Source organism: Lolium perenne, chromosome 4 (genome assembly GCF_019359855.2).
Source record: "Lolium perenne isolate Kyuss_39 chromosome 4, Kyuss_2.0, whole genome shotgun sequence".
Lineage (NCBI taxonomy): Eukaryota > Viridiplantae > Streptophyta > Magnoliopsida > Poales > Poaceae > Lolium > Lolium perenne.
This window is the reverse complement of record NC_067247.2, coordinates 25,683,741-25,754,965: the sequence shown is the minus strand read 5'-3', so window position 1 is coordinate 25,754,965 and position 71,225 is coordinate 25,683,741. Positions and strand designations below refer to the sequence as shown.

The 71,225-nt window shown below is 44.0% G+C and overlaps 4 protein-coding genes and 1 long non-coding RNA gene across 13 annotated transcripts; 3 read left to right on the top strand and 2 right to left on the bottom strand.

Moving 5' to 3' along the window:
- Window positions 1-18,369: 18,369 nt before the first annotated feature.
- Window positions 18,370-20,138, top strand: LOC127291970 (uncharacterized). The gene is made up of 3 exons (XR_007844864.1): window positions 18,370-18,759; window positions 19,531-19,602; window positions 19,871-20,138. It is a non-coding gene; the product is annotated as an uncharacterized lncRNA (long non-coding RNA).
- Window positions 20,139-28,232: 8,094 nt separating this feature from the next.
- LOC127291968 (uncharacterized) lies at window positions 28,233-34,886 on the bottom strand. 4 transcript variants are annotated; one of them, XM_051321309.2, is made up of 3 exons: window positions 33,492-34,886; window positions 32,691-32,911; window positions 28,233-28,701 (listed from the first exon to the last, which is right to left on the bottom strand). In XM_051321309.2, the coding sequence occupies exons 1-3, from the start codon at window positions 34,805-34,807 to the stop codon at window positions 28,583-28,585; spliced, it is 1,656 nt and encodes a 551-aa protein (XP_051177269.1). In that variant the 5' UTR covers window positions 34,808-34,886; the 3' UTR covers window positions 28,233-28,582. The 4 variants fall into 4 exon arrangements, with proteins under 4 accessions (XP_051177269.1, XP_051177271.1, XP_051177270.1 ...); XM_051321311.2 differs by having other exon boundaries at window positions 28,233-29,676; window positions 33,492-34,884; XM_051321310.2 differs by lacking the exon at window positions 28,233-28,701 and adding an exon at window positions 30,762-31,628.
- A 6,936-nt stretch (window positions 34,887-41,822) lies between these two features.
- LOC127291966 (epoxide hydrolase 1) lies at window positions 41,823-44,489 on the top strand. Its single transcript, XM_051321306.2, has 4 exons — window positions 41,823-42,184; window positions 42,289-42,471; window positions 43,202-43,434; window positions 44,065-44,489. Exons 1-4 carry the CDS (start codon window positions 41,891-41,893, stop codon window positions 44,345-44,347), a joined length of 993 nt encoding a protein of 330 aa, XP_051177266.1. The 5' UTR covers window positions 41,823-41,890; the 3' UTR covers window positions 44,348-44,489.
- Window positions 44,490-46,306: 1,817 nt separating this feature from the next.
- Window positions 46,307-49,491, bottom strand: LOC127291967 (oxaloacetate tautomerase FAHD2, mitochondrial). Its single transcript, XM_051321307.2, has 8 exons — window positions 49,293-49,491; window positions 49,018-49,192; window positions 48,180-48,232; window positions 47,597-47,659; window positions 47,188-47,238; window positions 46,980-47,097; window positions 46,766-46,902; window positions 46,307-46,648 (listed from the first exon to the last, which is right to left on the bottom strand). The coding sequence occupies exons 1-7, from the start codon at window positions 49,395-49,397 to the stop codon at window positions 46,787-46,789; spliced, it is 681 nt and encodes a 226-aa protein (XP_051177267.1). The 5' UTR covers window positions 49,398-49,491; the 3' UTR covers window positions 46,307-46,648; window positions 46,766-46,786.
- A 1,209-nt stretch (window positions 49,492-50,700) lies between these two features.
- Window positions 50,701-59,750, top strand: LOC127291964 (uncharacterized). Of its 6 annotated transcripts, none has more exons than XM_051321300.2 (5): window positions 50,701-52,049; window positions 52,649-52,897; window positions 55,275-55,519; window positions 58,870-58,996; window positions 59,145-59,750. In XM_051321300.2, exons 1-5 carry the CDS (start codon window positions 50,770-50,772, stop codon window positions 59,401-59,403), a joined length of 2,160 nt encoding a protein of 719 aa, XP_051177260.1. In that variant the 5' UTR covers window positions 50,701-50,769; the 3' UTR covers window positions 59,404-59,750. The 6 variants fall into 6 exon arrangements, 5 of the variants coding, with proteins under 5 accessions (XP_051177260.1, XP_051177265.1, XP_051177263.1 ...); XR_007844862.2 differs by lacking the exon at window positions 59,145-59,750 and adding an exon at window positions 58,189-58,337 and having other exon boundaries at window positions 50,702-52,049; window positions 58,875-59,010; XM_051321303.2 differs by lacking the exon at window positions 59,145-59,750 and having other exon boundaries at window positions 50,702-52,049; window positions 58,875-59,028.
- Window positions 59,751-71,225: the final 11,475 nt, after the last annotated feature.

Genomic DNA, 71,225 nt, shown 5'->3' with positions numbered 1-71,225 from the left:
TATCATCCATCGGATCCCAACAAACACAACACCGATTACGTCAGATGAATCTCAATCATGTAAGGCAGCTCATGAGATCATTGTATTGAAGTACATGGGGGAGAGAATACCAACTAGCTACAGCTAGAACCCGTAGTCCATGGGGGAACTACTCACGGAGCATGATGGAGGCGATGGCGTTGATGGAGATGGCTTCCGGGGGCACTTCCCCGTCCCGGCAGGGTGCCGGAACAGAGACTTCTGTCCCCCGAATTGGAGTTTCGCGATGGTGGCGGCGCCCCTGGAGTCTTTTTGGAGTTTCGTCAATTGGTACTGCGTTTTTAGGTCGAAAGGGGTTTTATAGGCGAAGAGGCGGCGCAGGAGGGGCACCAGGGCGCCCTCCCCATAGGCCGGCGCGGCCAGGGGCCTCCCCGCGCGGCCAGGTGGCGTGGGGCCCCTGGGCCTCCTCTCCGGGTCTCCTTCGGTGTTCTGGAGCCTTCCGGGAAAAATAGGAGGTTTGGCGTTGATTTCGTCCAATTCCGAGAATATTGCCCGAACAGCCTTTTTGGAACCAAAAACAGCAGAAAAACGAGGAGCGCCTTTGTGGCATCTTGTTAATAGGTTAGTTCCGGAAAACGCATAAAAACATTATAAAGTGCAAGCAAAACATGTAAGTATTGTCATAAAACAAGCATGGAACATCAGAAATTATGGATACGTTGGAGACGTATCACCTACTCGGGACGAGTAGGAACTAAGCTTGGGGATGCTTGATACGTCTCAAACGTATCTATAATTCCTTATGTTCCATGCTACTTTTATGATGATACTCACATGTTTTATACACATTATATGTCATTATTATGCATTTTCCGGCACTAACCTATTAACGAGATGCCGAAGAGCCAGTTGTTGTTTTCTGCTGTTTTTGGTTTCAGAAATCCTAGTAAGGAAATATTCTCGGAATTGGACGAAATCAACGCCCAGGGGCCTATTTTTCCACGAAGCTTCCAGAAGAACGAAGAGGAGACGAAGTGGGGCCACGAGGCGCCCAAACACTAGGGCGGCGCGGCCTGCCCCTTGGCCGCGCCGACCTGTTGTGTGGGGCCCTCGTGTGGCCCCCTGACCTGCCCTTCCGCCTACTTAAAGCCTTCGTCGCGAAACCCCCAGTACCGAGAGCCACGATACGGAAAACCTTCCAGAGACGTCGCCGCCGCCAATCCCATCTCGGGGGATTCAGGAGATCACCTCCGGCACCCTGCCGGAGAGGGGAATCATCTCCCGGAGGACTCTACACCGCCATGGTCGCCTCCGGATTGATGTGTGAGTAGTTCACCCCTGGACTATGGGTCCATAGCAGTAGCTAGATGGTTGTCTTCTCCTCATTGTGCTATCATTGTCTGATCTTGTGAGCTGCCTATCATGATCAAGATCATCTATCTGTAAAGCTACATGTGCGTTTGTTGGGATCCGATGGATAGAGAATACTATGTTATGTTGATTATCAATCTATTACCTATGTGTTGTTTATGATCTTGCATGCTCTCCGTTATTAGTAGAGGCTCTGGCCAAGTTTTTACTCTTAACTCCAAGAGGGAGTACTTATGCTCGATAGTGGGTTCATGCCTCCATTAAATGCAGGACGTGTGACAGAAAGTTCTAAGGTTGTGGATGTGCTGTTGCCACTAGGGATAAAACATTGATGCTATGTCCGAGGATGTAGTTATTGATTACATTACGCACCATACTTAATGCAATTGTCTGTTGTTTGCAACTTAATACTGGAAGGGGTTCGGATGATAACCTGAAAGTGGACTTTTTAGGCATAGATGCATGCTGGATAGCGGTCTATGTACTTTGTCGTAATGCCCAATTGAATCTCACAATACTCATCATGTCATGTATGTGCATTGTCATGCCCTCTCTATTTGTCAATTGCCCAACTGTAATTTGTTTACCCAATATGCTATTTATCTTATGGGAGAGACACCTCTAGTGAACTGTGGACCCCGGTCCATTCGTTTACATCGAATACAATCTACTGCAATACTTGTTTTACTGTTCTCTGCAAACAATCATCATCCACACTATACATCTAATCCTTTGTTACAGCAAGCCGGTGAGATTGACAACCTCACTGTTTCGTTGGGGCAAAGTACTTTGGTTGTGTTGTGCAGGTTCCACGTTGGCGCCGGAATCCCTGGTGTTGCGCCGCACTACATCTCGCCGCCATCAACCTTCAACGTGCTTCTTGGCTCCTACTGGTTCGATAAACCTTGGTTTCTTACTGAGGGAAAACTTGCTGCTGTACACATCATACCTTCCTCTTGGGGTTCCCAACATCACAAGGAAGCTACTACGCCCACATCATCTATGCGCAAGCAGCTCTTTTTCTGGCGCCGTTGCCGGGGAGATCAAGACACGCTGCAAGGGGAGTCTTCACATCGCAATCTCTTTACTTTGTTTTTTGTCTTGCTTTATTTTATTTACTACTTTGTTTGCTGCACTAAATCAAAACACAAAAAAATTAGTTGCTAGTTTTACTTTATTTACTATCTTGTTTGCTATATCAAAAACATAAAAAAAATTAGTTACTTGCATTTACTTTATCTAGTTTGCCTTATTTACTGTTGCTAAAATGAATACTACTGAGAACACTAAGTTGTGTGACTTCACAACCACAAATAATAATGATTTCTTATGCACACCTATTGCTCCACCCGCTACTACAGCGGAATTCTTTGAAATTAAACCTGCTTTACTGAATCTTGTTATGCGAGAGCAATTTTCTGGTGTTAGTTACGATGATCTGCTGCCCATCTCAATAATTTTGTTGAACTTTGTGAAATGCAAAAGTATAAAGATGTAGATGGTGACATAATAAAATTAAAATTGTTCCCTTTCTCACTAAGAGGAAGAGCTAAAGATTGGTTGCTATCTCTGCCTAAGAATAGTATTGATTCATGGACTAAATGCAAGGATGCTTTTATTGGTAGATATTATCCCCCTGCTAAAATTATATCTTTGAGGAGTAGCATAATGAATTTTAAACAATTAGATACTGAGCATGTCGCACAAGCATGGGAAAGAATGAAATCTTTGGTTAAAAATTGCCCAACCCATGGACTGACTACTTGGATGATCATCCAAACCTTTTATGCAGGACTGAATTTTTCTTCGCGGAACCTATTGGATTCAGCTGCTGGAGGTACCTTTATGTCCATCACTCTTGGTGAGGCAACAAAGCTTCTTGATAATATGATGATTAATTACTCTGAATGGCACACGGAAAGAGCTCCACAAGGTAAGAAGGTAAATTCTGTCGAAGAAACCTCTTCCTTGAGTGATAACATTGATGCTATTATGTCTATGCTTGTGAATGATAGGATAAATATTGATCCTAATAATGTTCCGTTAGCTTCATTGGTTGCTCAAGAAGAACATGTTGATGTAAACTACATTAAAAATAATAATTTCAACAACAATGCTTACCGGAACAATTCTAGTAACAACTATAGGCCATATCCTTATAATAATGGTAACGGTTATGGTAATTCTTATGGGAATTCTTACAACAATAATAGGAATACACCCTCTGGACTTGAAGCCATGCTTAAAGAATTTATTAGTACACAAACTGCTTTTAACAAATATGTTGAAGAAAAGCTTGGGAAAATTGATATACTTGCTTCTAAAGTTGATAGTCTTGCTGCTAATGTTGATCTTTTGAAATTGAAAGTTATGCCTAATAGGGATATTGATAATAAAATTGTTACTACAGCAAATTCCATCCAAGTTAGAATTAATGAGAATATAAGATTAATGGCTGAATTGCATGCTAGGTGGGAAAGAGAAAAAAATGAAAAACTAGCTAAAGAGAATAATGTAGCTAAAGTTTGGACTATTACCACCACTAGCAATGCTAATGCTCCACATGTTGCTGCACCTCCTACTGTCAATGGTAAAATAATTGGTGTTAGCAATGTTTCTACTCCTAATGCAAAGCGAGCAAAAGCACTGAAAGCTGCTAAAGCTGCTGAAAGCTGTGATAAAACTGCTGAAATTTTTTCCAACATTGGGGACAATGATCCCATTGCTTTAGATCATAATGGTTTGGATTTTGATGATTGTCATATCTCTGAAGTTATAAAGTTCTTACAAAAACTTGCTAAGAGTCCTAGTGCTATAAATTTGGCTTTCACGAAACATATTACAAATGCTCTCATAAAAGCTAGAGAAGAGAAACCAGAACGCGAAACTTCTATTCCTAGGAAGCTAGAGGATGGTTGGGAGCCCATCATTAAGATGAAGGTCAATGATTTTAGTTGTAATGCTTTATGTGATCTTGGTGCAAGTATTTCCGTTATGCCTAAGAAAATCTATAATATGCTTGACTTGCCACCATTGAAAAATTGTTATTTGGATGTTAATCTTGCTGATAACTCTACAAAGAAACCTTTGGGGGGAGTAGACAATGTTCGTATTATGGTTAACAATAATCTTGTCCCCGTTGATTTTGTTGTCTTGGATATTGAATGCAATGCATCTTGTCCCATTATATTGGGAAGACCTTTTCTTCGAACTGTTGGTGCTATCATTGATATGAAGGAAGGTAATATTAAATATCAATTTCCTCTCAAGAAAGGTATGGAACACTTCCCTAGAAAGAGAATGAAGTTACCTTTTGATTCTATCATTAGAACGAATTATGATGTTGATGCTTCATCTCTTGATAATACTTGATACACACTTTCTGCGGCTAGCTGAAAGGCGTTAAAGAAAAGCGCTTATGGGAAACAACCCATGTTTTTACTACATTATTTTTATTTTATATTTGAGTCTTGGAAGTTGTTACTACTGTAGCAACCTCTCCTTATCTTAGTTTTATTGCATTGTTGTGCCAAGTAAAGCCTCTAATAGAAGTATGATACTAGATTTTGATTACTGCACAGAAACAGATTTCTTTGCTGTCACGAATTTGGGTCTAATTCTCTGTAGGTAACTCAGAAAATTATGCCAATTTACGTGAGTGATCCCCAGATATGTACGCAACTTTCATTAGTTTTAAGTTTTCTCATCTGAGCAAGTCTGGTACCTGTTAAAAATACATCTTTACGAACTGTTCTGTTTTGATAGATTCTGCCTTTTATTTCGCATTGCCTGTTTTGTCATGCTTGACGGATTTTTCGATTCCATTGACTTTAAGTAGCTTTGTGCAATGTCCAGAAGTATAAAGAATGATTGTGTCACCTCTGAATATGTGAATTTTGATTATGCACTAACCCTCTAATGAGTTTGTTTTGAGTTTGGTGTGGAGGAAGTTTTCAAGGATCAAGAGAGGAGGATGATATACACTATGATCAAGGAGAGTGAAAGCTCTAAGCTTGGAGATGCCCCGGTGGTTCACCCCTGCATATATCAAGAAGACTCAAGCGTCTAAGCTTGGGGATGCCTGGGCATCCCCTTCTTCATCGATAACATTATCAGGTTCCTCCCCTGAAACTATATTTTTATTCCGTCACATCTTATGTACTTTGCTTGGAGCGTCTGTTTGTTTTTGTTTTTGTTTTGTTTGAATAAAATGGATCCTAGCATTCATTGTGTGGGAGAGAGACACGCTCCGCTGTTGCATATGGACAAATATGTCCTTAGGCTTTACTCATAGTATTCATGGCGAAAGTTTCTTCTTCGTTAAATTGTTATATGGTTGGAACTGGAAAATGATACATGTGGTAATTGGTATAATATCTTGAATAATGTGATACTTGGCAATTTTTGTGCTCATATTTAAGCTCTTGCATCATATACTTTGCACCTATTAATGAAGAAATACATAGAGCATGCTAAAAGCTGACTTGCATGTTTGGTTTCTCTAAGGTCTAGATAATTTCTAGTATTGAGTTTGAACAACAAGGAAGACGGTATAGAGTCTTATAATGTTTACAATATGTCTTTTATGTGAGTTTTGCTGCACCGCTTCATCCTTGTGTTTGTTTCAAACAACCTTGCTAGCCTAAGTCTTGTATCGAGAGGGAATACTTCTCATGCATCCAAAATCCTTGAGCCAACCACTATGCCATTTGTGTCCACCATACCTACCTACCACATGGTATTTCTCCGCCATTCCAAAGTAAATTGCTTGAGTGCTACCTTTAAAATTTCCATTCCTCTACCTTTGCAATATATAGCTCATGGGACAAATAGCTTAAAAACTATTGTGATATTGAATATGTACTTATGCACTTTATCTCTTATTAAGTTGCTTGTTGTGCGATAACCATGTTCCTGGGGACGCCATCAACTACTCTTTGTTGAATATCATGTGAGTTGCTATGCATGTTCGTCTTGTCTGAAGTAAGGGAGATTTACCACTCATTTAATGGTTAGAGCATGCATAATGTTAGAGAAGAACATTGGGCCGCTAACTAAAGCCATGATCCATGGTGGAAGTTTCAGTTTTGGACATATATCCTCAATCTCATATGAGAACATTAACTGTTGCTACATGCTTATACATTAAAGAGGAGTCCATTATCTGTTGTCTATGTTGTCCCGGTATGGATGTCTAAGTTGAGAATAATCAAAAGCGAGAAATCCAATGCGAGCTTTCTCCTTAGACCTTTGTACAGGCGGCATAGAGGTACCCCTTTGTGACACTTGGTTAAAACATGTGCATTGCGATGATAATCCCGGTAATCCAAGCTAATTAGGACAAGGTGCGGGCACTATTAGTATACTATGCATGAGACTTGCAACTTGTAGGATATAATTTACATAACTCATATGCTTTATTACTACCGTTGACAAAATTGTTTCTTGTTTTCAAAATCAAAGCTCTAGCACAAATATAGCAATCGATGTTTTCCTCTTTAAAGGACCTTTCTTTTACTTTTATGTTGAGTCAGTTCACCTATCTCTCTCCACCTCAAGAAGCAAACACTTGTGTGAACTGTGCATTGATTCCTACATACTTGCATATTGCACTTGTTATATTACTTTACATTGACAATATCCATGAGATATACATGTTACAAGTTGAAAGCAACCGCTGAAACTTCATCTTCCTTTGTGTTGCTTCAATACCTTTACTTTGAATTATTGCTTTATGAGTTAACTCTTATGCAAGACTTATTGATGCTTGTCTTGAAGTACTATTCATGAAAAGTCTTTGCTTTATGATTCAATTGTTTACTCATGTCATTTACCATTGTTTCAAATCGCTGCATTCATTACATGTGCTTACAATAGTATTGATCAAGATTATGTTGGTAGCATTGTCACTAAGAAATTATCTTTGTTATCGTTTACCTACTCGGGACGAGTAGGAACTAAGCTTGGGGATGCTTGATACGTCTCAAACGTATCTATAATTCCTTATGTTCCATGCTACTTTTATGATGATACTCACATGTTTTATACACATTATATGTCATTATTATGCATTTTCCGGTACTAACCTATTAACGAGATGCCGAAGAGCCAGTTGTTGTTTTCTGCTGTTTTTGGTTTCAGAAATCCTAGTAAGGAAATATTCTCGGAATTGGACGAAATTAACGCCCAGGGGCCTATTTTTCCACGAAGCTTCCAGAAGACCGAAGAGGAGACGAAGTGGGGCCACGAGGCGCCCAAACACTAGGGCGGCACGGCCTGCCCCTTGGCCGCGCCGACCTGTTGTGTGGGGCCCTCGTGTGGCCCCCTGACCTGCCCTTCCGCCTACTTAAATCCTTCGTCGCGAAACCCCCAGTACCGAGAGCCACGATACGGAAAACCTTCCAGAGACGCCACCGCCGCCAATCCCATCTCGGGGGATTCAGGAGATCACCTCCGGCACCCTGCCGGAGAGGGGAATCATCTCCCGGAGGACTCTACACCGCCATGGTCGCCTCCGGATTGATGTGTGAGTAGTTCACCCCTGGACTATGGGTCCATAGCAGTAGCTAGATGGTTGTCTTCTCCTCATTGTGCTATCATTGTCTGATCTTGTGAGCTTCCTATCATGATCAAGATCATCTATCTGTAAAGCTACATGTGCGTTTGTTGGGATCCGATGGATAGAGAATACTATGTTATGTTGATTATCAATCTATTACCTATGTGTTGTTTATGATCTTGCATGCTCTCCGTTATTAGTAGAGGCTCTGGCCAAGTTTTTACTCTTAACTCCAAGAGGGAGTACTTATGCTCGATAGTGGGTTCATGCCTCCATTAAATCTGGGACGATGTGACAGAAAGTTCTAAGGTTGTGGATGTGCTGTTGCCACTAGGGATAAAACATTGATGCTATGTTCGAGGATGTAGTTATTGATTACATTACGCACCATACTTAATGCAATTGTCTGTTGTTTGCAACTTAATACTGGAAGGGGTTCGGATGATAACCTGAAAGTGGACTTTTTAGGCATAGATGCATGCTGGATAGCGGTCTATGTACTTTGTCGTAATGCCCAATTGAATCTCACAATACTCATCATGTCATGTATGTGCATTGTCATGCCCTCTCTATTTGTCAATTGCCCAACTGTAATTTGTTTACCCAATATGCTATTTATCTTATGGGAGAGACACCTCTAGTGAACTGTGGACCCCGGTCCATTCTTTTACATCAAATACAATCTACTGCAATACTTGTTTTACTATTCTCTGCAAACAATCATCATCCACACTATACATCTAATCCTTTGTTACAGCAAGCCGGTGAGATTGACAACCTCACTGTTTCGTTGGGGCAAAATACTTTGGTTGTGTTGTGCAGGTTCCACGTTGGCGCCGGAATCCCTGGTGTTGCGCCTGATACGTCTCCGACGTATCGATAATTTCTTATGTTCCATGCCACATTATTGATGTTATCTACATGTTTTATGCACACTTTATGTCATATTCGTGCATTTTCTGGAACTAACCTATTAACAAGATGCCGAAGTGCCGATTCTTTGTTTCTGCTGTTTTTGGTTTCAGAAATCCTAGTAACGAAATATTCTCGGAATTGGACGAAATCAACGCCCAGGGTCCTATTTTTCCACGAAGCTTCCAGAAGTCCGAAGACGAAACGAAGTGGGGCCACAGGGTGCCCAAACCCTTGGGCGGCGCGGCCCACCCCCTGGCCGCGCCGGCCTATGGTGTGGGGCCCCTGTGCCCCCTCCTGACTTGCCCTTCCGCCTACTTAAAGCCTCCGTGACGAAACCCCCAGTACAGAAAACCACGATACGAGAAAACATACTGAGACGCCGCCGCCGCCAATCCCATCTCGGGGGATTCTGGAGATCACCTCCGGCACCCTGCCGGAGAGGGGATTCATCTCCCGGAGGACTCTACACCGCCATGGTCGCCTCCGGAGTGATGAGTGAGTAGTCTACCCCTGGACTATGGGTCCATAGCAGTAGCTAGATGGTTGTCTTCTCCCCATTGTGCTATCATTGTTGGATCTTGTGAGCTGCCTAACATGATCAAGATCATCTATCTGTAATTCTATATGTTGCGTTTGTTGGGATCCGATGAATAGAGAATACTTGTTATGTTGATTATCAAAGTTATATCTACGTGTTGTTTATGATCTTGCATGCTTTCCGTTACTAGTAGATGCTCTGGCCAAGTAGATGCTTGTAACTCCAAGAGGGAGTACTTATGCTCGATAGTGGGTTCATGCCTGCATTGACACAGGACGATGTGTGAAAGTTCTAAGGTTGTGTTGTCTTGTTGCCACTAGGGATAAAACATTGATGCTATGTCTAAGGATGTAGTTGTTGATTACATTACGCACCATACTTAATGCAATTGTCTGTTGCTTTGCAACTTAATACGGAGGGTTCGGATGATAACTTTGAAGGTGGACTTTTTAGGCATAGATGCGGTTGGATGGCGGTCTATGTACTTTGTCGTAATGCCCAATTAAATCTCACTATAATCATCATGATATGTATGTGCATGGTCATGCTCTCTTTATTTGTCAATTGCCCAACTGTAATTTGTTCACCCAACATGCTGTTCGTCTTATGGGAGAGACACCTCTAGTGAGCTGTGGACCCCGGTCCAATTCTCTTTCTTGAAATACAATCTCGCAATACTTGTTCTACTATTTTCTGCAAACAATCATCTTCCACACAATACGGTTAATCCTTTGTTACAGCAAGCCGGTGAGATTGACAACCTCACTGTTTCGTTGGGGCAAAGTACTTTGGTTGTGTTGTGCAGGTTCCACGTTGGCGCCGGAATCTCTGGTGTTGCACCGCACTACATCCCGCCGCCATCAACCTTCAACGTGCTTCTTGACTCCTACTGGTCCGATTAAACCTTGGTTTCTTACTGAGGGAAACTTGCCGCTGTGCGCATCACACCTTCCTCTTGGGGTTCCCAACGGACGTGCCAACCACACGCATCAAGCAAATTTCTGGCGCCGTTGCCGGGGAGATCAAGACACGCTGCAAGGGGAGTCTCCACTTCTCAATCTCTTTACTTTGTTTTTGTCTTGCTTTATTTTATTTACTACTTTGTTTGCTGCACTATATCAAAATACAAAAAAATTAGTTGCTAGTTTTACTTTATTTGCTATCTTGTTTGCTATATCAAAAACACAAAAAAATTAGTTTACTTGCATTTACTTTATCTAGTTTGCTTTATTTACTGTTGCTAAAATGGCCAACACTGAAAATACTAAGTTGTGTGACTTCACAACCACAAATAATAATGATTTCTTATGCACACCTATTGCTCCACCGGCTACTACAGCAGAATTCTTTGAAATTAAACCTGCTTTACTGAATCTTGTTATGCGAGAGCAATTTTCTGGTATTAGTTCTGATGATGCTGCTGCCCATCTTAATAATTTTGTTGAACTATGTGAAATGCAAAAATATAAAGATGTAGATGGTGATATTATTAAACTAAAATTGTTCCCTTTCTCATTAAGAGGAAGAGCTAAAGATTGGTTGCTATCTCTGCCTAAGAATAGTATTGATTCATGGACTAAATGCAAGGATGCTTTTATTGGTAGATATTATCCCCCTGCTAAAATTATATCTTTGAGGAGTAGCATAATGAATTTTAAACAATTAGATACTGAACATGTTGCTCAAGCTTGGGAAAGAATGAAATCTCTGGTTAAAAATTGCCCAACTCATGGACTGACTACTTGGATGATCATCCAATCTTTCTATGCAGGACTAAATTTTTCTTCACGGAATTTATTGGATTCAGCTGCTGGAGGTACCTTTATGTCCATCACTCTTGGTGAAGCAACAAAGCTTCTTGATAATATGATGATCAACTACTCTGAATGGCACACGGAAAGAGCTCCCCAAGGTAAGAAGGTAAATTCTGTCGAAGAAACCTCTTCCTTGAGTGATAAGATTGATGCTATTATGTCTATGCTTATGAATGATAGGACTAATATTGATCCTAATAATGTTCCGTTAGCGTCATTAGTTGCTCAAAAAGAATATGTTGATGTGAATTTCATTAAAAATAGCAACCACAATGATTCTAGGCCATACCCTGTTAATGGTAATTCTTATGGTAGATATGCTTCATCTAATGAAGAAAAGATGCTAGAAATTGAAAGATCCACTAAGAGCTTTATGCAATCACAATATGAGCAAAATAAATTGTTTACTAAAACTATGAATGAGCAATCTACCTTGTTGAAGAATATAGGGAATCAACTTGAAAATTTGAATAGGGAGATCTCGGGGTTGCAAACTAAACTTGCTAATGCTGAAACCCGAATCTCATATATGTCTGCATCACAATCTTCTTTAATTAATAAAATGGCTGCTAAACCTGAGGATTTAGATGATAAAATTACTACTACAGCAAATGCCATTCAAGTTAGAATTAATGAGAATATAAGATTAATGGCTGAACTGCGTGCTAGGTGGGATAGAGAAGAAAATGAAAAACTAGCTAAAGAGAAGAATATAGCTAAAGTTTGGACTATTACCACCACTAGTAATGCTAATGCTACACATGTTGCTGCACCTCCTACTAATACTAATAAAAGAATTGGTGTTAGCAATGTTTCCACTTCTAATGCAAAGCGCGAGAAACTGCTAAAGCTAAAACTTTGAAACTGCACTGTGATAAAGCTGCTGAAATTTTTTCCAACATTGGGGATGATGATCCCATTGCTTTAGATTATAATGGTTTGAATTTTGATGATTGCCACATCTCTGAAGTTATAAAGTTCTTGCAAAAACTTGCTAAAAGTCCTAATGCTAGTGCTATAAATTTGGCTTTCACACATCATATTACAAATGCTCTCATAAAAGCTAGAGAAGAGAAATTAGAGCGTGAAGCCTCTATTCCTAAAAAGCTAGAGGATGGTTGGGAGCCCATCATTAAGATGAAGGTTAAAGATTTTGATTGTAATGCTTTATGTGATCTTGGTGCAAGTATTTCTGTTATGCCTAAGAAAATTTATGATATGCTTGACTTGCCACCGCTGAAAAATTGTTATTTGGATGTTAATCTTGCTGATCATTCTACAAAGAAACCTTTGGGTAAAGTTGATAATGTTCGTATTACCATTAACAATAACCTTGTTCCCGTTGATTTTGTTGTCTTGGATATTGAATGCAATGCATCTTGTCCCATTATATTGGGAAGACCTTTTCTTCGAACTGTTGGTGCTATCATTGATATGAAGGAAGGTAATATAAAATATCAATTTCCTCTCAAGAAAGGTATGGAACACTTCCCTAGAAAGAGAATGAAGTACCCTTTTGATTCTATTATGAGAACAAATTATGATGTTGACACTTCGTCTCTTGATAATACTTGATACACACTTTCTGCGCCTAGCTGAAAGGCGTTAAAGAAAAGCGCTTATGGGAGACAAACCATGTTTTTACCTACAGTACTTTGTTTTTATTTTGTGTCTTGGAAGTTGTTTACTACTGTAGCAACCTCTCCTTATCTTAGTTTTGTGTTTTGTTGTGCCAAGTTAAGCCGTTGATAGAAAAGTAAGTACTAGATTTGGATTACTGCGCAGTTCCAGATTTCTTTGCTGTCACGAATCTGGGCAAAATCCCTCTGTAGGTAACTCAGAAAATTATGCCAATTTACGTGAGTGATCCTCAGATATGTACGCAACTTTCATTCAATTTGAGAATTTTCATTTGAGCAAGTCTGGTGCCATTTTAAAATTCGTCAATACGAACTGTTCTGTTTTGACAGATTCTGCCTTTTATTTCGCATTGCCTCTTTTGCTATGTTGGATGAATTTCTTTGATCCACTAATGTCCAGTAGCATTATGCAATGTCCAGAAGTGTTAAGAATGATTGTGTCACCTCTGAATATGTCAATTTATATTGTGCACTAACCCTCTAATGAGTTGTTTCGAGTTTGGTGTGGAGGAAGTTTTCAAGGATCAAGAGAGGAGTATGATGCAACATGATCAAGGAGAGTGAAAGCTCTAAGCTTGGGGATGCCCCGGTGGTTCACCCCTGCATATATTAAGAAGACTCAAGCGTCTAAGCTTGGGGATGCCCAAGGCATCCCCTTCTTCATCGACAACATTATCAGGTTCCTCCCCTGAAACTATATTTTTATTCCATCACATCTTATGTGCTTTTTCTTGGAGCGTCGGTTTGTTTTTGTTTTTTGTTTTGTTTGAATAAAATGGATCCTAGCATTCACTTTATGGGAGAGAGACACGCTCCGCTGTAGCATATGGACAAGTATGTCCTTGGTTTCTACTCATAGTATTCATGGCGAAGTTTCTCCTTCGTTAAATTGTTATATGGTTGGAATTGGAAAATGATACATGTAGTAATTGCTATAAATGTCTTGGGTAATGTGATACTTGGCAATTGTTGTGCTCATGATTAAGCTCTTGCATCATATGCTTTGCACCCATTAATGAAGAAATACATAGAGCATGCTAAAATCTGGTTTGCATATTTGGTTTCTCTAAGGTCTAGATAATTTCTAGTATTGAGTTTGAACAACAAGGAAGACGATGTAGAGTCTTATAGTGTTTACAATATGTCTTTTATGTGAGTTTTGCTGCACCGGTTCATCCTTGTGTTTGTTTCAAATAAACCCTGCTAGCCTAAACCTTGTATCGAGAGGGAATACTTCTCATGCATCCAAAATACTTGAGCCAACCACTATGCCATTTGTGTCCACCATACCTATCTACTACATGGTATTTTCCGCCATTCCAAAGTAAATTGCTTGAGTGCTACCTTTAAATTCCATTCTTCACCTTTGCAATATATAGCTCATGGGACAAATAGCTTAAAAACTATTGTGGTATTGAATATGTAATTATGCACTTTATCTCTTATTAAGTTGCTTGTTGTGCGATAACCATGTTTACTGGGGACGCCATCAACTATTCATTGTTGAATTTCATGTGAGTTGCTATGCATGTTCGTCTTGTCTGAAGTAAGAGAGATCTACCACCTTATGGTTAAGCATGCATATGTTAGAGAAGAACATTGGGCCGCTAACTAAAACCATGATCCATGGTGGAAGTTTCAGTTTTGGACACATATCCTCAATCTCAAATGAGAAAATTATTAATTGTTGTTACATGCTTATGCATAAAAGAGGAGTCCATTATCTGTTGTCTATGTTGTCCCGGTATGGATGTCTAAGTTGAAGAATAATCAATAGCGAGAAATCCAATGCGAGCTTTCTCCTTAGACCTTTGTACAGGCGGCATAGAGGTACCCCTTTGTGACACTTGGTAAAAACAGTGCATTGTGATGATCCGGTAATCCAAGCTAATTAGGACAAGGTGCGGGCACTATTGGTACACTATGCATGAGGCTTGCAACTTATAAGATATAATTTACATGATGCATATGCTTTATTACTACCGTTGACAAAATTGTTTCATGTTTTCAAAATCAAAGCTCTAGCACAAATATAGCAATCGATGCTTTTCCTCTATGAGGACCATTCTTTTACTTTCAATGTTGAGTCAGTTCACCTATTTCTCTCCACCTCAAGAAGCAAACACTTGTGTGAATTATGCATTGATTCCTACATATTTGCTTATTGCACTTATTATATTACTCTATGTTGACAATATCCATGAGATATACATGTTACAAGTTGAAAGCAACCGCTGAAACTTAATCTTCTTTTGTGTTGCTTCAATGCTTTTACTTTGAATTATTGCTTTATGAGTTAACTCTTATGCAAGACTTATTGATGCTTGTCTTGAAGTGCTATTCATGAAAAGTTTTTGCTTTATGATTCACTTGTTTACTCATGTCATATACATTTTTTTGATCGCTGCATTCACTACATATGCTTTACAAATAGTATGATCAAGATTATGATGGCATGTCACTCCAGAAATTATCTGTGTTATCGTTTTACCTGCTCGGGACGAGCAGAACTAAGCTTGGGGATGCTGATACGTCTCCGACGTATCGATAATTTCTTATGTTCCATGCCACATTATTGATGTTATCTACATGTTTTATGCACACTTTATGTCATATTCGTGCATTTTCTGGAACTAACCTATTAACAAGATGCCGAAGTGCCGATTCTTTGTTTTCTGCTGTTTTTGGTTTCAGAAATCCTAGTAACGAAATATTCTCGGAATTGGACGAAATCAACGCCCAGGGTCCTATTTTTCCACGAAGCTTCCAGAAGTCCGAAGACGAAACGAAGTGGGGCCACAGGGTGCCCAAACCCTAGGGCGGCGCGGCCCACCCCCTGGCCGCGCCGACCTATGGTGTGGGGCCCCTGTGCCCCCTCCTGACTTGCCCTTCCGCCTACTTAAAGCCTCCGTGACGAAACCCCCAGTACAGAAAACCACGATACGAGAAAACATACTGAGACGCCGCCGCCGCCAATCCCATCTCGGGGGATTCTGGAGATCACCTCCGGCACCCTGCCGGAGAGGGGATTCATCTCCCGGAGGACTCTACACCGCCATGGTCGCCTCCGGAGTGATGAGTGAGTAGTCTACCCCTGGACTATGGGTCCATAGCAGTAGCTAGATGGTTGTCTTCTCCCCATTGTGCTATCATTGTTGGATCTTGTGAGCTGCCTAACATGATCAAGATCATCTATCTGTAATTCTATATGTTGCGTTTGTTGGGATCCGATGAATAGAGAATACTTGTTATGTTGATTATCAAAGTTATATCTACGTGTTGTTTATGATCTTGCATGCTTTCCGTTACTAGTAGATGCTCTGGCCAAGTAGATGCTTGTAACTCCAAGAGGGAGTACTTATGCTCGATAGTGGGTTCATGCCTCGCATTGACACACGGGACGATGTGAGAAAGTTCTAAGGTTGTGTTGTGCTGTTGCCACTAGGGATAAAACATTGATGCTATGTCTAAGGATGTAGTTGTTGATTACATTACGCACCATACTTAATGCAATTGTCTCGTTGCTTTGCAACTTAATACCGGAGGGGTTCGGCTGATAACCTGAAGGTGGACTGTTTAGGCATAGATGCAGTTGGATGGCGGTCTATGTACTTTGTCGTAATGACCAATTAAATCTCTCTATATTCATCATGATATGTATGTGCATGGTCATGCTCTCTTTATTTGTCAATTGCCCAAGCGTAATTTGTTCACCCAACATGTCGTTCGTCTTATGGGAGAGACACCTCTAGTGAACTGTGGACCCGGTCCAATTCTCTTTACCGAAATACAATCTCTTTGCAATACTTGTTCTACTGTTTTCTGCAAACAATCATCTTCCACACAATACGGTTAATCCTTTGTTACAGCAAGCCGGTGAGATTGACAACCTCACTGTTTCGTTGGGGCAAAGTACTTTGGTTGTGTTGTGCAGGTTCCACGTTGGCGCCGGAATCTCTGGTGTTGCACCGCACTACATCCCGCCGCCATCAACCTTCAACGTGCTTCTTGACTCCTACTGGTCCGATTAAACCTTGGTTTCTTACTGAGGGAAACTTGCCGCTGTGCGCATCACACCTTCCTCTTGGGGTTCCCAACGGACGTGCCAACCACACGCATCAGCGCCGCACTACATCTCGCCGCCATCAACCTTCAACGTGCTTCTGGCTCCTACTGGTTCGATAAACCTTGGTTTCTTACTGAGGAAAAACTTGCTGATGTACACATCATACCTTGCTCTTGGGGTTCCCAACATCACAAGGAAGCTACTACGCCCACATCATCTGTGCGCAAGCACACCGCAGAGAGCCGAGGCTGTAAGTCGAGGCTGAGGGAGGCAACCGTGGCCACCGAGGCCTAGGGACGGGTGCAGTGAGAGAAGAGCGCAGCAAACCGCTTCGCCAGCGGGTCGCTCGGCAGCCACCTGTCATGCCAGAAGGAGGTGGTGGTTCTGAACACCACCGTCACCTTGGTGGTAGCCCGGTAAAGCGGAAGGCACTCCGCGACGACCCAATATTTCAACACTGACAACTCCTTTTCAGTTAACTGTCCTTCCCCGATCGAGCTGTGTAATCGTGAATGTTCATGTGCAGTGCTACATCTGAACTGAACATGGAATGATGTGCTTGTTTGGTAAACATGAAAATGTTAGGATTTAGCAGGATCCTCTAGCTCAAGATTGAGCCACAAAAGAGGAAGGATCAGCATGATTACCTTGGTCCTAATGTCTTGCCATCACTACTTCTTCTTGTTCTGCTCCTAGGGCCGGAGCAGTAAATATCGGTCCTTTCGAGTGCTTCTTGTGATAGCTCGATCGGTGAGCAAGGGTTAGAAAGAGAAACTTAGAGGGAGGTGGCGTTTTGGCTCATAGGAGCAAATGCTCCCATTATACAAAATAATTAAAAAAGAATTTTGAAAATGTCAAAAAATTCTGACATAAATTTTTTGGTGTACATCGTGACATTCTTTGTTAGTGCACAAGTTTTCATGGAGAAACAATATTTTATGTGGCGTGTAAAAAAGACAAAAAAATGTCATTTACGTAGTCGTGTTATAGCATCAAAATTTGTCTTTTTTACAGGAGTCACAAATTTTTTTAGTTTCTTCTGAAAACTTGTGCACGAACATAAAATGTGTAGATGTACATGAAAAAATTTACTTTAGAATTTTTTAACACTTCGAAATGTATATTCACATAGTGGAAGCAAATGCTTCTATGAGCCAAAGTGAATATCCCCAACTTAGAGTAGTGTCCTTATCTCTCTTATGTTTCTCTTTTATATATTTTTTGAGGAACTCACTCTTACTATTGGTATCTATACATGGTGAGTGACCAGTCACGGTATTAAAAAAATAGTTAGCCAATCGTCAGTTTTATTTTAGATCATAGACGCTGGTATTTTCGACAACAGAATGCACGCTGCAACATGATTATGGTTTTTTTAGAGACATGATCATGGTTTTCGGTTAAGTGTTAACAGGTGGATACCCGTCGTCCCAGAGACTGAACGCTTCGTGACCAGCTTCTGTTAGGGTCCTGCTCAATTCTTATTTTACTTTCAGTCTTTGCTAGGTATTTTGCTAATGTACAATAAATTTTGGGTAGATAATCCAAGAATGGTGAAGTTTTGGGTAGATAACCAATTCTCCCAACCCTGAATCACTTCCCAAACCGGAACCCCCAAAGAACACGCGAGCGGCGGCGCCAGATCTGTGGCCGCCTCCGCGTAGATCCTCCTCTCGACTGTCCTTCACACCGGCGCCCGCAACCTCTGCACCATCGGCAGACTCGTTCTGTGGGCGTCCCTGCTAATCTACCATTGAGCCTTGACCCAGCGCCTCCCATCCCTTGCACGTGAGCTCCTCCGTCCCTGTCTGCGCCTCACCTCGATCTTGGCCTCGTTCACAACCTCCTGCTCCGTGGTGCCATCCTTGGAGTAGCAGGTACTTTTAATGTGACAAAGAAATCCCTCTCTAGTTTCATTAGGATCCTTTGAATTTTTAGTTTCAGCAATATAAGTTCTTAGTATAATCTCTGAATTAGAAATTAGGATCCTTTGAAATTTTAGTTTCAGTAATATAAGTTCTTAGTATAATCTCTGGATTAGAAATTTCATTAGGATCCTTAAGATAAATGTTCTTATTTAAAGAGCAATAGAACATATTGTTGTGTATCACTGATCTATATATGTTGGATGCATCAGTCTTCACAATTTTGAGAATTAGTTATGGACAATCATATTATCTCATTTAAATTATTGTAAATAAAAAATTGCTTCAGATGGCGACCACTTCTATATTTATTTATCAGTAAATCTTGCGATGACACCTCATTATGTATTCTTTCGATATACCCTTTGAGATCACTTGTTTGTATATATGGCAATGATGTCAAATGGATGCATACTTCCTTCTTTAGAAATTGAGAGATATTAGTATGTTATTCCATATCTTCTGATTCCACATGTTTTTCCTGTGACACTTGCTTTAGACCACCTCTTCGTGACTGGTCATTATATCTTTGTGATACACTTTTGTGCTTCTTCCTCATAGAAGTTCAGTAATGGAATGCCACTCCATATCTTTTGAATTAATATATTGTCTTTTGGATGCACCGTTCTGTGCCTTCACTACAATTATACATGCCACGTCATTCCATATCATTTTTTGCATTATAAATTGCACCATTGGCTCATGTTAGCATGTGGAATTCAGGAATGGATGTCCGGTCTGCCTGTGCTTGTTTTCTGGTGATGCTTGTGTTGTTTGGAAGCACTACTTCTGCAGGTGTGTTCTCTCTTTTGTTTTTTTAATTAGGAGTAGATTTCCAATGGCATGACTTATTTTTACAAATGAACCAATAAATATCTACATAATATTTCAAGGCGATATTACCTTCAGATTTCCCAAATATGATGACGATGCACATTCTTTGTACTATGTCATTGGGGTTTTTGACAGTTTGAAACTTGTATGAAATCGTGTAACAAGTCAATTCACCATAATCAATTTCTCACTATCATGGTTTGACTTTTATGATGTTTGTTGTATGCAGAGGATTGTCACATGGAGCGCTTTAAGCTCATTTACTGCACTGATCTTACATGCAAGAATAATTGCTCGTTGAATTGGGGTGACAAGGTCCGCGAATCAAACTGTGAAAAGATATTCAACGGCCATTGCAGCTGCAAGATTTGTTCCGTTTAGTAGAACTTCAATTGATATTTAAAATGCATGCTAAGTGCACTTGAAGTTGTCAATAAATAATTCATCATATTATGACCTGGAATGACTTAGTTAAACACGTGATTGTATTCTTGGCAGAGCGATGCAGGAGACATAATCCATTTTGTCTCATGGACTAACAATCATGAAAAAAAATGACATTGAAATATTGCGGTAATTGTTATCAGTGGTTGTTATCGCACCATATCACAGGGGCAAGGCGTGGAGTAATTAGTGCGTGAAAAGTTAAAGCTTGAGAAGTGGAGTACTCCAACGCTAATATACGGACTACTATACATCATAGTCCGACGGAATCAAATCGGACTAATTGGTTGCCATCATTCTATAGTCCATGGCACGGTTGAGCAGATTGCTTTTCATGTTCAAAGAAGAAGAAAAAAACTCCAATGCGTGGAGCAAGATTTCTGGGGCGCGTATCACAACGATGGCTGGGTGATACCAGAGGGCGATCTGCCATGCGCACCAGGTGCTCAGCAAGAGCCAGAGGAAGACAACGCCGGATTATTGCAGCAGACCGACACCGAAGACGAGGTACCACCCCAAATGTACGTGGTGATGCCAGAGGGCAATCTGGCGGCGATTTGCACAAAAATAACCCTTTTGTCAAACTATAGCACAGACTGACCCTCCAGCGAAACTATTTCACGGATCTAACCCTTTTGTGTGGCGCCCTCCTCACGGGCGCCACACATGCCCATGTGGCGCCCCTGGCCCTGGCGCCACACACCCATCCGACGTGGCCCGTCGACGCTGAGCTGGTGACCCCGATCCGACGTGGCAGCAGGAGTGGCGCCGCTCTCGCCGGCGCCACACTTTGAAAGTGTGGCGCCCGTGGCAAGGGCGCCACACATTCACTTAAGTTTTGGCCGCGCGCGCCCGCCCAGCCCGACCATCTTCTTTCTCCTCTCTTCTTCCCGTGAAGAACAGAAGGTGGCCGGCGGTTCCTCTCTCTCCCCCCCTTTCCCCCCACAAAATCCACGACCAAATCACCAGATCTGTCCGTGGAGATCGTTCCCCATCCATTTGTCAAGGTAATCTCCTTCAAATCTTCTCCATTCATCCACTAATTTCATAGATCGGGCTAGATTTGGACATGAACCCTACACATGTTTTTTTTTCTTTTGTGCACTCTATATTGTATTGTTTGTGTTGGAGATGGTAGCCTCATGTATGCATGTGTTTGAACCATAGATTTGTAGAAATCTACATATGAAATTTCACATGTATGTGTATGAACTCTATGTATGTATGTGTATGTATGTGTATGAACCCACATGTATGCCTAGTATTTGTGATGGAGTAACTCATATTTGTTAGTGGAATGGATCGTAATATGGTTCAAAAATGTAAACATGTAGGATGGCCGGTCCCGGTGGACGGGGAAGGGGCCGCCGCGGTCCTGGGCGCCCCCCGGGCCGGGGAAGGGGCCGCCGCGGTGGAGCAGCAAGGGCCCCACGGTCACCGTCACCTGCATCCTCCTCGTCTTCGCATGAGGAACGCTGCTTCGAGTTCCTCCTCCGCATCGACAACGACCCACTCGGCATCAAGCGGCTACCGGACAAGTTCGCCGAGTTCGTCGACGGCCACGAGCCGGCGCACTTGCAGCTACGGGAGGCTAGGCGCAACTTCGCCGCTGGTCCGTGGAGGTCCCGTTCGACGGGCGGGGGCAAGATGTACCTGCACACGGGCAGGGACAAGTACGCCCCGGCCCTCCACCTCGAGCCCGGCTGCCAGCTCACCTTCTGTACGAGGGGACGGCGAGATGATCGTCAAGGTGTTCGACGACACCGCTGCCGTGTGCACTACCCCCACACCGGCGAATCCGGCTCCGACACCGATAGTTAGATCGTCGAGTGTTGTCAACTCTATGTTCGTTGCTTCGTGTTGTTTGAATGCTATCTTAAATTGTATGAAACTATGTGCTACGATGTTAGGTATGATGATGTTATGTCCATGATGTGTGTACAAAATGGCTGTTGATATGATGTGTGTATGACATAGCTTTTGACATGATGGCAGTTTTGTTGGAATATGGTAGGATTTTTCATGGTTTTAACACAAGTCAATGTGTGGCGCCCTTCCCACTGGCGCCACACATGCTACTGTGGCGCTCGTGGCATCGGCGCCACACATCCATGTCTAACTGCCCACAACATACTATAAGACAAATATTACGGGACTTAGCCATTTTGGCGAGGCTCTTAGTGTGGCGCCGATGCCACGGGCGCCACACTAGCATGTGTGGCGCCAGTGGGAAGGGCGCCACCCAAAGAGCCTCGCCAAAACGGCTAAGGACTTATCGTCCGGAGCCCCTGGATGTTTTCGACCCAGTAGTTCATATAAGTTGGGATGTGTGGCGCCGACGCCACGGGCGCCACACTAGCATGTGTGGCGCCAGTGGGAAGGGCGCCACACATTGACTTGTGTTAAAACCATGAAAAATCCTACCATATTCCAACAGTTTTGACAACAAGAACATTGCACTGAATATGTACCACACATTGACACAGCAAAATTGGTCAAATGACAAATAAGGTTCGACGACATCAAGGTTTCAATTACAATAAGGTTCAACGACACGAAGGTTCGAGAAGATCAAGGTTCACACAACATAAAGGTTCGACAACAAGAACATAGCCAAAGGGACATCACTGCGTCGCAAAGGCGCCCTCCCCCCTTGCCTTCTTCTTCTTAGCTTCTTCAGCCAGTTCTTCCTTCTCCCTTAAGTCACGAGCCAACTGAACGACCGAATCGAAGAAGTGGTGGCGCTCCTCCGTCTTTGCAGCTTCCGCTTGAGCTCTCTCCTCCTTGATGCGTTCAGCCTCCCTAGCCACCTCCTCTAGGTGCATCCTACTGGCCCTCTCCCTCGCAATTTGCTCAAGTTGGCAGCTCCTCAGGAATTTTATCCGTGCCTCGCGGTCCCGTTCGGCCTTCAGCTTGGCATTCCTCCTCTTGTGGAACAATATGTATTCGTCATACTGTTTTTGCATACGGGCACGCTCCGCCATCTTGTTGTCTTCCTCCTCCTTCTTCTTCCTCTCCTCCTCTTCCTTCTTCTTCTTCCGCACCGTCCTTACCGCCTCCTCCCAAGCGGACTCCTCCTTCTCATTGCCCTCCCATGCTCCCTTCCCCTTGGTGGGTTGAGTTGCCATACCTGTAAACCAAATTGAAAAACCAAAGTTAGTCATGGAATATGAAAATAGAAAGTACAATGCAATTAGTAACTTGGAGGCACATACGGATAAGGCCCCGCTAGGTATCGTAGCATACTAGCACCGCGACGGCCACCTCTACTAAGCCCTACGTGAATCCTTTGTTGCCTTGGAGGTTGTCGCCATTGTGGTTGATGCCTTGAGGCTTGTTGCCTTGGAGGTTGTTGCGTAGGAGCTTGTTGCCGTTGGGCTTGTGTGCTTGGGGTTTGTTGCTGTTGGGCTTGTGTGCTTGGAGCTTGTTGACGCGTTTGGCTTGGAGGAGTTTGGCGCGTTTGGGTTGGAGGAGGTTGACGCGTTTGGCTTGGAGGAGGTTGACGCGTTTGGCTTGGAGGAGGTTGTTGCCGTTGGGCTTGTGTGCTTGGAGCTTGTTGGCTTGGAGGAGGTTGACGCGTTTGGCTTGGAGGAGTTTGGGCTTGTTGGCTTGGAGGTTGATTTGAAGCTTGTTGGCTACTTGATGCTTGACTTGTGCTAGCATCATTGCCCTTTGATTTTTTGCCGGATGTGCACTTCCTTTTATTGTGGCCCTTACTATTGCATGATCCACAATTAGATGGCTCGCGAGCCTCTTGGAATAACTTGTTTCCCGAATGACCCCATCTATCCATATCTCCGTGATACCTCTTTGTCTTTCTTCTTCCACGTTTCACAACCTTCCATTACGGATCTGGCCAAACTTGCACTCCATGATACTCCGGCCATTGTGATTGATCCAAGTAAGGAGAAAACCTTGGAGCCCATGTCCTCTTTGTGGCTTCGATTGAGAACTCGGACTCCCGAACGGTGAGCGGGTTATTGTAGTCGACACGTCTAGTGCGTGCCGCTGTGAGCAAGTGGGAGCAAGCCAAATGAAGCAAAGAGGGCCTCCTACATGTGCATTCACATGTCTTTAGGGACACACGGAAAGCCCGGCCTCCGTGTTGGACACCACCTTGTGTGGTGCCTCCCGGCTCATTCACTTGGTAAACCCATTCAACATTGTCATAACATGTAGCCGTTTGGGAGTCCGCCTTCCTCGCCTGAAATTCCATGAACTCTTCAACCTTCATAGGGAACTCGCAATTCCTAGCTATTTCCTTCTCTGTTTCATCGGTGTAGTTCTGGAAGTAGACATTCAACTTCTCGAATGTGTATTGAATGATTGCCGTCACGGGCAATGCACGGACACCCTTCAACACATTGTTGAAGCACTCGGCCATGTTGCTTGTCATTTGGCCATATCTCCTCCCATCCTCATCATAAGCTCTTGCCCACTTTGAGTTAAATATGAGGTGTCTATGAAGAAACTCTTGACCACCCGCGTTGAGGTCTTTGTGCTTCAGCAAGCCGTTGTATAGGTTTGCGAAGCGGCGCTCAGAGTAAGCGAGGCAACAATCTTGAAGGAGGTCAGACAACTCTTTGCTCTTGCATGCCCGGTAGAAGTTTGCACAAAAATGCCTCATGCACCATCGGTGATGCAAGGGAGCATGCCCGGGAATTGCAACCTCCACCGCATTGAGAATTCCTTGATGACGATCGGAGATGACACACACTTCCTTTGAGGGTGGTATGACCCTCGTCCTCAATATATGGAAAAACCATTGCCAGTTATCATTGTTCTCAATCTCTACCAATGCAAAAGCCAATGGTACTAAACGGTTGCTCGCATCACTTGCTATTGCCACCAATAGTGTGCCCTTGTACTGACCGGTCAAGAAGGTACCATCCACGGCTATGACAGGCCTACAATGTTCGAATGCCCTCGTGCATTGCTCGAATGACCAAAATGCACGGTGAAATACCCTCACTCTTTTACCATCATGCAAAGTCATTTTGGTTGCGGAAGGCTCCACCACATGCACCATGCCCGGGTTAGTTGCGGCCATCGCTAACAACAACCTAGGGATACGGTTGTATGCTTCCTCCCAATCACCGTACAACATCTTGAATGCGGCTTGTTTGGCCTTCCATGCCTTCCCGTACTTGACGTCGTATGCAAAGGTGGATTTGACCGTATCTTGCACGGACCTAATGCTCATGATAGGAAGTGATGAGATCTCCGCCGAGAGCTTGTATGCAATGAACTCGGATGTGAGTTGACGGTGGTCCGGCTGTGCATCCTTGCCATCAAGCCTCGGGCCCCGGCACATGTGAGTGGCTACACAACTTGTTATGTGCCAAGAGGGCCCTTTTTTGAAAGGTCGTGCACGGACAACCCATGGGCACCTTTTATCCACACATTTTAGCGTGTACCGCTTCTTCAAGTCCGAGTGAACAACGATGTAAGGGCGATGATGCTTAATGGAGAACTCCTTCAACCATATCTTCAATTCCAAGAATGTATCAAACGTTAGCCCTTTAGAGATCATAGCCGTCCTACCATCCACATCTCTCTTGGATTGTGGCCTAGCTCCAAGAAGAAAACTTTTGCCACCATCAACCACGGCTCCATCCGCAAGACTAACATCACGGAACAATGGTACCCGGATATCCCGTCCGGTTACCTTCTTGAAGATCTCGGCTCTTTCGGCTTCCTTAGCCGTGAAGCCATCCTCGTCAACCTCCTCTTCGGGTCCATCATCATCCGAGTCCGACGCATAGCATCGGGAATAAGGAATGGAGTGGTCCATCTCCTCTTGCGTCCAATATTTATCCAAATCACCGATATTGTTGCAATTCATCTCGAAACCATCATCACCATCGTCATGCTCATCATACTCATTATCCAACGGAGGTTGTTGGGCAATGGGAGATTGGACAATGGGAGATTGGACAATGGGAGATTGGGTGGCCTCTTCTTGGCTCATGGGTGGAGGAGTCCTCTCTCGAACGGGGGAGGAGGGCCGGTTAAGGTCAAGCTCGATACGAGCCTCAACCGTCTTGGTTGCAAACAACTCCAAAGCCTTATCTTGTGACCCGGCCACCGTCTCCTTGTAAATGGACCAACGTTGCTCGGAGTTGATACGCATTATCTTCCAACGGGTGTGCATTCCAAACCCCACATTATGCCTTCCCTCTAGCTCAACACCATCATTTGGCTCATTCCAATTCAACTCAACCCTAACTTGTGCTACCACCTCCGCAAAGCTAGGGCTAAGGTCAAACACCAAGTCAACCTCTTCCGGGTCCGGCTCTATGTTTCCCTTCAAGAAAGCATCCTTCTCCACATGATGAACATGAACAATTCTTTCCATCCCCCTAGCATAATGGGAACACATACACACATGTGTTCATTAGTTACCATAATCAACATAATCTACCCATACAAACTAGCACACTACCATTTCTTCTACTTCAACAACCCTAACATCCAACCAAATCCATCTCCACCCTCAAATCAACCAAATCCACATCTAGGGTTTCACATATACATTGGAGCAAATACACAAAATCAATGGATGAAAAGAGGGGAAACGGAGGAGATTACCTCAAGCAACGAGTTGGGAACGATCTCCACGGACAGATCTGACGATTTGGTGGTGGATTTGGTGGGGAGGAGAGAGGGGGAGAGAGAAAACCGGGCGCCTCCCTGTGAGAGAAGAAGAAGAGAGGGAGAAAGAAAGAACTGGTCGGGCTGGGCGGGCGCGCGCGGCCAAAACTTAAGTGAATGTGTGGCGCCCTTGCCACGGGCGCCACACTTTCAAAGTGTGGCGCCGGCGAGAGCGGCGCCACTCCTGCTGCCACGTCGGATCGGGGTCACCAGCTCAGCGTCGACGGGCCACGTCGGATGGATGTGTGGCGCCAGGGCCAGGGGCGCCACATGGGCATGTGTGGCGCCCGTGGGGGGGGCGCCACACAAAAGGGTTAGATCCGTGAAATAGTTTCGCCGGAGGGTCAGTCTGTGCTATAGTTTGACAAAAGGGTTATTTTTGTGCAAATCGCCCAATCTGGCTGTGCCGCCCTGCCCACCAGCTGCTCAGCCAGACCCAGAGGAGGACGACGCCGGGCTCTTCCAGCAGACCGTCACTGCAGACGGGGTACCACGCCAGAACTACAACGATGAGTGCCAAATGTACGTGAGCTTGGGCGAGGAGGAGCAGCCACTGCTTGTGGAGAGCCAGAACTACGACGATATGACGCCGCCGGTGGACGAGGATGAAACTGCTCGCCCCGAAGACCTTATGGCAGATTTTCAGATGAATTTTCCCCAACTGTTCCTAACAGAAGAGCCTGAGATGATGTATGGCGCCGCCGGTTTCGCCGATCAAGCCGCCCCACTAAGCAACTTCTTCGAGAACGTCCAACAAGATTTCTGGAGCGAGTATCAGAACGACGCCATGATGCCAGTAGTGGGCGACCTGGCCGTGCCAGCAGCTCAGCCGGAGGACGCCGCCGCCGCCACATTGATCATGCAGACCGTCACCGCCGCAGGCGAGGTCCCACGCCACAACTCCAACGAAGGTGGCCAAATGTACACGAGCTTGGGCGAGGAGCAGCCAGAGCATGACACGACGGCGCCAGGTGAGGCCATCTACGGCTTGCCTTGTCCGGCGTTCTCGCCGGAGATGATCCGGAGGTGCAACGACGACCTGAGGATGCCGTGGCCGTCACCTTCATCCACCCCAATGATGTTTGGCCTGTATTAGTTCTGCGATACATGTTTGGTCGATCTGCGCCCATGCATGTGGCCGTGTTAGATTTTAGCTAGCTTGCCACATTGTACTGTGTCTGTTATGTAAAGAATCACATTGTTCTAAATTAGTTGCACACAAGTAACGTCTATGTTCCAGATGTGACATTGAACATCTTGTGAGTTGTTCCATAATTCAGACGTAAAACTTAGCCTGTATTATGTTAGCATGTGCATTGATGCAATTGATCTGAACATCACAAATTTATATTATCTGGAATTCTTTTCCTTTCGTTAGAATGCTGTGAACATCTTTCTGAAAGAACCCGAGAAGATCGGAAAACAGAGAAACAAGGGAAAACAGAGTATTTACTTACAGTGCAATAGTTTATCCTTTTACCAAAGATGGAATGTTTCTAAACAGAAAAAAAATAGATAAAATATGTGTTTGGATACAATGTTTATGTCCTTTCTAAAGAAAAAAAAATTCTCCGAGCATTGTAGAAGAGTGGTACACTAGTACTAATTAGGAGTGCTGGTTTGGGAGAGTAGATACTTGTCTTCAAACACATCTTTCACCAAATGACCTGCATCTATTTAGTTATTGTGAACTGGAATCCTTCCAAACATTTGTCACACAGAGAACCTGACAAGGTCATCTATGGCTTGCGTTGTCCAACCTTCTCACCTGAGATGATCTGGAGCTGGAGCGAGTCAGGCCGTCTTCACCTTCATCTATGTCACAACTGTTGCGCATGTAGCTTCAATCTGACCATGTTAGAGATCTGAGCTTGTTTGTAACATTACTCTTCAATAATCTGTGAAATATATTGTTTTCGCATCTATGTTCTGGCTGAGAGAACAAGGCGAAATCAGAATAGCCTGCGTTCACGACATTGGAAGTCTATGACCGTACTGTACAAAACTTACTGTAGCAAATAATGTTCATGTTGCAGAAGATATGACCATGTTAGAGATATGAGCTCGTTCGTAACATATTGTACTACTGTGCTGTAAGAATCTGCTTAAGATTACCCTGCTGAGAGAAACAGGGGAAAACAGAGTAGCTTCCTGATGCATGACACTAACTCACTAAGTCTATAACTGTAGGACAGAGGAAAATTCATCGAAGCAGCTAATGTTGATGTACCAATTACTGGAACATTGATTTGGGAAAACAGAACTCATCTTCAAAGTAGCCTGCATTTTAGAACTAACTACTGTGCATGAGACCATGAGATGAATTCTTTGCAAATATTTCTCAAAGAGAGAACCAGCAACACTAGAACAACCTCACTATGAAATAACTCTCCTCTCATTGCCGCCAGCGATCGCTGGCTGCAGTAACGATTCAATGGCATCCTCGAATATGCCGCCTCTCACATCCAGGATGTAGTTGCTACGAAACCCTTGCAAACATGTCTCAAACACAAACAGAGAACTGCCAAAAAAGTAGGAAACGGATTCTTACAGAGCAGGAGAGGGGGAAAAACATTGTTGCTCTCTTGCAACTGATAAATCCTATTTTTTCAGAAGATTATTTTTTTCGCAAAGAATCAACAACTTGCAAAGACAAGAGTCTAAATCGTATCAGTACTAAGCAGGTTTGCATCATAGCATTCCAGTTGTGACATTGTTATCTTGAGACAAAATCTTGACCAGCATTCACTTCTTTGACGCGTCAAAGCCTCAACTTTTGGTGCCTTGCATCAGAGTTCAAAATGGACCCTAAACTACATACCATGAAAAGGGGGAGCTAACACTTATGTCTTGCAACTGTAGAGAAGAAAGAGATCCTACTGAAGGCGCCGATGACTGATAAAACATGCCCCTGACCATCAGCTTAGCAAAGCGGCACTAGAAGCACATAGCAACAGATTGACATGTTAGTACATCTGTGATATATGCATAAAGCTAAACTTCTTTAGGAGGCATGTAATACTAACAGAATGAACTGAGTGACGAAAAATGTAAGACATATGAGTTTTGCTTAAATCGCAAAATTTAACATGTGCACAAGAACATGCAAAGTGGTTTCTACAACCATCCAAGACTGACGCAAATATGATTGTTGGCTTGTCGCATTGCAGCAAAGAGCAAACAATGGCACTCTTTCCAGAGCATGAAACGAAGAAGTACTGAAGACAAAGCTAGCAAACAACGAATGAGTATCTCTCTGCAGGGAGCCACTAATGATCCAATGGATGAGTGGATACAAGTACATAAAATCAGCTAATCGTGTATGCTAATGCCAAAAAAATGAACATATCAAATAAAGAATGAAAGCAACTTTTACATACCTATTTGGATACAGATCAACAAAAAACATTGACTATTGGGGGAAACAAATATGGAGTAGAAACATCTTGCTACTATGTTGCCTATTTCAGAACTTTATCCTACCTGGAATTACATTTCCTATTGTTCCCCTAATCAATGACTATGTCAATATAGTTATTAAAAAAATGTCTACATCAATATTTATCCTAGTAGGAAGAACACATCGAGGCATGACGATCAATTTATTATACTCTGGTTCTTGGGAGAACACCAGTTTATGCATGCACAAGACTGCACAAGAACTCATACAACGCTAGAAGAATGAACTGGAGGAAAAATATAAAAGACATGTGTTTTGCTTCAAAAGATGAGTTTACACATGCACAAGAACAGGAAAAATGGTTTCTACAAGACTAATGCAAATATGACAGTTGCATCACAGCAAAGAGCACACAATGGCGGTTCTTCGGAACATTGCATGATATGAAGGTATATTAAAAGCACAGCAAGCAAACAGTGGAGGAATATCTCTTTGCAGGCAGCCATTGATGATCCAATGCATGAGTAGGCACATTTAGATAAAAGCAACTACTTGTGTGCTAATGCTAAAACGTAAGGCAATCATATACAGAATGAAAACAACTATCATTTTTTTTGCGAGGGAAAAGGAATTTTATTAACTTTGGGTAGAATTACAATCAATGTCTAAAGCACCAGCCACTTCCTGGGGGAAATGACGGAGCCACACACGAGTCCATCCATGAGTTCTACCTAAATTCGCTAACAGATGACTAACATAGTTACTAGTACGATCAACCTTAGCGACTTGAACTTCCCTTTCCCGAATCATCTCCCTAACTACTTGAATTCTTGAAGCATACTTCGTCAGGTTCGGAGTGCCTTCCTTGATCAAAGTAATTGCTTCCACGCAGTCTGACTCGATCATAAACCTGCCAGTGGTAACTGTCATGGCCTGGGCAATACCCAATTCCATTGCTGCTATCTCTGCCTCTGTAGAGTCTATGCAATGTTGAAGCTGCCAACAAGCAGTGAGGATCACAGTTCCATCGTGGTCTCTGATTACTATACCTGCTCCAGCCGAATCATTGGCATAGGAGCCATCAACATTGAGTTTCAGTACACCCCTCGCTGGAGGCATCCACTTCTGCTTATTCTTCTTTTCTCCTCTACACATGTGTTTGTTAGGCTGGAACCCTGCCTGTGAGATCACCATCTTCCCCTTCTCTAAATCTGCCATGGGATGTTGCTTAATTAGCAAGAGTGAATCCAGGTAGCTCATTAAGAATCGTTTGGAGCCTTCAATCGACGGTAGAGCCTTGTCATGTGTAGTTTCATTATGTGCAAACCAGATTCTCCAGAGCACCATCAGTGTCATCACTCGCTGTTCTTCGGTGATTTGGTGCAACAACTGAAGCAGCCACTCCACCCCCGTATGGATCAGTAGGTTGTCGGCTGGCAGATTCCAAACCTCCCTCATCGCTAACCAGAGATTTCGAGCATGCTGACACCTGATGAATATAAATAAATAGATGAGTTTTCAACATTGAGATAACATGAACGTGGAGAGCAACATCTTGCTATAATGTCCCACGCATATCTTGGCATTTACGGAATTTTTATCAAGCTGGCACTACATTTCACAGATGGTGAATAATTTGCTACTAGTCTCTTTGGAGAAGGTTCAGCATAGATCTGACATTATATCGCTTAATGCCTCTGCCCAAAGCCCCAAGGTTTATAATACTATTCGGGTACTCGTACAAAACAGAAACAGGAAGAGATGCACACAAATGCATAAACGATCCAACTGAATCATATTTTCATAAAGGCCTACAGTGGCACCAAGCCCACGTGGCAACTGAATCATTATAAGATCATCATGATAGATCAGTGCATTTAAAAGAAAATAGTTAGTATTCTGATGAAATGCTAGACATTAATTATCCAGGAAGTTCTAAGTAGTAAAAAGTACCTTATGCAACACTATTCGGACAGCTAATTGTGAGAGAGAAAAGAAGAACGAGTTTGCTGTTTCATAGGCCCATATTTATTTAGACTGGTATTGCCATTCCAAGTGTACTGGTAGTAAAAGATTCATTAAAAAGGTAAGTAGCAGATATATGGCACCAGACATACATTTGAAATATGGTCAACCCATAACACAAGATTTTTGTGAGCAATTGGTAGCATTTCTTTTTTGATTTCACAACATCATCTACTACGTATATTATTACAAAGTTGAGTAAGAACTATTGGCAAAACAGCATTGATTAGCGGTCTTCTATTGTAACGATGATGAGAATTCAGATAAGTCCAAACAGCTAATAGTGTAAGTCCCAAATGAGACAAGTAGTTTGCATATGCATCCATGAGCAGTGCAAGGGCACAAACTGTGGGGTCAGCTGATCCCACGGCCTGTTTTAGAAACTATTCCGTACAGGCAAAAATTCAAGAGAAACCTAAAGAAGTGAAGGAGAATGCAAAGTTCAGAAAATCATGCATGTCACCACACAGTAGTTCAGCCCTGGCACAACCACTGGTCCGAGGAAAGTGACAATGATATACGATACCTTCGTCAGAATCACCTTTCTCTGAAGGTGGAGCATCATCCTCAATATTGCTGCTAGAGGTGCTGGTTGTAGATGTACTCTTCACCAATTCTTCATTTAGTGCACTGTTGGGAACATCACCGAAAGGATCGGTCACCTCTTGAGCATCAGATGGCAAGACACCTCCATGTTTGTATTCAATGTTAGCAGACTCTAGAGCAACTTCTCCATTACCAGGAACCCTAGGTAAGAAGGCATGCATATTCAGTCAGTAATAGTTAAGGTTATCTCATAAGGCATGAAAGTTACTGTAATATGTGAAAGAATATCGTGATGAAAATTATTTCGTCAACCAATTTGATGATACAAGGTGCTAACTATGCCATATATGTGGGCTGCCTTTACTAACAACAGGCTAATATTTGCAAAGCTTATAAAGGGGTACAGTTCTGAAGTATTGTAGGAATAAACTACATGCCAATGAAAATTTACAAGTAGCAACTACTGGAGAAGAATATAACATTTCTCAAATAGGATAAACCTATTTGGTGCTGGTAGCAATACTGGCCTCATAATATTAGACGCTACTCCTCTAACTCAGAAGTATTGCTACCGAGTAACACAGCTTGGATAAATGGATTCACAAATTCCTCAAATCACAAACTACCAGAGCAGTCAAAGCATGGTAACCACATTGCGGTAGCACATCTTAAACCCTACTAAAATAGACTACCAAACTACAGAAGTCAAAAGGCTGAGAGCAACTAAGGACATGAAAACAACAGTAGATGATGTACACTGAACTAGTGGATTTCAGATAACCTGATCTCAGTGTCGTAGCTGACGCTATCGGAGGTGTTGACCAAGCCTCCCTCCTTAATAGCATTGGACCCCTTGTCGAGCAGCTGCTGCGCCTGATCCACTGTTTTCTCCTCCTCTTCGCTACCCGACTCCTCACTAGGGCCCGACGCCGACGGATCCTGGTGGTTGCCTCCGTGCACAGGAATGTAGAAGCCAACAACTGGAATCAAATTACAGAAGCCGCGCTTAACGCACACCTTCCTCACCTTCTGTGACTGCAGCCCGGCTATGAAGATGCCAGTGACCGTGTTAAAGAAGACGGCATTTGCTCCGTCAGCAAAGCTCATCACCTGCACTTTACCATCTTTATCCAGGAGATTACCAACTGGGAGCGATCTGCCCAGGTTGATGACCCGGCTCATCACCCACTTTGCATCAGTGCCTTCACTCGTGTTCCTCGTCCACAGTTTGAGGTTGGGATGCAGATATTGGCAAACTCCCAGTCCCATTCCACCGGCCTCCGCCGGCATGATGTTGAATATCCCCACGTCCGTCGACAGGAAGTGTGGTGGGCGAAGCAGGGTCAGGTTGTGCCTTGCCAAGTCATACCCCAGGATCAACACATGGTCAGACATGAAGTAGAGCTTAGAGCTCCCAACGAGCACACTGGAATAGAGTGTGAAATCCATGGAGAACGTGCGCTGCATCGAAGCCGGCGCGCCCCAGGTGCCGGTCTCGGACGAGTAGACGTACGCTGACGTGGCATACCCGTCGTCGGCGGCGACGGAGAAGACGAAGACCAGGCGGAAGGGGCCCCCGCGGCAGTCGCGGTGGTCGCACCCATCCACTGCGCAGAGCACGGCGGCTGTCGGGGCCATCTTCTGGGTCCCGTGGCCGGTCTCGAACGCCTCGGGCACCCGTAGGAGCTGGCTGGAACGGGTGGTTGGCTCCCAGATTTGGAGCTCCCAAGTAGCCGGGGCCTTGGAGAGGAAGAGGGCGCGGCCGTGGCGGAAGTCGAGGGCCCGCCAGGAGCGGCAGTCCGGGACGGCGGCGAGGGCGAAGGGCGAGTCGGTGGTGCGGATGAAGCGGGGAACGCCGTCGCCGTCGTCCCAGTTGTGGAGGAAGCCGAGCACGGGGGGCGTGGCGTGGAGCTGGTGGAGGCGGCTGCGGAAGGCGGGGTCGGAGATGGCGGCGGCCCAGGTCTTGCAGACGAGGGAGGCGCGGAGGAGGCACGCTGGTTCGCGGGGCGGGAGGCGGGGGAGGATCTGCTCCCTGACGAGCTCCAGCGGCGGGATGTGGATGTGGCAGGGCCGCTTCGCTGCCGCTGCCGCCGCCATGGTGGTGGTGCTTGCTTGCTTCGGTGGGTCTGCCTGGGTTCTGGAATGGGGACGAAGACCCTGGATGGAATGGGAGGAAAACGTGCTATGCTATTTCAGACTGTAATTCGTTTTGGTGTCCAACATTCTGGAAATTCGAATCCATGTGAGTATGTGAGTAAAGCACACTGCGACGGCATATTTGGTCATTAGGGGCGTGTTTGGTTACCTCGACCTGATTTTTGCATCACTAACACGGACAACGGTGCAGATTTAGACTGTTGTTTGGTCACATGGATTGACTTTTTTTTTACACCGGGTAAGAAAGCGTGGTCTCATTGTTTGGTTCCCTATATGCTCTTTCTTGCCTCACCCACGCTGACCTTACCTCACTCACAAGCATTGGCACGTCGTCGATCACGAAGCAAGCGATCACCATGACACCGTCACGTTGGTCAGAAGCATCACCACGTCGTCGATCACGAAAACGAAGACCAACATGACACCGCCGGCCACAAGCACCACCACAACACCGACCACAAAGACGAGCAACACCATGACACTTATGTTCACGCCCGTCACAAGCATCACCATATCGTCGTCCACGAAGACAAAGACCACCATGACACCGACGGTCATGCCGGTCACAAGCATCACCACGTCGCCGACCACGAAGACAAACACCACCATGACACCGTCATTCACGCTCGTTACAAGCATAACCATGTCGCCGATGACGAAGCTAAATACCACCATGACACCGTCGGTCATGCCGGTCACAAGCATCACCACGTCGCCGACTACGAAGACGAACATCACCAAGCCGCCGCCACCATGGATTATCACCTCTCACTTCTCACACATCATCACCACATCGTCGTCCATGAATATGGCAAGTGAGAAGTTGAGCAAGAGTAGTTCAAACTATACTCACACATACGTACATATTACACTATACAAGCGAGTCATTTATCTATCTGTGTATGTACACCGAAACTAAAACCTGCCAACATGAAAGTCATGGGGAATGGTGAGGTGAACCTACTCCTCAAAGTAAATTTCAAATGGTTGAGCGTGTGCGACGAATTTGGTAACATTTGATTAAAACTTCGTACACGAAATTGACGATTTACGACTGACAAAACTCAAAATCGTTTTGTGGGAATTGATTCATATCATCGGCACAAATCTTTTTCGAATACAGCTTATTTCGATTTGGATTATGCTTGTGTTGATTTGAATAGAGAGTGTGTGGAGTAGTCTAAGAGAGAGTGAGCCTAAGTAAGGGCAGGTGCAGTCGTTGCATCCGCCGAGTCAAGGAGTAGCGAGATCGGGACAAGCCTGCTAGGAACTGCCAAACTGGGCGTTCCAGGGCCTGGCCCGAGGATGCTTTAAGATCCGTGTCATGGAACAATGCGACTGAGTTCAGGCAACCAAATAGGCCGAAAATTCATGGGCTGATGCGAGCCAAGCCGAGGCTAGGCTGCCAAACGCGTCCTAGTCGTCAGATTACTAATTTCTCTTGCCATCCGAGTTTCTTTCTCCAGTTTCATATATGTGTGCCTTATGTTTTGTTGATTCATTCTCAACACGCATTTTTTTATGTACAACTTATTTTGATTCGGAGTACGTTTGTGTTGATTTGAAAAGATAGTGTGTGGAGTAGTGTAAGAGAGAGTGAGAGTAAGCAAGAGCACATGCAACCCTTGCATCCGTCAAACCAAGGAGTAGCGAGAACGGGACAAGCCCGCTAGAAACTACCCAACCAGACGTTGCTCCAGGGCATGTCTTAGAATGCTTTAAACATGTACCATGCAAGAACACGAGTGAGTCCAATCAACCAAACGAACCGAAAATTATTGACCGATGCGAGTCAAGACTTGACCAAGCTAGCAAACGCGCCCCGTATGTCTGGCCAATCGAGATGATAGCTCGATCGCATACCAAAGCTTGTCCCGTTTTCTCCTAGTGGTGCAACTAGCTAGACGTTTGCCGATGCTTTTGACACGACCAATCAATCTCACATTTATTCTCACTTCAAAGATACTATAACTCGATGTAGCATGACTAGAGGGGCACGTTTGGTAGCCTGCATTCGATTTGGCTTGCATCAGGTCAACAATTTTCGGTCCGTTTGGTTGCCTGGGCCGAGCCGCGTTGTTGCAAAACTGGTTCTCAAAGCAGTGTCAGGCCAGGCCCTGGAGGAACGCCCGGTCGGCAATTTCCAACGTGCAGGCAAATCTCAACGGCGCCTGATGCAAAAGGGAGCTGCGCCGCTCATCGGCGAAAAGCGAAAAAGGGGGCGGGAAGGATTCTGTCACCTCCCACCGCGCCCCATGGCCTATTTCTACCCCCTCCTCCACTCCCCCCCCCCCCCCCCAAATTTTGAGCTCCTCCTCCTGCCGGCAAGCAGGTAAGAGGCGCACGCATCTCCGGTCGGCGACGGTTGCAGCAGCGGCGGCGAGTACATCTGGGCTGCTTCATCTACTTCCTGGTGCAACGCATCTTCACCTCCGACGATGACTAGAAGGCATCCCTTATCCCGGTACCGCGGTAATGTTTAGATCTAGGTTAGTAGTATCAGATCTTGTCTAGGGTTTGGTCTTGTAGTAGGGGTTAGTTCGGATTGTGGTAAGCTATCATGATCTTGCTAGGGTTCGATATTTCCGGTTGCTTGTTTGTCCCAAATATGCTCACCTACCATGATCTTGCAAGGTTTTGTGTTGTTCATAGTTGCAATGAATTGCTTGTCTGATTTAAGATGATTATTGGTATGGTTTGTGCGATTGATATGTCTATACTTCAAGGTAGATTCACGTTATATGTACTACGATGTGTGTATGACTCCTTCTGTGATGACTTTAGTCAGGCGCTTGTCTGCGTTGGGGACTCTCATATCCCTTCGCAAGTTCCCGATTCACAGCCCGCCTATGACTCCAAGGTGGAGGTCACCCCTCTTCTTGTGTCTGACCTGGTGGCTAAGGTAGCGGCAAAGGTCGCGGCTAGGTTGGCCACCACAAAGAAGAACAAGAACCGCAGGAAAGCGGAGAGGGCCTTGAAGACCGGGCAGAAAGGGACTGGCACCATGAAATGCTTTCATTCATGTCCACCTTCGTGTTGGAGAAGATGTGCGGCTTGATCCAGACCGCAGTGAGAACTAACAAAAGATTCAACGAAGTCCATCTGACTGTTGTGGCGAAGGCCTTTTTGACCACTGTGATGTCTTCGTGTGCTCCACTCAGGTGTACAACCACCTGAGGAAGTGGAGGTAGAGGTGGCTCACCATTAGCAGGCTCCGCGATCTAAGTGGGGCTCAGTGGTGCGAGGATACCAAATGCATCATCCTTGAGGGTGAGCACTACTGCGGGCACGTCGTGGTGAGCACGCTCAGTCCACCTCACTAACTCTTTTGATGCATGGTTGGAGGTGATGATGATGATGATGTTGCTGATGATGTACATTTTGGAAGAAGCTAGGTTTGAAAGACATTTGATGGCCCCCTTTTGTAACTATGATGAGGGGGTATATACTAACCCCTCAGGTGATGGTGAACTTGCGGTGTTAGGATGACACCCACTTTTGTTGTGGTGGTAGGATGACACCATAGTAGTGTAGGATGAACTTGTGATCCACTTTTGAAATGATCATGCATGCCCTTGTTAGTTTATCATTTGATGTCAATAGTTTGGTAGTTCTATTGCTCTCTTATGAGTTGGTTCATGGTTGAGATCGATTACCTATTCTTCTTGTATATCGTGCTATTGGTATGTTGTGTTTCGCGGACGGGTTCCAGGAATCTACAGCTCATGGAGGGTGTGTCAAGACCAGGTCAGTGACTACTCCAACAACAACTACTGAGGGTATGAGACATTGGAGGAGGCACAATAAGAGTACCTCACCTTCTTGGAAGAGAAGCTCTTGGAAGATTAGGCTATTGATGAGGCAATGCCATTAGCACAGCTACCGCCGGAGGAAGTACATGCTCTACAAGGAGCACCGCAGGAGTTACGTCCCAGTCGGGTCAAAGATTTCAGCATCGCCTTCCTCATCGTGGTGATCGTGAGGATCTTGTTTTTCTGAGTGGTGTCTGATCGTATGTAACATGCTACGGCATGGTAATCTCACCCTATTTGAATTGTGGTCAGGATATGGAACTGTGATTTGAACAATCAAACAGTTGATTCCTGTTTTCCTGCGTGCAAGATGGGCTAGAAACGGGCAACAACGATGGGGCATGGCTTCCTTCTCCGGCGCGCAAAAGGCCGCACAGGCTACCAAACGACCCACGTTTCATGGCCCATGGCCCGCTCGCGACGCGCAGGGAGGCCCATCTCGCTGGCGCAGTGGTGCACGAATGGCATGCAGCCTACCAAACGCGCCCTAGATTCTCCACCAGCTACGGAGAACTCACATGTTTGGCACACTCGCATAGATACAACACGTATATATACAACACGTATATATGATGGGAAACGCGAGTAGCCAAATGGGCACGCACGTGCACGACGCCGAGGACCGAGGGGAGCTCCTTTTACTACTTGCGTACCATGTCGAGGTACGCGATCGATGTATGTAGAGGCATACGACGTAGACGGAGTCCCGGTTCCGGCACGCCCCGCTCGTTGCACCCCTTGACCCTTGTTGGCTTCTTTAACCCATTGTCACCAAACTCGTGGGCAGCGTATAGTTAACTTGACAATACGTTCCGCATTAACTTTAACTTGCAGCAAACCGGCTTGCAGAGTTGACCCCTTATGCACGTCCCCTTAACCATACTTTTCACTTTTCACTTATGTCTCACGCACAAGTGCCACGCGCCGAGCCGTTTGAGCGGGGCGTGTGGCATGCTGCATGCACCGCACCCCATGGTGACCCCCTTTATACAACAAGGCGAAGAGAGGGGAGTTTATAGGGATAGGAGAGATAGAGAGGGGGCACTAGGGCGTCCTTATCCTCTCACCAGGGTGGCGATAAAGGCATGCAATTGCGGAGCCAGGTCGATGTAATGAAGGAGAATCGATCATTTTGCTATTTTAATTTTTTTACAATATTTTTAAAATTGGGCTTATATGTGGGCCTAGTCCACATAAGAAAATTAGCCCAAGTGGGTCCTCGGTCAAGGTTTAGATTCTCGGTTGTAACTGTAGGCTGTAAGGACTTGTGACCACAATCCAACGGGCTAACAACCTCAAGACATGCATAGATTTATACATGCAGGTTCCTGCCTCATGTAGATGATCCGGTAAAACCTTATGCCATGTGCCAAATTTATTATATAAAGTGTGTGAGGTGCTCAAGATTACAAAGGGGTGTGCCGGCTAGGAGTCTAACCGGCGTATTGAGATTATCCTTCCTAACGGATCACCTCTAGTTGGAATGGAAAATCGTGCAAGAGATCTTGGTGGTGGATCTTCAAGGGGTGTGTTGGTTGTCTCAGATTGGATTGGATGTTGTGGAAAATTTGATGCCCTTCTTCCTTCGGGGGATGCTTTTTAAATACGACCCATCCCTCGTCGAAGAAGCATGGTTAGAGGGAGAAAATTAAGTGTACTACTCACCTGAGGGTGTAGATACACAGGTAGACAACGAAGTTGAGCCCCGCGTTGTCTATGAGCTCCCTCTTGATCATGTGTAGAGCATCGGGGACCGAACTGTAGTAGGTTCTCAAGAGCTTCAGGTTGTCGATCAGTGCACGACCGGCAACAGCGGTGGCGGCGGTGCACTTCTTGGCGATGTACAACCAGGGGCCATACACTCTATCATTGGCGAGCTTAGTGCGTAGCACGGCGAAGAGCTTGAGGAGCACGACGACGAGCTCGAGGAGCACAAAGACCTAGGGCCGGCCCATACATCGGGTAGATTACACTTTTATTAGTCATTACAATTTTAGTTTAGTCATTAGAGATATCATTAAGGATTTTTCTTGAGTGTGTTGTGGGGGGGGGGGGCCATTGCCCCTTAACCCTAGGAACGATCTGTTATTGTGAACAAGGGTCCCTTGATTTTGTGTCGTCCTAGGGCCCCCCAAATCAGTGACCGGCCCTGCGAAGACTGTCACGATAATGATGAAGACCGACACACCGAGCACCTCCAACGTTGCCACGGTTCTGGATCGATAGAGATGCCACATACCTTTGACACACCGAGCACCTCCAACGCCGCCACGGTTCGTCTTTGTTGGAAGAAAATTTGAGAATGAAGTGATGCATGTAAAATACATACATGAACTTTTTGTTTATCGCCACATATTTCAACATATTTGCATCATAAAAGTAGTTACTATCAATGTTCTTAATGATTTCAGGGATTTTCTAAACAATCCTTTCTCCACTGGTTTTAACTTTGTTTGGAGAAAAAACCTTCCGTTAGTATTTTGGATTTTTCAGGAGCTGCGGGACTCGAAGAAGGGTAAGATGGGAGAGCACCCTTCAGAAATTTTGAGATGAACAAAATGAGCTAAAGTGGGCCAGCAGGAGGTCAATAGGCTGGAAAAGAGAGGGGGTCGCGCTAAACCCCACCTAGGCCGCGCCACTACCCCTCTGTTCCATCTCGTTGGTTGGATGTCATCGATTCTACCGCCATCATCTTCGCCTTGACCTAAAACCTTCTATAAAAGGGCCCCGACATGATTTCAGAACATACGGAGGTGGGGATCCAAAACAAACAAAAAAAACAAAGAGTTAGAAGGCTGCCGCTGCCAAAATTGGCTCCGGTGAACTCGACCCCCTCAGACGTGTATCATGTGACATTTTCATACAATTTGGATAAGTGGATCAGGAATAAATGCCTTTTTGAGCTATACGACATAAAAAAACTATTCATTTGCAAACCATTGATTTAAATAGGATGAAACTTTCATAGAATTCTCAACGACGCATTTCCGATTTACTGAATTTTTGAAAATTATTTCTGAGAATTTTTTATTTTTTGGTTCAAATTTGAGGCAATCTGGTAGATCTGCTGCGTCCGGTGTGAACGTGCCGTGTCACGGACCAAACGGACACGACACGTCGAAGGCAAAAGGCAGCTGCCACGGCGTCTCGCGGTCTCGCCCACCTCAGTTCAATTCAGCTCACAGCACGCACGCGGCGACAGAGTCCGACCATGGCGGCGCCGGACATAAGCCACCGTTCGGTGGCGGCGAACGGCATCTCCATCCACGTCGCGGAGGCCGGGCCCCAGGGAGGCCCAGCGGTGCTGTTCGTGCACGGCTTCCCGGAGCTCTGGTACTCGTGGCGCCGCCAGATGGAGCACCTGGCGGCGCGGGGCTACCGCTGCGTGGCGCCCGACCTCCGCGGCTACGGCGGCACCACGGCCCCGCCCGACCCCTCCTCCTACACCGTCTTCCACATCGTCGGGGACCTCGTCGCGCTCCTCGACGCCCTCCGCCTTCCCCAGGTAGGTAAAAGACTAGCCAATTCCTCCGATCCCCGAGGTCCGCTTGAGGAATAGCTCGATCCGCGGCGACTGACTGACGCGTTGCCCGCGCCGTGCCGGTGAAGGTGTTCGTGGTGGGGCACGACTGGGGAGCCATCGTGGCGTGGAACCTCTGCCTGCTGCGGCCTGACCGGGTGCGCGCGCTCGTCAACCTCAGCGTCGCCTTCATGCCCAGGAACCCCTCCATCAAGCCCATCGACTACTTCCGCCGCGCCTACGGCGACGACTACTATGTCTGCAGATTCCAGGTCAGGAACTTGCTTCTGCCCTATCAGGCATGGGCTATCCAGCAATTACAGCTATACATTCCTGTTGGCTGCTGCTGCAGATCTTTGTGTGCATCAACTAATTGCCAAAACATGTTTAAATCGGAGCATCATTCTGAAAATTGGTTACAGATTGCTGTGCCATTCGGGATGGATGGCGTTGGATTACTGTAATTCGACCAATTCGGATAAGAAATGGCTAGGAAGAGGGGAACACAGACTTGGCCGAATTCAACCCAAGGATGATTCCGAAAAGATTGAATTCGACAAGGATAGTTTCAAAGCGAAATTGGTTGTATTTTGGTTGGTGAATCTATGTTTTCACTTTTCTTTGCACACTTTAAAAATTTATAGAAACTTATGTGAAATTGATGTCCATCATTGTACATGTGATGGTTGGTGTGCTGATTTTTCCTGTCAAATGATCTTTCACAATTCTAATTTAGTGTGTCACTAAAATTTGCTTTGCTTGCTCTAGTGTGCCTTCTTAGTTTTTCTCGCAAACTGCACTTCATCACTTGTAGGATGCCACAAGATAAATATATTAACATGGCTCAGTGAATAGATTCTGTTTAGCAGTAACTCGTTGCACTTTTGCGCCATCATTTATCTTGGGCTCCTCTCTTCATTTTTTCAAGTCCATTCTTCTCAATCAAGTTTCAGACAAGTGATTTCTAATGCATACCTTTATAAATGTCAAATTTGTTGGCAGGAACCTGGATTTGAAGCAGGTTTCGCTAGTTTCAACTTGAAGAGGTTCTTCAAAATGGCATTAACTGTTCAAACCACAGGTTCTTCTGCCATGTCCCTTGAAAAAATGCAGGCCAGCAACAAGGAAATAGCGCTGCCATCTTGGCTCTCTGAGGAGGATATCAGTTACCTAGCAAGTGTATATGCAAAGACTGGCTTTGCTGGTGGCCTTAATTACTACCGCTGTTTAGACCTGTAAGTATGTATTTATTTACTTATTTAGTTGCAATATATCAAACCATCATCTGCACGTCACAGTATCCTAAAAACTCTCCATGCATGCTAAATTTTCTAAACCATTTATTTCTATGGTTGTTGAACTGGCAGGCTAAGACTAGAGAGATGCAGCGTAGAGCATCATCAGATTGTAATATAGAACTAATAATAATAATAATAATAATAATAATAATAATAATAATAATAATAATAATGGTGCAAACATTTTACCTTTAACTTTTATGTGTTTCAAGTTCCAAAACAGGGGTACAATACTGAGAAAGTACATAGTCTTTTGTGTTGTTAACTCATTTGTTGAGCATAAGTGCACCCAACCAACATGTACTGCAGTGGTGACCTTATCATTTTACTCAAGGCTTGAAACATTTGCTATGGTTCGAAATCATCTTCTGAATATCATTCTACATAAATATAAATGCCTGGTTGGGGTTGTAGGTTATTGATACAAGTAGGTTAATTCTGAATATTGTAGACCATGCTCACAGATATACATTCTGAAAAGATTGAAGGATTGCATCATCGCATGCAAACTAGTACACCAAGTATTTGAGTCGGGAATACTTTTAACCTCTGAAAGTGCATGCACAGAAATTGGGAACTGATGGCGCCATGGACAGGAGCAAAAGTGCAAGTGCCAACCAAGTTTATTGTTGGGGACGGCGACCTTGCATACCATCACCCAGGAGTCAAAGGCTACATACACAAGGGTGGGCTCAAGAGAGATGTGCCTCTGCTCGAGGAGGTGGTGGTCATCAAGGGTGCTGGGCACTTCATCCAGCAGGAGAGAGCGCAGGAGATCAGTGATCATATCTATGACTACATCAAGAAGTTCAACACGGATCTCTCAACACTGAAATTATCGAAATTGTGAGATAGTTGGCTGATGTACATAGTTAATAATCAAGAAACTTATGTGTGAGTATTTTGCCGTGTGATACTGCAGCTTGGAAACTTGTACCATGTGGATTCCTTCACTGAAAATAGAGATAACATGAGTCGTTGTTTTATGCTTACAGAGATTTTATCTCAGTCAGAATGACATTTTAAAAGTTTCTCACAAGTGTTGCAGTTTTTCATACTCCCTTCGGTTCATATTAATTAACTTCACTTTGTCTAGATTCGTATGTATCTAGTTAAGTTTTTAGTCTATATGCATGTGTATCTAGACAAAATGGAGTTAATTAATTTGAACCGGAGGGAGTAGCCGGAAAGAAGAACGAAATCTATCCAGCCAATCTTCACCTTTGTTTACATAATGACGGTTGTTCAGTAACATACTGCAGAAAGGGAGAGCTTACTGCTCCATCGACAGGGGCACAAGAAAGTCATGGAAGAATAGTTCACTATGACCATATATAATTTCAGGCGTACAGACATGATACACAGAGAAACTCTAGAATGGTTCACAGAGTTGCAAGTTGCTCAAAGGCCTGTGATAATAACTGAGGACAGCGCTCCAATTTACTTGTAGAGAGCACAATTCGAAGATCAAACCCAACGGTTAATTTCCGTGGAAGGTGCAGATCGTCTAGAGTTATTCTCTGATACATAAACTATACCAATATATACAGTGTGTAGGTGAAGCCAAGAAATAAAGGACCAAGTTCCAGGAAGACATTCTTATCATACCATAGTTTCTTGATTGCTACAAAGAAATTACACTCCCTTCTTGGCTCTCTGAGGAGGATATCAGTTACCTAGCAAGCGTATATGCGAAGACTTGTTTTGCTGGTTAATTACTAGCGCTGTTTAGACCTGTAAGTCTGCATTTATTTACTTATTTAGTTGCAATATATCAAAACATAATCTGCACATGTCACATTATCCTAAAAACTCTCCATGCATCCTACATTTCTAAACCATTTATTTCTAGATGGACTATGTTTTTTCAACTGGCAGGCTACTATAGAGATGGAGCATAGAGCATCTCTCATGCATCAGATTGTAATATAGAGATAATAATAATTATACTGGTGGAAACATTTTACCTTTAACTTTTATGTGTTTCCTTTAACTTTTATGTGTTTCAAGTTCCAAAACAGGGGTACAAGACTGAGAGCTTATTGCGTTCATTAATTCATTTGATAGAGTAGTATTGCAGTTCCCTCCCGCACCATTCTACTGATTTGTTGAGCATAAGTGCTCCCAACCAACATGTGCTGCAGTTAGCAAGATGCCATGGCAATTTATCAGTTTACTCAAGGATAGAAACATTTGCCATGATTTTGAAACCATCTTCTGAATATCATTCCAGATAAATATAAATGCTTGGTTTGGGTTGTAGATTATTGCTACAAGTAGGTTAATTCTGGATACTGCAGCAGTGGCCATGCTCACAGATATACATTCTGAAAAGATCAGAGGGTTGCACCATTACATGCAAACTAGTACACCATATAACTTTTAACCTCTGAAAATCCATGCACAGGAACTGGGAACTGATGGCACCATGGAAGGAGCAAAAGTGCAAGTGCCAACCAAGTTTATTGTTGGGGACGCCATCACCCAGGAGTCAAAAGCTACATACACAAGGGTGGGCTCAAGAGAGATGTGCCTCTCCTCAAGGAAGTGCTGGTCATCAAGGGTGCCGGCCATTCATCTAGCAAGAGAGGGCGCAGGAGATCAGCGCCACATCTATGGCTACATCAAGAAGTTCGGCATGGGTTTTTCAACACCAAAATTATCGAAATTGTGGGATTGTTGATGTACATAGTTAATAATCAGGAAACTTAAGTGTGAGTATGTGGCCGTGAGATGCTTGTATGCAACTTGAAACTTTCAAGAATGTGAATTCATGCAATGGAAATAGAGATAACATGAGTAGTAGTAGTTGTACGCTTAACAGAGATATTATTTCCATCAGGAGCATTTACAAGTTCCATATAGGTGCTGCAGTATTGTCCTAGCCAAGGAAAAAACCAAGGTCTAGCCATCAATATTCACCATTATGAACATACTCCACCGACATGGGGCACACCAAGTTCATTGAAGCATAGTTACTAGTAGGAGATTTGACCATACACAATTCCAGGCGTACAAAAATGATACACAGAGAAGACTGCAGAACAGTTGATTTGCAGTTTGCTGGATACAGTGGTGGTAACTCAGGAATGGCGCTTTAATTTCACTTGCAGACATCACTAGTGGACAATCTGGTCCAATGTTATTTTCCCTGCAAAGTGCATATCGTACAAAGTTATTTTATGATAGACAAACTACAGCAATATAACATGTCTAGCTAAAGCCAAGTAATAAAGGACCAAGTCCCACGGGCACAATCCTATCATACCATGGTTTCTACGTTGTTACATCAGGCAGAAAATGTCCGGTTGCGCCTCTGAACATCAAACTCGGCCTCAATGATGCCAGTTATACCAGCTTTGATCTTCTGTCCTATTCGGACAGGACCTACACCCTCAGGCGTACCTGCAGATGATCTCTCATTAGTAACCCACGCATATCCTCCAATACACTAGTACAATTGTGTAGAAAGATGACATTACCGGTTAATATCACATCGCCCTCCATCAATGTCATGATTGAACTGATATAACTGATTAGAAAAGGAACTTTGAATATCATATCACTTGTAGGCCCTTTCTGCTTAAGTTCATCATCCACCTGAATATGGTTGCTCAATTCTCGTTAAGAGAATGTCTAAGGTTCTATTACCTCAAGTGACTTAAATATACTGTGTACATGTGTAATTACCTTTAGCCATAGCTCAAGATCATCGGGATTAGGGATAGCTGATTTTGGAACCTATTAAATAAAGAAACCATCAATGACAAAAATGCAGAAACAAGACGATCACATATTCCATAGGTTTTCACTAACGTTGTTCAGAAAAGGTTTCAAGTGAACACACAAAAACTAGCAGCAAATAGACTAAACTTTTTCCATTGATTGCAAACTGAGCAACAAAGGTTGTACAAAAGTATGAACTATGGTTTCCATGGCTGATCTCAAACGTTTTCAAACACCCTTAATTTTCACTGACTGACTTTAATATAATACTCATGAACATTTGTCATAAACCGTTACGTACAAATGAGAAAAAGAGTCATGACACTGAGCCGCCTACTACACCAGACTTTGAGTAAGGGAAACACAGGCTTACCACTGCACTAATTGGAGTGAAGGTATCCTGTGCTTTAGCCAAAGTCCAAGGAAGACCTGCAGACTAAAAGTTCATTGGTTAAGTTACCAAAACATTCGAGATATAAATTCTTACACTAAAAGATGGTAGGTTTACAAGGTCATGTTGATGAATTATTTACTACAACTTTTGCAGAAAATATACCACAAACCATCATCTCAAATTTGTTACAGGAAAGAAGATAGAAAGAAGCAATGCCAAAACTAGCCCGAACAAAAGCATATGGTTCGTGTTTTATGACTTGGTACACAAGATGCAACTTCTGAGATTACATTTTCAAGTTTATTGCTGGTTTTATTTATGCAGGCTGAATCTTCCTATCTACATTTTTACTAGCAATCAATTGACTTGATCAGTCAAAAGAAGAAACTCCAGAGACAACAACGTGTTACTTTTTGCTGAATTTCTTTTCTTAAGTTTGAGATTGGACAATTTTTTCTATCTTTTGAGTTTCCACTACTACAAGGAAATGGCAAATGGCACGAACAAACGGCATGTAGAATAGGACCAAGGAGAACTAAGAGTGTTAGTACACACTGAGCACCTTAGCGACCGATTGAAGGTCCCTTGCTGTCATGTCCAAAGCAAGTGCATAACCTGGCAAATTGGAGGTGCAAACAGTTATCTCAAAGTAATCATGTCACTACTGAACCATCTCAAATAGCTATTTATCGACTCCAGTGTTTGATGCTCAGTACATTAGCGGGAGTAAACCCCAACCTGCTCATTTTTCAGAAAAGTGAAAGAAAGAGGGCAGGCCCACCAAACAAGACATATATAGTCACAAAAGGATGTCACACCCAAGCACTGGCCGAGCATTCATATTTCAGAACAGAATGCATCTAGGACATGCAAATGTGATCTAGATTAGGAATTTAATATGCTGATAAGATACTGTTCATCCGCTTGACCATCACAATTGGTGAAACAGACATCAAAGTATTGAACAACCACATGCTGATCAAGAGGAACATATTTTAAATTCCAAACTCCACATTTGCATATTCCACCACTAGGCTTATCAAATCTGAAGGACTATCTTCATGTGGGATTGATAAAGGTCATTGCCCATTTGCCCTCGCTCTCTCTATAATAAAATCCAAATCATTCCAATTAGCAATCGACTTCAAGCTCCAACATTAATTTGTAGCAATGGCACATATTATCCTAATTGATTCGCAGTTAAACGAAACAATATCAATTGCTGCTACCAAACTTTGTGATCACAGTAACCTAGTACATCCATCCCCTGGATGAACAAGGGAATGCAGAACCCACATCTCAGCCTACTCCATAGTTTCCTCAGATCAATTGCTGAACGAGACACGGTCACCCCCTTAAGGACGGGGGCAGGTGATCCCCTAACCGTGGCGCATAGTTACCTCCGACGAAGTCCATGGCGGAGGCCTCGGGGACATCGCGCGCGCGGCGGGAGATGACGACGGCGAGCTCGACCTCGTGGTGCAGCGACTCGAGCGGCTCGGGCACCTCGACGGCGGCGGTGGCCACGCCCGCGTGGAGGAAGGACGAGGTCGGCTTCAGGAACAGCACCGGCTCCTGCAACCAACCGAAACACGTTACGCCGCGCCGCGCGCGTCAGAGACCACGGGGTAAGGAGAATGGTGCCTCGGGATCGGAGGGTGTGAGGCGCGCGGACCTTGGGGACTGGGTTGCCGAGCTCCTTGGCGTGGGCCACGTAGTTGCGCCCGACCCCGACGATCTTCGTGCTCGCCAGCAGGAGCCTCTGCGCCGCCGCCGCCATGGCCGGGAGAGCTGCACTTGCGCGGAGCTCGGGATGGGACGCAACCTCGAGGTTGTTGACGACCAGATGCCAACAACTAGCGGAAGGCTCCGTGATAAACGAGATCACTACGCTAAAACTAAAACGAGCTCCTGGGCCTTGGCCCTTCTACAGATACTGTGTCTCAACTTTGTTTTTTTTTTTACTCTCACCCAAAAATATATTTCCATACTAAACTGTGTTTTTCTTAAACATACTGTAATTGCTTTTTATGGTTTGTGTTTTGAGGAAAATAGAGAGGGCTACTATTTCTTTGTCAGCACATCAGAATTCTTTTTTTTTTTGAATAATAAGAAGAGGTGGTATATTATAGGGAAAGCTGCTCGAAATCCCCTTCCGGTGAAGAACTCGCCGCCGCTAGGCACCTCCAAATCGCCGAGGACCAACCACTTGGTGGAAAGGACGCGCCGAGCTCCAGCAGCAGCAGTGAGAGGCCTCCTCAAGGTAGGAAGAACAGGGGTCGCCATGCCGGCTGAAGACTGCGGAGGCGAGGACATCGCCCGCATGGTTGCGCTCATCGACAAAGGACTACCACATAGATGGGCGACGCCAACAGGAGAAGGCCACCACTTCCCCACTTCTTCTCTCCTCGCCACCATGGCCGGCTGGAGAAGAAAACAGAGCGGAGTAGCACCTCCCCTGGTAACACCCACCACACCTACAGCTCCAACTTGTCGCAGTAGATGAAGAAGAAGAAGCAGAAAAGCGTTTTCTCCCCTCGCCACCATAGCCGGCCAGGAAACTGCTTGTTGTTGTTGTTGTTGTTGTTGTTTAAGTTACCACTCCTCTTCCCCTCACCGCCATGGTCGGACAGAAGAAGCAGGGCAACCACCGCCCACTGCAGAGAGAGGCATCTAAAGGGCCCTTTATTCATGAAAATTCTGGAGGAGGAGAATCTTGCAGCCTGTTCCGACCACCGGAGCTCAACACCCAGCCGACCACCAGACGCGGGGAGGAGGGAGAGAAAGAAGAGCGCTTCCATTCCCAAAGCAAGGCATAAGGCACAAGGGTATGAAATTGGAGAAATGAACCCAGATGGCAAGAGAAACTAGTAATCAGATGACTCTATTACCTCCGATTCTTTTTAATTAATTTAAATTTAATATAAAATTATACTAAATTTGAGTCAATTAAAAGAGGCTTGAGTCAGTAATGTCTAATGACCAAATGAGCTGCTCAGCACACGGATTGGAGTTTCCAGAATATTCTACACGAAAACGAATTATTAGTACAAACTACAAAGATGGCATAGAACGTTTAATTTCTTCCCATTGCAGGCTCTTCTTCCCCATTCCAGAAGGGACCCAGAACCACCGAAGCAAGCACCACCACCATGGCAGCGGCAGCGGCAGCGAAGCGCCCCTGCCACATCCCGCCGCTGGAGCTCGTCAGGGAGCAGATCCTCCCCCGCCTCCCGCCCCGCGAACCGGCGTGCCTCGTCCGCGCCTCCCTCGTCTGCAAGACCTGGGCCGCCGCCATCTCCGACCCCGCCTTCCGCAGCCGCCTCCACCAGCTCCACGGCACGCCCCCCGTGCTCGGCTTCCTCCACAACTGGGACGACGACGGCGACGGCGTTCCCCGCTTCATCCCCACCACCGACTCGCCCTTCGCCCTCGCCGCCGTCCCGGACTGCCGCTCCTGGCGGGCCCTCGACTTCCGCCACGGCCGCGCCCTCTTCCTCTCCAAGGGCCTGGCTACTTGGGAGCTCCAAATCTGGGAGCCAACCACCCGTTCCAGCCAGCTCCTACGGGTGCCCGAGGCGTTCGAGACTGACCACGGGACCCAGAAGATGGCCCCGACCGCCGCCGTGTTCTGCGCAGTGGATGGGTGCGACCACCGCGACTGCCTCGGGGGCCCCTTCCGCCTGGTCTTCGTCTCCTCCGTCGCCGCCGACGACGGGTATGCCACGTCAGCGTACGTGTACTCGTCGGAGACCGGCACCTGGGGCGCGCCGGCTTCGATGCAGCGCATGTTCTCCATGGATTTCACACGCTATTCCAGTGTGCTCGTTGGGAGGTCTCAGCTCTACTTCATGTGTGACGATGTGTGGATCCTGGGGTATGACTTGGCGAAGCACAACCTGACCGAGATTGACCCACCAGACTTCATGTCGAGTGACGTGGGGATATTCAACATCATGCCGGCGGAGGACGGTGGACTGGGACTGGGAGTTTGCCAATATCTGCATCCCAACCTCAAACTGTGGACAAAGGACACTGATGCACCGTGGGTGCTCAGCCGGGTCATCAACCTGGGCAGATCGCTCCCAGCTGGAAATATCCTGAATCCAGATGGTAAAGTGCAACTGATGAGCTTTGCTGAGGGAGCAAATGTCGTCTTCTTTAACACGGTCACTGGCATCTTCATAGCCGGGCTGCAGTCACAGAAGGTGAGGAAGGTGTGCGTTAAGCGTGGCTTCTGTAATTTGATTCCAGTTGTCGGCTTCTACATTCCTGTGCACCGAGGTGTGTGTTACCCTAGTGAGGAGTCGGGTAGCGAGGAGGAGAAAACAGTGGATCAGGCGCAGCAGCTGCTCGACAAGGGGTCCAATGCTATTAAGGAGGGAAGCTTGGTCAACACCTCCGAATGTGTCAGCCACGACACTGAGATCAGGTTAGAAAAAGCCACTAGCCGTAGGAAGCGTGCCAACATATGAATTGTAGGAACTTCCAATTGGTTCAGAGCTAATTTGGATCTTCTGTTGTTTCCATGTCCTTAGTTGCTCTGAACCTTTGACTTTCTGTAGTTTGGGAGGCGCGTTTAGTGGGGTTTAAGATGTTCTAGCACAATGTGGTTACCATGCTATGATGAGTGCTCTGGTAGTTTGTTGTTTGAGGAATTAGTTAATCCATCTACCCCAGTGTTACAGAGTAGCATCTTATCTTATGGTGTGAGTATTGCTATCACATTGAATAGGTTTATTCTTTTCGTGAAATGCTATATTTCTCTGCAGTATTGGCTAGTCGTAAATATCTCACTATCATGCAGTTTATTTGTACAGTACTTTCAAATTCTACTACTAAGTAAGCTTTGCAAGGACTAGCCAGATGTTAGAGAAGGCAGTCCACAGGACATAGGTCGCACCTTTTGTCATCAAATTGGTTGATGAACAATTGTTGTTACGCTGTTCTGTCACATATTACAGTAACTTTCATGCCTTATGTTATAACCTTAGCAATTGTAGACTGAATATGTATGCCTTTCTGACCTAGGGTTCCACGTCAAGGAGAAGTTGCTTCGGACTGTGCTAGCATGGAAGACAAACATGGACATGGTGGCTTGCCATCTGAAGCTCAACAAGTGACTGATCCTATGGGTCAAATTCCCAACAGTGCACTAAATGAAGAATTGGTGAAGAGTAAATCTACAGCCAGCAAAGATGATTCTGGGAACTCAAAGACCTCTGGCAGCAATGTTGAGGATGCTGCTCCAACTTCGGAGAAAGGTGATTCTGAAGAAAGGTATATTATATTGTTGTTTCTTTCCCTGCGCCGGTGGCTGTGCCAGGGCTGAACTACTGTGTGGCGACATGCATTATTTTCTTAAGTGTGCATCAAATCTCTAGGTTTCTTTTGAAAGTTTACTGGTAGAACAGCTGACCTCACAGTTTGTGCCCTTCCACTCCTGCATGGCTGCATATGCAAACTAATAGTGTTGTTTGGGCTTAGAACGATTATTTGTTTGGACTTATCTGAATCCTCATCATCGTTCCATAGGAGACCACTGAACTACTGTGTGGCGACATGCATTATTTTCTTAAGTGTGCATCAACCTCTAGGTTTCTTTTGAAATTTTACTTGTAGAACATCTGACCTCACAGTTTGTGCCCTTGCATGGCTGCATATGCAAACTAATAGTCTTGTTTGGGCTTAGAACTATTAGTTGTTTGGACTTATCTGAATTCTCATCATCGTTCCATAGGAGACCATTAGTCAATGTTGTTTTCCCAATAGTTCTTACTCAACTCTGTAATATTATTGGTAGTAGATGATGTTACAGAAATCAGAAAAGAAATGGTTTCATCGTTATGGGTTGACCATATTCTAAATGTACGTTTGGTGCCATATATCAGCTATTTTCTTTTAAAATTTATCTTCTTTTCCTGTGCACTTGGAATAGCAATACCAGTCTAAATATATATGGGCCTACGAAGCACTGAACTCATTCATCTTTTTTCTCTTGCAATTAGTGGTCTAAATAGTGTTGCATAAGGTAGCTTTTACTACTTAGAACTTACTGGAGGATTGTTGTCTAGCATTTCATTAGAATACTGACTATCTGCTTTTAAATGTACTGATCTATTTTGATGGTCCTGTTATAACGATTAAGTTGCCAGACGGGCTTCACGCCGCGTAGGCCTTTAAAAAAATATGATTCAGTTTGATTGCTTATGCATTCGTGTGCAACTCTTCATGTTTCTGGATTTTTACGAGCAGTTGAATATAATAAATGCTGGATTGTAGGCAGAGGCATCAAAAGATATACAGCTCTGTGCTGAACTTTCTCAAAAGATACTAGTAATAGATTATTGTGTCTGTGAAATGTAATGCCAGCTAGATAAAAAATTATGGAATTGCCAAGATGCCTGGGACATTGTAACAAGATGTTCCTCTCCATGTTCATGCAATCTCAATGGTCAAAACTCATCTATTTGTTTGTATACACGTTGCTAGATAAAGTTGCCTTCATTGTGTATAATATTGGTTTTACTTTTTAGCATTAGCACACAGTTAGTTGCTTTTATGTACATGCATCTACTCATGTATTGGCAGCGTGCAAAGAGATATTCATCCACTGTTTGCTTGCTGTGCTTTTAGTATACCTTGGTATCATGCGATGTTCCGAAGAACCTCCATTGTTTGCTCTTTTTGTTTCTTCTACGAAGCACTGAACTCATTCTTCTTTTTTTCTCACGCAATTAGCTGTCTAAATAGTGTTGTATTAGGTACGTTTTACTATTTAGAGCTTCCTGGATAGTTTGTGTCTAGCATTTCATCAGAATACTAATTATTTTCTTTTAAATGCACTGATCTATTATGATGATCTTGTTGTAACGATTCAGTTGCCAGGTGTTTGGTTCCCGTAGGCCTTTACGGATATATGATTCAGTTGGATTGTTTAAGCATTTGTGTGAATCTCTCCCTGTTTCTGTTTTTCTATGAGTAGTCTAATAGTACAATAAATCTTTGGGTTTTAGGCAGAGGCATCGAATGGTAGAATTTCAGAAGCCACTAGCCGTAGGAAGCGTGCCAACCTATGAATTGTAGGAATTTCCAAATGGTTCAGAGCTAATTTGGATCTTCTGTTGTTTCCATGTCCTTAGTTGCTCTGAACCTTTGACTTTCTGTAGTTTGGGAGGCGTGTTTAGTGGGGTTTAAGATGTTCTACCACAATGTGGTTACGAAGCTATGATGAGTGCTCTGGTAGTTTCTTGTTTGAGGAATTAGTTAATCCATCTATCCCAGTGTTACTTGATAGCAATATTTCCGAGTTAGAGAGTAGCATCTTTTCTTATGGTGTGAGTATTGCTATCACATTGAATAGGTTTATCCTTTTAGGGAAATGCTATATTTCTCTGCAGTAGTGGCTAGTCGTAAATATCTCACTGTCATGCAGTTTATTTGTACAGTACTTTCGAATTCTACTACTAAGTAAACTTTGCAAGGACTAGCCAGATGTTAGAAAAGGCAGTCCACAAGACATAGGTCGCACCCCGTGTCATGAAATTGGTTGATGAAATAATTTTTATGCTGTTCTGTCGCATATTACAGTAACTTTCATGCCTTATGCTATAATCTTAACAATTGTAGACTGAATATGTATGCCTTTCTGACCTAGGGTTCCACGTCATGGAGAAGTTGCTACGGACTGTGCTAGCATGGAAGACAAACATGGACATGACTTGCCATCCGAAGCTCAACAAGTGACAGATCCTATGGGTCAAGTTCCTAACAGCGTACTAAATGAGGAATTGGTGAAGAGTACATCTACATCCAGCAAAGATGATTCTGGGAACTCAAAGACCTCTGACAGCAACGTTGAGGATCCTACTCCAACTTTGGAGAAAGGTGATTCTGAAGAAGGTATTGTATATTTTCGTTCCTTTCCCTGCACCGGTGGCTGTGACAGGGTTGAACTACTGTGTCGCGACATGCATTATTTTCTTAAGTGTGCATCAACCTCTAGGTTTCTTTCGAAATTTTACTTGCATGGAATAGTTTCTCAAACATGTCTTGGGAACAGCTGACCCCACAGTTTGTGCCCTTGCGCTCCTGCATGGCTGCATATGCAAACTAATAGTCTTGTTTGGGACTTAGAACTATTAGTTGTTTGGACTTATCTGAATTCTCATCATCGTTCCATAGGAGACCATTAATCAATGTTGTTTTTCCAATAGTTCTTACTGAACTCCGTAATATTATTGGTAGTAGATGGTGTTACAGAAATCAGAAAAGAAATGCTTTCATTGCTCACAAAAAGCTTGTGTTGTGGGTTGACCATATTTCAAATGTATGTCTGGTACCATATATGGGCTACTTACCTTTTTAATGCATATTGTCCTATCAGTACACTTGGAGTAGCAATACCGATCTAAATATATATGGGCCTATGATACACCAAACTCGTTCTTCTTTTTTCTCTCACAGTTAGCTGTCCAAACAGTGTTGCATAAGGTAGTTTTTACTACTTAGAACTTCCTGGATAATCAATGTCTAGCATTTCATCAGAATACTAACTATTTTCTTTTTAAATGCACTGATCCATCGTGATGATCTTGTTATAATGATTGAGTTACCACGTGGGCTTCGCGCCACCGTAGGCCTTTATGAAAATATGATTTAGTTGGATCGTTTATGAATTTGTGTGCATCTCTTCATGTTTCTGTCTTTTACGAGTAGCCAAATAGTATTATGAACCTTGGGGCTTCGGGCAGAGGCATTAAGTGATATAATGTCAGGACTATGCTGAACCTTCTCCAAAGAGAGTAGTACCAAATTATTCACCTTCTTTGAAATGTAGTGCCAGCTAGATAAAAATTCTGGAAATGCCAAGATATCCGTGGGACATTATAGCACGTTCATGTTATCTCAATGTTGAAAACTCAACTATTTATTTTTATTTGTATACACGTACTAAATGAAAGCTGCTTTCATTCTGTAAAGATCAGATTACCTTTTAGCATTAGCAGACAATTAGTTGCTTTTATCTAAATGTATCTACTCATGCATTGGATCATCAATGGCTGCCTGCAAAGAGATATTCCTCCACTGTTTGCTTGCTGTGCTTTTAGTATACCTTCATATCATGCAATGTTCCGAAGAACCGCAATTGTGTGCTCTTTGCTGTGATACAACTGTCATATTTGCATTAGTCTTGCGGGGTTGTAGAAACCATTTTTCCTGTTCTTGTGCATGTGTAAACTCATCTTTTTAAGCAAAACACATATCTTTTATATTTTCCTCCATCAGTTCATTCTTCTAGTGTTCTATGAGTTCTTGTGCAGTCTTGTGCATGCGTAAACTGGTGTTCTCCCAAGAACCAGAGTATAATAAATTGATCGTCATGCCTCGATGTGTTCTTCCTACTAGGATAAATATTGATGTAGACATTTTTAACAACAGTACTGACATAGTCATTGATCAGGGGAACAATAGGAAATGTAATTCCAGGTAGGATAAAGTTCTGAAATAGGCAACATAGTAGCAAGATGTTTCTACTCCATATTCCTTTCCCTCAATAGTCAATGTTTTTTGTTGATCTGTATCCAAATAGCTATGTAAAAGTTGCTTTCATTCTTTATTTGATATGTTCATTTTTTTTGCATTAACATACACAATTAGGTGCTTTTATCTACTTGTATCCACTCATTCATTGGATCATTAGTGGCTTCCTGCAGAGAGATACTCATTCGTTGTTTGCTAGCTTTGTCCTCAGTATTTCTTCGTTTCATGCTCTGGAAAGAGTGCCATTGTTTGCTCCTTGCTGCGATGCGACAAGCCAACAATCATATTTGCATCAGCCTTGGATGGTTGTAGAAACCAGTTTGCATGTTCTTGTGCACGTGTTAAATTTTGCTATTTAAGCAAAATTCATATGTTTTATATTTTTCGTCACCCAGTTCATTCTGTTAGTATTACATGCCTCCTAAAGAAGTTTAGCTTTATGCATATATCACAGATGTACTAACATCTCAATCTGTTGCTATGTGCTTCTAGTGCCGCTTTGCTAAGCTGATGGTCAGGGGAATGTTTTATCAGTCATCGGCGCCTTCAGTAGGATCTCTTTCTTCTCTATAGTTGCAAGACATGAGTGTTAGCTCTCATTTTTCATGGTATGTAGTTTAGGGTCCATTTTGAACTCTGATGCAAGGCACCAAAAGTGGAGGCTTTGACACCTCAGAGAAGTGAATGCTGCTCAAGACTTGGTCTGAAGATATGCTATGATGCAAACCTGCTAACTGGGGATAGATCTGCTAACTCTGATGCAAGGCACCAAAAGTTGAGGCTTTGACATGTCAAAGAAGTGAATGCTGGTCAAGATTTTGTCTCAAGATAACAATGTCACAACTGGAATGCTATGATGCAAACCTGCTTAGTACTGATACGATTTAGGCTCTTGTCTTTGCAAGTTGTTGATTCTTTGCGAAAAAAAATAATCTTCTGGAAAATTAGGATTTATCGGTTGCAAGAGAACAACAATGTTTTCCCCCCTCTCCTGCTCTGTAAGAATCCGTTTCCTGCTTTTTTGGCAGTTCTCTGTTCGTGTTTGAGACATGTTTGCAAGGGTTTCGTAGCAACTACATCATGGATGTGAGAGGCGGCATATTCGAGGATGCCATTGAAGCGTTACTGCAGCCAGGAATCGCTGGCGGCAATGAGAAGAGAGCTATTTCATAGTAAGGTTGTTCTAGTGTTGCTGGTTCTCTCTTTGAGAAATATTTGCAAAAATTCATCTCATGGTCACTGAATCTCATGCACTGTAGCTAGTTCTGAGATGCAGGCTACTTTGAAGACTGAGTTCTGTTTTCCCAAATTAACGTTCCAGTAAATGGTACATCAACAGTAGTAGCTTCGATAAATTTTCATCTCTCCTACGGTTATAGACTTTTTTTTTAGCTGTACAGTTACAGACTTAGTGTCATGCATCAGGAAGCTACTCTGTTTTTCCCTGTTTCTCTCAGCAGGGTAATCTTTCGCAGATTCTTACAGCACAGTAGTAGTACAATATGTTACGAACAAGCTCATATCTAACATGGTCAGATCTGCTGCAACATGAACATTAGTTGCTACAGTACGGTCATAGACTTGCAGTGTCTGTAAACGCAGCCTATTCTGATTTCCCCTTGTTCTCTCAGCCGGAACATAGATGCGAAAACAATATCTTTCACAGATTGTTGAAGAGTAATGTTTTTTTTTTTTTTTTTTTGAGGAAGCGCAGGAGAGCTGCGATTTCATTGATAGAGGAAAGAGTTACAAGGAACTCAAAAACCAGAAAGCAAGATTACAAAGAAAAGCCCCGGAAGGCAGCAAGGCGGGACACGACTACTCTCGCGCTCTAAGGTGCCGGCAGCCGGCCATCGCCCAACACGAGTGTTCGTCTATGATGTCGCGAAGAACTTTCGCCGGTCTACGCTCGCGAGCGCGGAAGATACGGTCATTACGCTCCCGCCAAATAGCCCAAATGACCATGAGTGCGATGGACTTGCAGGTCTTCACCTCCGTTGGCATGGCAGTCGCAAGGGAGGCCAGCCACGCCGGCAGTAGCCCCGGCGAGCGCCAGTTCTCAGGCAGGAGGGTGTGAAGGCCGAACCGTGAAGCCACTTCGGTCCAGAGGCTGCGCGACCACGGGCACTCAACGAGGAGGTGCTCGGCCGTCTCCAGGTTCCGCCAGCACAAGGGGCAGACAAGCTCAGATCTATAACATGGTCAGATTGAAGCTACATGCGCAACAAGTGTGGCATAGATGAAGGTGAAGACGGTCACGGCATCATCAGGCCGTCGCTCCAGCTCCAGATCATCTCAGGCGAGAAGGTTGGACAAGGCAAGCATAGATGACCATCACTGTAACTAATGTTTGGAAGGATTCCAGTTCACAATAACTAAATAGATGCAGGTCATTTGGTAAAAGACGTGTTTGAAGACAAGTATCTTCTCTCCCAAACCAGCACTCCTAATTAGTACCAGTGTACCACTCTTCTGCAATGCTCAGAGAATTTTTTTTTTACAAAGTACATAAACATTGTATTGAAACACATTTTTTCATCTTTGGTAATAGGATAAACTATTCCACTGTAAGTAATACTCTGTTTTTTTCCCTTTGTTTCCCTGTTTTTTCGATTTTCTGGGGTTCTTTCAGAAAGATGTTCACAGCATTCTAAGGAACGGAAAAGAATTCCAGATAACATAAGTTTGTGATGTTCAAATCTATTGCATAAATGCACACGCTAACGTAATACAGGCTAAGTTTTATGTCTGAATTATGGACAAGATGTTCAATGTCACATCCGGAACATAGACATGACTTGCAACTAATTTAGAACAATGATTCTTTACATAACAGAGACAGTACAATGTGGCAAGCTAGCTAGCTAAAATCTCTAACAGGGCCACATGGGCGCAGATCGAGCAAACACTAATACAGGCCAAACATCATTGGGGTGGATGAAGGTGACTGCCACGGCATCGTCAGGTCGTCCTTGCACCTCCGGGTCATCTCCGCCGGACAAGGCAAGCCGAAGATGGCCTCGCCGGACGCCGTCGTGTCATGCTCTGGCTGCTCCTCGCCCAAGCTCGCGTACATTTGGCCGTCGTCGTTGGAGTTCTGGCGTGGGACCTCGCCTGCGGCGGTGACGGTCTGCACGAGCCCTGTGGCGGCGGCGTCGTCCTCCAGCTGAGCTGCTGGCACGGCCAGGTCGCCCACTGGCATCATGGCGTCCTTCTGATACTCGCTCCAGAAATCTTGTTCGACGTTCTCGAAGAAGTTGCTCAGTGGGGCGGCTTGATCGGCGAAACCGGCGGCGCCATACATCATCTCAGGCTCTTCTGTGAGGAACAGTTGGGGAAAATTCATCTGAAAATCTGCCATAAGGTCTTCGGGGCGAGCAGTTTCATCCTCGTCCACCGGCGGCGTCATATCGTCGTAGTTCTTGCTCTCCACAAGCAGTGGCTGCTCCTCCTCGCCCAAGCTCGCGTACATTTGGCACTCATCGTTGTAGTTCTGGCGTGGTACCAAGTCTTCGGTGTCGGTCTGCTGCAAGAACCCGGCGTCGTCTTCCTCTGGCTCTAGCTGAGCACCTGGTGCGCATGGCAGATCGCCCTCTGGCATCACCCAGTCGTCGTTGTGATACGAGCCCCAGCAATCATCCTCCACGTTCTGGCATGGTGGGGCAGCTTCAAACGTTGATTGATGGCCGGTGAGATTGGCGGCACCGTACCACTCTGTCATAGCGTCTTGGTCTAAAACACTTTCGTCCACCCACGTCAGGTCGGACTCAAGGCTGTCCACGAGCATTGGGTGTTCATCCGTGAGTCGCCTCCGCGCGCTCACCGTAGGATCCTCGGGGTGGTCGCCGGCCGGCGTCTTTCTCTTCTTGGGGATGACGTCGGGATCCGACACTGGCTCGCCAGCTTCCGGAGCCACCGCGTGAAAGGATGGGTAGATCTTGCATAGCACGAGGTCGCCGCCTCCGTGCTCCGGCGAGATGCCGTACTCCCACATGATCCACCCGCCTCTCTCGTCTTTGCCCGACGACGGGTTCTTGACCTTGTAAGAGAAGTACTGCTCGTAGCCGCCGTAGTCGCTTCCACCTTTCACCGGCCTCTCGCCTTTCTCCGAGTGCCAGTGCTTGCCGGTGCCGGCGGCGCCTTTGATGGTGCGCGACCTCCTCCCCGGCTCGCCGCGCGCGTTCGTCCTGCGGCCTCTGACGTAGCGCACGGGAGAGAAGAAGTACCACACCGGCATCTTGTGGACGTCGCCTTTGCCGGTGCCGGGCGCCCTGTGGAGCCCCTCCACCAGCTTCTCCGGCTCGGCGGAGTAGACGTCGGCGACGTGGATGAAGCTGCCGGTGTCGCCGGGCAGTGCCACGTTGTTGATCTTGCGGTGGAGGTACAGGTCCGTGAGCTCGCGCTCCGTCGGGCAGAAGGCGCAGCCTGCGGTTGCCTCGAGCGAGAGATCGCCGTGAGACGACGTCGACGTCGTCATCGTCTTGGACAGGATCGATCGATGTGTAGCTAGGGTTGAGTTGAGTTGTCGCTGATCTTGGATCCAAAATGCTTTCTAGGGCTGGCGCGGCGTGATCTGAGTCTAGGTATGTACGTAGCACCCCATTTATATTGCTTACACTGATATGGAACCTAGTCTCAGACCAAAACCGAATCGGCGTGGACTTGTAGAGATTACAGTGCTAACATGTAAAAAAAAATCATAAACATGATTGGACTTGGAGCTGCTTAGGCTTGTTTTTCCTTATTACTAGTACAAATGCCCGTGCGTTGCCACGGGTACTCAAATTTCATTTCTCAATGCATATATATAATTCACAACTCACTATGAAAATTCAAAACAATTCAGGGATATCATCATGTACTACATCATGATAATATTGAACTCAATAATAAGACAACATTATTGTGCATCTGCGTGATTCCAAGTTCTAGCCCTTTTTGTTACTCTTCTGCAGTAAGTCCCACACCTGTGCTCTGGACCGTTATAACTGTCAACTCAACAATCTCTCATTTGAATTTATTATTATTTGAAAAAATGTGGGTGCTACAAACACAGGTATGACTGAAGGAATACTTTTTTCTAATTAGTCTAAATAACACTTTGATATTCTTAAATATCCGGAGACAATCCTAAATCGTGGGCTTCTGCGTTAAACATACAAAAAGAGATTAGCAAATCTTCAATAATGGCTGGTGTAAAAAACACTATCGCCAGACAGGTGGTGTGTGTGCTAAATTTTTTTATGGAACGATGTATCCTCATAAGAGTTGGAGGGTATTTATTAAGCAAGAATTAAATTTACCTTTCATGCATGAATCTGATTGATGTCACTCTTCATAATATTATAAGAAAGGTATGTAAACTTGTGAAAGGTATCTTAGAATACTCAAATACACGATGATGATCTTGTTTACGACAATATAATGATATTTTGTGTACCACTTGAAACAACACTTATGCTCTCTAGCTTTGCTATGTGTGCTGCTAAACTTCCTATGCTCGGACCATGGATAGACTCAGGAGCGAGTATGTGTGGAAAAAAATGTATTGCATTGCGTCATTTTTTTCCTTTTTTGTTTCTTTTGGTCACTTTTGGAGTTTCTTTGTCTTTTGTGTCTCTTTCTAAACATAGTCCACTTTGTACTTTTTTTCCTTTTTTTTTTGTTTCTTTTGATCTCTTTTGGAGTTTCTTTGTCTTTTGTGTCTCTTTCTAAACATAGTCCACTTTGTACTCAAGATAATATGTGTGACTAATACAAGGAAGCCGCGTGACAATAATTGCCACCAAAGAAAAATAGAGTTGCTATAAAATCTTATTATTTACAAATTACACGATCCTAACACTTATTTTGACGTGTGAAAACTGAGTAGAATTAATCGGACCAGGGGCGCTACTTGAGGAAACCTGAAAATGTAAGTAAGTCCACGCATGCATTCTTGAACAATATATGGTCTTGCTATCTGCAGCTGATTACTCATATCTTCCTTTTCTCTGCATGCATCCAACCAGAATTTTCGAGATGGCGGTCTCTAGGGAATTTTACAACACATTCAAAATCAAAATCCATGTAGAAAGAAAAATTTTCAGAACCAAATGGTGAAATTCAAGGTCGGCATGCCAGAATTGTGTATTGGTGTTTACTGTTGTACAGAAGACAATAATTTGGTGGTGTTTCATTGTACAAGAATCCCAAGTCAAACATGAATTAGATCTCACCCAAAAGGACGGTGTTACATTAGTCATATTAAACAAAAATAAACGAGCCACAAGTGATAACTGATGGAAATAAAACAATATGGGGATGAATTAAAAGGCAGTACCCCACATGATTACTATAATTTGTTTAAGAAAATTAATAATAAAATTGTACATCACTTGGAGAAAAGATCTAGGAATATACCAAATTATTAGAAATATTTAAGAAAAGAAATATGAGATGCTTCACATTGACACAAGCATATGCTAGAAAAACAGAGGCGGCATCGGCGTCCTCGGCATGCACCAGCGCCATCCTTGGATTTTACATCAGCGGCTCTGCATTTTCTCGAGCAAGAAAAAGTTGCGGTCTAGCGCCTGATGGATGACGCCATGATGGCCTCAGATAGAATCTGTCATGATAACACATAAGTCTTAGAATACACATTGTCTTGCTGGTGGGCCTGATGTGTTTCATGGATCTGTTCGTTTATCAGCCTGCAATCTGCAGTATGTTATGCTAGCTTATCTCTTGTTAATGTACCATGAAAATACAGAAATATATATGTTGTTGTTTCCTTTTGTTAAGTTTTTATATCAAGTTGCAACATGGAGTCTCATGAAATAGTTAGATCTCAGCTGATAACAAATCAATTTAAGAATTTCATAGTGGACAAAATTAAAGCGATGGCGGTAATCAACAAAGTGAGATCATGTACCATCTGCTCCCAAACTTCCAGGCTTCAGCATTGGCCCCGGACATCTGAAATGTATGCGGCCGGTGGTCATTAGGATAACACAAGCACGTCATTTGGGTAGTCCGAAGGGTGCTTCTTTATGCTATCCAATAGCGATGCTGCTGCTCATGAAGGTTGGCATTTGATCATAAACACCTATGAAGGCTTCAAGAGCCCTTGTTTTGGAATCCTCATGTCCACTTGAATGGCTTGTTGAATACGCACGTAATGAACTGATAATTTAAACAGTCGTATATGACAATGCATTACACGGACTAACATTCATATGACGGCTATATTACCTCATGTCTCACATTGTTCCTAAGTCCACTCTCTTCAGTATAGCCCCACCAGCCATTCCATGAACCGAACCTGGAGATTGGGATCCCTCGTTTTTCGTCAAAGCTTGATCTCATCAGCCGGCCTGTACTTGGTTGACTTGTTGGATGTCGAGTGATGGTCACTCACATCGCCTGCAAGTTTTCAACTCAGTATTCTAAGCAAACCTGTATACCTAAATTTGTTAGAACATTTCTTACCTTGATCAAAATAATCCTTCCTTCAGTTATAGCCATTTCCCAGGCTATGTGATTTGCTCTGTACAAAACAACTGTATCTACCGCGATACTACAGATTCCATACACCTGACCACATGCATCCTCACCTTGAAGAGTGTCATTCCAATATCATAGTTTAATGCAGATCATCTTCTATGATAATTCAGACTGCAGCTTTGATCTTCTTTGGAGTATATGATGCATGAAAAACGATGGAAAGATGCACAGCATATGCTAGTCCCATGAACTTCCGTTAGTTCCATGCATATTTCTGAAACTTGAGGTTCTTCTTTACTACAATATTAACCGGTTTGCTAAGTGATAAACACAGCATATGCTAGTCCCATATAGATAATCAAAATATGTGAAACCAATTCGAAAATGCTCCAGATTTGCTGAATACTAATACACCTTAACACTATCACTTGACTCCACATAAGAAGATGCAGTACAACATACTGAATGACACAAGACTGTAATGTATGTGTGAACAAACTGTAGAGCAAAATGAACCGATGAGATTTAATTTAAGATCGTCAGTAACTACTGCTCTAGCACAAGATGTAACGATTTTAGAAGAAATGCATATGCGCTGCAATAACCAAGATCAATTTCAGCATAGGATAGACATTGAGCAACAAAATATTTTTTAAGGCCAGCTACCTTGGGCGTTTGGGAGGTCCTGGAGTCAGTGGAGATGCATGTCTGCCAGAGCGGTCCTCTTGCCATGCCTTCTGCCAGAGCAAGTCGACGATGTCGAAATTCGAATCCTTGTGCAGTGATCCTTGGAATATATTATTAATCATTTTTTTGTTGTAAAAGGATCATGCTAATAATATATTCCAAAACTCAATAAACTTTCACCCTTGCTAGTTTTAACATTAAGGAAAATGAGGTTTAATTTAATTCATCTCTTCACTACTGAACGCCCACTTTCTGCTAGCCTTGATTGCTACCATCCACAAATTTTCAATGAATTTTGAAATCTTGGTGGGAAATACTCACGCCGAATCATCGTGCTCGTTACAAAAATCACACCATCAGAAGCAGAAAACCAAATTAATTCCCTTCATATAATCAAAGAAAAACTTCAGGTTACTGCATATGCGTTCAGTGGGATCTTTCATTGGCGGTCTTGGTAGATTCTACATCCTGAAAAAGGATACTGAAGTAACGTTGAACTTGAACAAAGTTGCAAATTTCGTTTACAAGAAAACATGGTCTTATACTGAACTTTAATGAAGAACTTGATGTTTTTTCAGTTAACCTTAATGTGGCACACCATCGTGACCATGCTCATTGCTCTAGTAGCAAAGTGAGAAGGGAATAATGAACGGAGCTTTAATCACATGTATTTAGCAACGCGGCAGTTGATGAACACTATATCGCAACCTGGGCATAAATATTTAAGTTACTTTTACACTAAATAAGAGAGTACATATCACCTCTTGTACATAATTTACAGGCATATACCTTAATCGCATGTGCCTATTTTTGACAAAATATTCAGGATAGTTTATTTGCTAGCGAATGGCAATAAAGAATGCACCCATGTCTTTTTACAAGTATAACAAAACACCAGCATAACAATTATTAGTTTTCAGGTCATGAAAACAGACACGATTATATGTTTTCAGGTCGGTGCTCTTTTCTTTGAAAAGACAAACACCAGCACTAAATCTATCATATTGTTACTTATGTTTGTAAAGCAATAGAAATGATAGCCATTGTTGATGCACCTAGACAATTTGGGTTAAATTAAACAATGCCAGATTTGTAGCTACAGGTTTTCCAACTAACATTATTTTGCTGCAACATGTAGTAGTGAATAGCAAATAATAATTCAGATAGATGAACTATTTTGCTGCAATGCTTCTAATGCATTTCCCTTGTGTATATAGGCCTAGTGACTCTAATTTTTTTTATCTATTTCAAGGTTGGCTGGGCTTTACTACATTTGCTGTGTTTATGAGCGCCAACCATAAAAGCCGCACTTTAAAAATTATTAGTATCTATCTCTTGGTAAGTTTATATATTTTAGTTTCTAATTTAAGGCTTATTGGATTAGGGTTAGTGCACTTACCAAATATTATGAACCTAGTATATCAGTAGTAGCAAAACCCTTCCCAAGAATGGTCTCATCTTCCTATCCTAAGTTGCCAAGAAACAAAAAAAGGAAAAAAGTGAACAATATTTTGGTCACAAGGTACTGTTATAAAATGCAGTACCTCATTAGCAATGGTCCATTGCATCTGAAGAGGAAGCTTCACCAGGTGATCAAACTTCGTTCCAATTACGATTGGAAAGGCACGTTTGCAAAGAAGTTTAAAACAAAATTATGTTCAGTACAGTATCAAGCAACATAAAGAGATTCAGTATCACCATCAACTACCGTTATACTGCGCGTCAGCTAGCTCGAACATGGTACTGATGCTATTGCTATTACTGATTGTTGCCACTGGTTTACTATGCTGAAAGACCTAAAACCAGTCACTCTAGCCGTATCAAAAATCGTTGCTTGTCCTCATTGCAGAATCTCTCCAAGAAACATCATTTGCATATAAAGTATAACAAAAGGATTTGGTGCTAGAGTAGATGTATTATTGATCATCTACCAGCAATCGTATCAAGCTAGTAGGTAGAGTTCAGTATATGTTGCTAAACCAGGTTACTAAAATCATACAAGTCACCTTAAATAATATAAACATTCAAAAAATCTGACGGGGTGTGACTCACCTCATGGTCGTCATCCAAGTCTTCGTCATACTGATCGTTCCCAGGTTACAAGCCTCATATATGATATTCAGCGCCTTTGCCCTTTGTTTGGAGATATCAAGTTTAGGAAGATTAGAAGAGAAACCAACCGAGTAGCTCACGAGTTAGCGAGATATAGTCGTGTTGAAATATGTGATGGGGTGTTGTTAGGATCTGCTCCTTCCTGCGTGTTGGACTTGATTCTAAAAGATTGTAATATGTACTCTGCTTGCTCTAAATTAATATAACGACCCATTTTTTAAAAAAAGGTATTCTTCATTCTCTCTCGTGTCCTTAGATTCATCATCTTCTTTTGGTTCCTTATCCTTGGCAAAAACTAAATAATGGGAGGCATCAGTTGATAGAGATCCAACTTTATTTTGTCAAGTGAATTGATGATACAGATTCAATAAGCATAGCTGTAATTTCTAATTTATATATAGAAGTTCGTCCACATATTTCTTTCTCTTTTCCACTTTGAGTAACATTAATTTATGGATCGTCAAAATGAAGTCAATTTTTTAAATGTTTCACTAATCTCTGGATCCACCTCATTTTTTGTTTTGTGTTGAGCAAAATGACGGAGTAATTTCTCAAATATGTCAATCCCCAGAACATGGTGCAGAATATAGTGGATTTGATCGATGCAGAGTCCACACATTGTTCCATCGAAAAATTCAGTAAAACTACAACAGCAACATTTTGAAGACATCATGAGAAAAGAACAGTGTTGCCCATCAAAATCAAAATGTTGCAACTGACAAAAGGACTAAAAGGAAGGATAGTTGGCCAGCCTCTAAGTTTCTCTACCCAAAATTTTTACCCCACATTGAAAAGAAACTTAACGTTAAGCGATTCTGAAAACAATAACACGCTCTGACCTCTTCGTCCACTCGAGTGCCTCTAGGCCTAGATGGACTATCAATTGCGCTGATGCCGCCATCACATCATTACAGTCAAGATCCTCTAGTCCGGCCTCTTATTCAGTGTTGCTGCTGTTTCCGCCGCAGGGGCACACTGCAACACTCTGAGTCCCATCTCACACAACCTCTGTGTTCAACAAATGTTCCAAACTGCAGCGAAGGCACAAAACTCAGACATCACATGAGCCATATCATGAAGTGGATGAAATGGAGGGACTGGCCTGCAGGACTATTTAACACTTGCATAATTATAATGATTTACTGCACTATATCATGAGCGAACAAAAATCATAAAAATGCAATGTTAAATAGTGCAAATTAAATGTGGTATTCGACTGAGAACTGTTTGACATCTAGTGGTACACATATAATCTCGAATTTGTTAGTGAATAGACTTGCATTATTACTTTTTTATCCACATATTCTAGTTTTGCCTCACTGAGGAAGCGTGTTTTCTTGTTAGACTCGAGCAAGAAACTTAATGGTCACTGTCCTAGATTCACTCCATCAAAAAATAGAATCTTTGTGTATAGTAGCTTATTTTACAGAAAACTGATAGCTTACATCCATATGTTATCTTTTTCTCTTCGCCCCGGAATCAGACTATGCAAAGAAGATTTCTGAATGAATTTGAGCATATGTTAGAGCAACAAACTTTGGGTCATTTTTTTAGGTAAGTAGAGATAGAGATTGAGCGTAACAGACTCACATCTGCCGAATCGACAAAGAACCGGTTGAACTCACCAGGCTGAGCTTGGCGTAGAAGAACAACTCGAAATAGACAAGAGCAGTGGGGAGGTAGACTTCCATGGACGCCGTGCACCAGATGGTGCATCGCCATCCCATCCATAGGGGCACTGCAAGGGGGCGGAGTCTTCTCCTTGAGTAGCTGCTATGGCTACCCAACTACGGATCGAAGCCGAGGACCACACCCGGGAGGATGCCACCACCTGCCCAGGACGCAACCCAACCGGACTCGACTCATCATATCCAGGGAGTCAGCCTCCTACCATTACCAACAACCCGGCCACCATGAACAAACTGAGAAAAGGAAGATGCAGCCACACAAATCCTAGATCCAGTTTATTTGAGGGGGAAACAGAAAAGAAATCTTACTCTACAACTTCAGACCTCCGCACCGCCGCCTTCTGCTCTCTGACCCTCTATCTGCATTCGGCCGACGGGGCCTGCGCGGTCTTGGAGTTCTTCTGAGCGAAGGGTGTGGCCTCCACGGGATGAGGTGAAGGCGACTGCCGGCCAAGCATCGCACCTCAGAGCGTCTCGCGGTCCACGCCCCCAACGTCAGTTGCCGGCCTGACGGTGGACGTGATCGGCGCATGGCGGAGATGGGACCCAGATCAGCTGCGAGCGGTTGGTGGCGGTGGCGGTGGCAGCGGCAGATCTGGGATGGTCGGCGACGACGGTGGATGGGAGGCGGCGATGGCAGAGCCTAACCCTAGGAAGCTGCGACACTGGTTCCGTGGTTCATTTTTTTAGAGAGGCAAGAAGATGAAGGCGATGTATTGTTGGGCTTGGCCCATTCGGTAGCTACAACGCACGACGACGTAGTGGACGACCAAAAGGACGACCAAACGTATTGGCAGAATAAGGAACCAGTTTAGTCTTTTTAAATAGTAGAGACTAAGCGTACATGTGACTAACGCTTAATTTCATCAGATCCATCCAAAACAAGGCCGGAGAAGCCTAGATTTGTGTAGTACAAAACAATACCACACGTTTATTATAATATTTTTAGACGGTGTCCCTAGTTCTCACCAATATTATCCCGCTACCACAGTGAATTGGTGAATTGGATGGATACCACTAATTTAAGTGAACTTGTTATTTCTATGTCACCGGATGGACGTGGCGCCGGCAATTGTTTGGCCTAGCTAGCCTATAGTGTGTTTGACTTGTTGTGGGTCCTAACTCGCTTCAACGTTTGGACTCATTTTTTTACATGTGCGTTCTACCTCGCTTCGACATTGTTTTTTTGACTAACAGGGAGCGCTCCTGATAAAGGGTGGTCCGATCTTCTCAATAAGCAATGGTGGTGATGATGATCACGGGATGAACACAGCGGAGATACACGACGATGAAGTAGAAGATAACTTGTATGACGCAACGAGATCTCTCAATTGGTCCCTGTCGCCAATGCAACAGCTCTCAACCCTGCAAGATATTCGCAACTCCACACACTTGCGCACGTAGCCGCCGACCACGAAGCGGTAAGTTGCAACCGTCTAATTCCCAATGGAACAACATATCATACCAGACTTTTTCAGGATCTACACCAAATCAATGCAATCGGGTGTAGAGATTCAATAGAGTTGCAAAGCAATCAACTATGAACTAGGGTTTATATTAAACGTGGTCTAAATCTAATTTGGGGGCGTCTTGGGCACTTATATAGGGGTTCAGGACGACCTCAGGTCGAAAAGATACAAAAATAACCGACCCCGAATAGATCTGGTCGAGACAGACTCGAACTCGGCCGGTCTGGGGGCCGGTCGACCGGGCCTGGGACCGGCCGATCCGGTTTGGACCGGGCCAGGGACCGGATGGCGACCGGACGGGCGTCCAGGCTTACTGGATACGCCCCGGCTAGCACAAGCGTGGGACCCGGTTTGGACCGGGCTGATCCGGCGTGGGAGCCGGTCGGACCGGGCCTGGGGCCGGGTGGTCCGGCGGCACGGCCGGTTGACCGGGCTGGGCGCCGGCCTGAACATCTCCTCCCTCGCGCGTCCATGGGATGTCTTCATGTCCAGCTCCATGTCCAGCTTCACGTCTATCTTCTTGTCCAACTGCTCCTCTCCTCCTCGTGCGATGCTTGCTCCTTCTTCACACCTGATCATACATAAGTAATACAACTTAGGCAGTATAAAGTTCTCATCAAT

Excerpts from the sequence above, each read along its gene's own strand:
- LOC127291964 (XM_051321300.2), top strand. The coding sequence starts at position 50,770 with ATGGCAGCGGCAGCGGCAGCGAAGCGCCCCTGCCACATCCCGCCGCTG. Across the intron at positions 52,050-52,648 it reads AGCCACGACACTGAGATCAG|GGTTCCACGTCAAGGAGAAG; the intron begins GTTAGAAAAAGC and ends TTTCTGACCTAG. Across the intron at positions 55,520-58,869 it reads GAAAGGTGATTCTGAAGAAG|CGCAGGAGAGCTGCGATTTC; the intron begins GTATTGTATATT and ends TTTTTGAGGAAG.
- LOC127291967 (XM_051321307.2), bottom strand. The coding sequence starts at position 49,397 with ATGGCGGCGGCGGCGCAGAGGCTCCTGCTGGCGAGCACGAAGATCGTC. Across the intron at positions 49,193-49,292 it reads TCGGCAACCCAGTCCCCAAG|GAGCCGGTGCTGTTCCTGAA; the intron begins GTCCGCGCGCCT and ends GGTTGGTTGCAG. Across the intron at positions 47,660-48,179 it reads ACCTTCAATCGGTCGCTAAG|TCTGCAGGTCTTCCTTGGAC; the intron begins GTGCTCAGTGTG and ends ATGAACTTTTAG.
- LOC127291966 (XM_051321306.2), top strand. The coding sequence starts at position 41,891 with ATGGCGGCGCCGGACATAAGCCACCGTTCGGTGGCGGCGAACGGCATC. Across the intron at positions 42,185-42,288 it reads ACGCCCTCCGCCTTCCCCAG|GTGTTCGTGGTGGGGCACGA; the intron begins GTAGGTAAAAGA and ends GTGCCGGTGAAG. Across the intron at positions 43,435-44,064 it reads TACTACCGCTGTTTAGACCT|AAATTGGGAACTGATGGCGC; the intron begins GTAAGTATGTAT and ends GTGCATGCACAG.
- LOC127291968 (XM_051321308.2), bottom strand. The coding sequence starts at position 34,807 with ATGGCGGCGGCAGCGGCAGCGAAGCGGCCCTGCCACATCCACATCCCG. Across the intron at positions 32,912-33,491 it reads AGCTACGACACTGAGATCAG|GGTTCCTGGTAATGGAGAAG; the intron begins GTTATCTGAAAT and ends CTTCTTACCTAG.